This window comes from Mauremys mutica, chromosome 12, assembly GCF_020497125.1.
Source record: "Mauremys mutica isolate MM-2020 ecotype Southern chromosome 12, ASM2049712v1, whole genome shotgun sequence".
In the NCBI taxonomy this organism is placed as follows: Eukaryota; Metazoa; Chordata; order Testudines; family Geoemydidae; genus Mauremys; species Mauremys mutica.
This window is the reverse complement of record NC_059083.1, coordinates 34,355,150-34,415,239: the sequence shown is the minus strand read 5'-3', so window position 1 is coordinate 34,415,239 and position 60,090 is coordinate 34,355,150. Positions and strand designations below refer to the sequence as shown.

Genomic DNA, 60,090 nt, shown 5'->3' with positions numbered 1-60,090 from the left:
TGTGTGTTCCTGCCATCCCACATCTGTCCCCCAGTGCAGCTGTTAATTTGTAACCAGAACATATGGTAAAAACATCCACACATTAGTGTTTCTATAATAAAGGCTGGTATTTCCTACCAGGACTGACAAAGGATAACGCTGGCTAACTCTGATTTCAATCTTTGCTCTTTCACACTCACCGCACCAGCTGCAGCACAAAGGGGGCATTCACCCGATGATTAAAGTCATTAGAGGTAAAATCACTGAGCACAGATGGACCTGGACACTCAGTTGAGACAATTTACAGCTCAGGATAAAAGTTGAAAAACAAGGTAACTTCTGGACCGACTTTATCTCCTAGGGCGCCTATAACTACTGAGGAGTTTCTAGCACATGCAGGCAGTACAGTACCTAATGAGTTCTCCCATCTCCCCTGCCCTTGGGCTTGTAAGCAGAGTCTGTGCTCTGTTCAGGAGGAATTGTGCTGTATCGACTTGAGCACAGGACGAAGGATCCCCTGGGTGCTAGTTCCTGCTCTGACCCCCTGGCTGAAACCCACCCACACCCTGGAGAGCCAGTGCATCCCCTACTCTGAGTTAACCCTGAACCTGGGGGGAAGCGGCCTCAGTGCACCATGGATGCAGGAACCCAGCACTGCCAACTAGTGCAAATGGGCTGCATTCAGCTTTCTAATGTTGCAGTCCTCTGGGAGTGTGTTTCATCTTCCTAACCCCCTGTGCTTTATCTGCAGAGAACCCAGTTGCTGGAGTGAAGTCAATTTCACTCTGGGTGACTGACCAAGTCACTTAGGGGTTGATCCAAAACCCTGTGAAGTGATTGGGAATCTTTCCATTTATTTCACAGGGGAACCAAATCAATTCATTAAGAACTATGCTTAGCTTCTGGCAAACAGAGGCTAGGGACACCATCCCAGCCCATCCTGGCTAATAGCCATTGATGGACCTATTCTCCACATACTTATCTCATTCTTTTCTGAACCCTATTATAGCCTTGACCTTCACAGCATCCTCTGGCAAAGAGTTCCACACGTGGACTGTGTGTTGTGTGAAGAAATACTTCCTTTTGTTTGTTTTAAACCTGCTGCCTAGTAATTTCATTGGGTGACCCCTAGTTCTTTTGTTACCAGAAGGAATAAATAACACTTCCTTATTTACTTTCACCACACCAGTCATGATTTTATAGACCTTTATCATATCCCCCCCCTTAGCTGTCTCTTTTCCAAGCTGAAAAGTCCCAGTCTTATTAATCGCTCCACATATGGAAGACATTCCATACCCCTAATCATTTTTTTGCCCAATTTTTGTTGCTCTTTTCTGTACTTTTTCCAATTCAGATAAATATTTTTTGCTAAGGGATGACCAGATCTGCATGCAGTGTAGTTCCTGGAAAGAATTCCATGGCTGTCTCACTGACGAAGTAGCTAGAGATGTGGGCAAGGGACTTCAGGCACAGGTCTTTAGATGTTGCTGTCTATATGGCTAGTGTGCTGGATATGTCTAGTAACATGTAGAAGGAATTGGTGCTTTGCATTGGAGTGGGTCAGGAACCAGAATGTCCTTTTTGTGAGAAATTCCATTTTTATTTTTTGTACTGAATCAGAATGAAAAATCCCTGCAGCCTACAACGCTAAATGAAAATTTATAATTTGGGGTGAATTGAAATGTTTCATTTCAATAAAATTGTAGAGTTCTATTCTGATTTTGACTTTTTCATTATATATTATGATCGATAATGTCATGTAAAATACACTTTGAGATAAAGTTGCTTCAAACTGAAAAACCAAAGGGAACATTTTAACTTTGTAACCTAAGGTGCCTGGGGCAGCCCACGGTGAAAATGCCACAGTCAGGGCAGGTTGAAAAGGAGAACAGATTATCGCATAACTGGTGGATAACACTGAAGTTAAACTCACCAACCAGTCACAAACTGTGCTCCTGATCCCCCACACTGATTAGCAAGAAGCTGGAAAAAAAGAAATCACACAGCCCCCTTTATTGCACTCCAGTTCTCTGGCTCCCAATCAGCACCTAGAGCCAGTACAATGAGAAGTTATTTGAAACTCTGCTCTCTATAGAAAATGTTCTTCTGACCCCAAAGGGTCAGCCACATTGCCAGGTCAGATCTAGTTTGGATCTTACCCAAAATACCAGGTTGCCAGCCAATCCCTTAGTGTGTAAAACTAAAGGTTTATTAGAAAAGGAAAAAACAAGAAGAGAGTTGTTAAATGGTAAAGCAATCAGGTGCATACATAAGAATTCAAAGTCCATATATCAGGTTCTTAGCAGTATTGGTGAGTTTGCTGTCTCGAGAGTCCCTCTGAAACACATCCACAGCTTGGATGGGTCTTTCAGTCCTTTGTTCAGCGCTTCAGTTTGTAGAGAAATTGCTCCAGAGGCAGGAAGCAGGATTATTGAAGACAAAATGGAGACGATGCAGCTGCTTTTTATATTCTTTTTGCCCTGTGGCTTGTACTTCCCGTGTCCCAAACACAAACTTCAAAGCACATGGAAAAGCCATAGAGCTCTCTTCCGTAGCCATGCCCCTCCATGTCTTGCTGACTCATACAGTGTAGCCCCTGGCTTCTTTCAATGGATCCATTGTACCGCTGATGGCCCTTGCTGGGCCATGGAACAGGGTAGGCAGTGCTGATACCAATCTCTCGGGGGGTGTCACCCAGATACACAGCACAATTTGAAATACAGATACACCACACATATTCCTAACTCTCGATACAAAGACGACACAAACATATAAACGTGATCTTATTTAGCAAATTGTAACTTTCCCACTGATACCTTACACAGTATATCTGGTAAGATTCATTGCACTTTTATTATATAGGTATCAACAGTGGTGAGCTCCACCCGGTTCGCACCGGTTCACACGAACCGGTTGTTAAATTTAGAAGTCTTTTTAGAACCGGTTGTTCCAGGACAACCGGTTCTAAAAAGTTTTTAAATTTAACAAAGGCTCGGGCAGCTGTCCACCCGGCCCCCAGCCCCAGCTCACCTCCCCCTCTCCCCTGAACGCTCCACCCTTCTTCTCCTCCCCCTCCCCTGCTTCCCGCGAATCAGATGTTAGCGGGAAGCCTGAAACAAGGAGCAGGCAGGTAAGCCGGGTGGGGGGGATGGCGCGTGTGGTCCAGTCCAGCTCCACTTGAGCGGCTCCCCCTGGCCCCGGCCAAGCAACCCCGGCTCGGGCTGGTCCCGGCTGAGCGGCTCTGACCCGGCCCAGCTCGGGACCCATGGCACTGGCTCCGGTGCCGGCAGAGCAGCTCCAGCCCGACCCGGCCCGGGGAGTTGGGTCCTGCGGCTCCAGCCGAATGGCTCCAGCCCCGGTGCCGACCTGGGGAGTCGGGCCCCGCGGTTCCGGCCGAGCGGCTCGGCCCCGGCAACGGCCCAGGGAGTCGGGCCCCACGCTTCCGTCCGAGCAGTGCCTGCTCTGGCCCGGCCTGGCTCAGGGAGTTGGGCCCCGCGGCGCCGGTTGTGGTCCCGGCAGAGTGGACCCGGTCCCGGCCCCGGCCCCAGGCAGTGTGGTAAGGGGGCAGGGAGGGGGTGTTCGGTGGGTTGTGGGGGGGTGGATAGGGGTCAGGGCGGTCAGAGGGCAGGGAACAGGGGGATTGAATGGGGGCAAGGGTCCCGGGGAGCAGTCAGGAAAGAGCAGGGTTGGATGAGGTGGTGGGGGCACTCAGGGACAGAGAGAAGGGGTGGTTAGATGGGGTAGGGGTCCTGGGGGGGCATCGAGAATGAGAGGAGGGGTTGGATGGGGCGGCAAGGGGCAGTCAGGGGACAGGGAAGGGGGGGATGGGTCAGGGATCCCAGGGGGGGTGTCAAGGAACATGAGGGGTTGGATGGGGCACGACCACCCCCGGGGGGGGGGGGCACGACCCCATCATGAGGCGAGGAGGAGGGAACCTGTTGTTAATATTTTGGCAGCTCATCACTGGGTATCAATATCATCAGAAAGTGTCCCACGTATTCCATACAGCATCACAAACCTTATTGAAATGCTTACTGGAAAAAAAATCATCCACATGGAAACATTCCCACGAAAAGTTTCAGTGTCAACAAAATGACATTTTCTGACAGAAAAATTGTTCTTTTAGCCTTTTTTTTTACCAGCTCTCATTTTTACAACTGTGTGACTAAAGAACAGGGCACGCTGCATGGCAGTGGGGTATCTGCAATATTTTGGAGGAGTTAATGCCAGTTTGGACTCATCACTAGGTCCCTACCACATTCCGGGTCCATTTTGGTCAATTTCATGGTCATAGGATTTTTAAAATAGTCAATTTCATGGTTTCAGGTATATACCGCTGAAATTTTTATGGTGGTGTAATTGTGGGGGGTCCCGACCCAAAAGAGGGTCTTGTGTGTGTGGAGGGGGGGATCACAAGGCTATTGTAGGGGAGTTGTGGGATCGCCACCCTTACTTCTGAGCTGCTGCTGGCAGGGGCTCCGTCTTGAGAGCTGGATGGCCGGAGAACAGCGGCTGCTGGCCAGGCACCCAGTTCTAAAGCCAGAGCCAGCAACACCACCAGCAGCAGGGCAGAAGTCAGGGTGGCAGGGTGGTGGTGGGGGTGTGTGTGGGTGTGTGTGTGTGTGTTCCTGGCAGCTTTCTACCCCGGTTGGGGACTGACAGCTGGGGCCACGGCCTCTCTGCCCTGGTCAGGGGCTGACAGCCACCCTCATTTGTGCTCTGCCTTCAGAGCTGGGCTCCCAGCCGGCAGCCCCAGGGCTTCCTGCAGCAGGTTCCCAGAGGTGGACCTGAGCTGGCTTCAGGAGCGGCTCCTGCAGGGGAATATAAAGACCCATCTCTCCCCAGACTGGTCTGGGACTAGCAGCTGGCACCCGGCGCATGGTAGGAACCCCCAGCTGGGGTGCCTCCAGCCCTACCTCTCCCCAACAATAGATGGATTTTATGGGGGAGATCAGATTTCACATTCCATGTGGCGTTTTTCAGAGTGGAGAATTTGGTAGGGCCCTGCTCATTACACTTCATTCAAAGGTTCTTTACAGTCCACAAAAAACAAACAACAGGAGTCCGCACCCAGAAAGGAAATGCCTGATGACTAGGCAATATTCAGTCAGCCCATTTTGAGCAGAAGGAAGTGAAAGTAAATTCCTCTCTGGTCTCTTTCCTGCACTAGAAGCCATGGCTGCTGCGAATCCAGCAAAAACGCTCCAGGATGAAATCACCTGTACCTTCTGTCTGGAGTATTTTAAAGATCCGGTGTCTCTAGACTGTGGGCACAATTTCTGCCAAGCCTGCATCACCCAGTGCTGGGAGGGATTTGATACAGATGTCTCCTGCCCGGAATGTGGAAAGCTCTTTCCCCAGAGGAACCTCAGGCTGAACAGGCAGCTCAGGAATATTGTGGAAGCAGCCAGAATACTCAGGTTGCAGTCAGGGAGGGAACCAGAAACAAAGCGACTGTGTGAGAAACACAAGGAGCCTCTAAAACTATTCTGCAAAGAGGACGAAATCCCCATCTGCCTGGTGTGTGACAGATCCAAGGAGCACAGAGATCACACCGTCATTCCTGCAGAGGAAGCTGCCGAAGAATTCAAGGTAGGAAATGACCAAATGTTATTTTTACAGCCAGATAAGGCCTTGGAAAGTCACCTTCCCCCAGCAGGAGGGTTTCCCTGAGCCCCAGACAGTGAGCCTGCACTGGAGAGGAACAAGAGACTTCAGGCCTAAGTAGGTTTCCAGGCAACTGGGAATCCTCCAAAGGCTTGTGCAGGTGGAGAAGTGTGACCCTAAATAAAATATGCAAAGGATAATATGCTGGAGTGTGGGGGGAGTGAGTAACCCGCACCCCACTCCTCCTGCTCCCCATATGTGGAGTCCTGGGCAGTTACCCCCCTTCTCTGCCCTTCCCCACTGCCACCATCTCCCAAAGCTATTAACACCATGCTGCTCCTGCCCTTGGGGCTGAGGGAGCAGAAGGATGTAGCCGGGGCTGTCCTCATGGCCCACATCCCCTTTATCATTTTCCTGCAGAGCTCCTCACCCAGGCCGGAACCGAGGGAGTTGTGCTGCACCCTCATGAGACGTAGGAGGGGACTGGAATGGAGCTCCCATCCTGCACAGCCTAGCAAATCTGTCGATGCAGGAAGCAGGGACTGGGTTGGAGGGGGCAGCAGAGCAATGTGGCATGTAGCAGGGTCATTGCCTCCAGAGTGCCCCCTCCTGGCCTGGGGCTCTGCCTCAGTTTCCCTCTGAGGTTCCCAGAAAAAATCCACAGTGGCTTTCTGTGGTCAGTAACACCCCTGCTCTCTCAGTAGTGACTCGCAGGACTTCTAGTCTGGAGTTCAGCCTTATCCCCCGTGGAATCTCCAAGGCCTCCTCTGCCTTCTCCACAGGCCTCCTCCCTCTGGCTCTCCATAGGCCTCTGTTTTGCAAACCCCAGGCCTGATTGAATCGCATGACCCCCCCAGCCACCACGCCTCCATTTTCCCCACCTGGGGAGGAGATCTGGCAATGTCACAGATGGGGCAGAGACCTCTCTCCCTTTATAGGGTCAGCCATCCTGTGACTGGCATCATCCCTCTTCCACGTTTCCTGAGGCCACGGGGAGAGAGTCCCAGTCCTGAAAATTTCAGTTTGGAAATTTTGGCCATAGATTTCAGTGCCCATAAAGTTTCCATGTTGACATTGATAACAATAATAATAATTCATAATCAATAGAACGTACTGATTTCTGTTACAGTAGCATCTCTGAGCCCCAGTGAGGGATTAGGGACCCATTGTGCGAGCCACTATACAGCAAGTCAGGCAAAGAGAGTTCACAGTCAGAGTCTAACGAAGACGATCTGCAGCAGGTAGATAAAGAAATGACCAGGGCTTGGAGTGGGGGACAAGTAAACAGCATTGTGTTTGCATACACTGGCAATCACGATAGTTAGATCATCATGGGCGGTCACCAGTCCAGATTTCAAAACTGTCCATTTTTTCTGGTGCAGACTTAGGTGCCTGCACTTTTCTATGGGGAATGTTTTAGGTGCTTGTGTCACAGCAGGCACTAGGAGGAGTCTACAGCCCAGTCTCCCATAGTCAGCAGGTATAATAGGCTAGGGGAGGCTCAGCCTAAGCCTCCCTTGGTGCAGTCACCACTAACCCGCTGTTGGACGCCTGGGCCATGGTGGCACCATTGGGGTTCACGTCTTCCCATCCCTGCTCTGCCCCTTCCCTGAGGCCCCCTCCACCCACCGCTGCCTCGAGAGTTGCTCCTCTCCTCCACTCCACGTCCCCTCTCTGGAGGTCCCCACTGCGTCCCTCCTCTCCTCCACCTCCTCCCTCGTGAGGCCCCCCCCACCATGTTCCTTCTTTCCTCCATCCCCCTCCCCCGTGAACTCCCCCTGTGACAGATTTTAGTTACCAATTTGCTTGAGGCATCAGGTGATTAGGCTGAGGCTGCAGGATTGTTTGGGAGGAGATGACAGAACACACCAAGTGTCTATGTTATAAAGCTTTATTAATAAAATAACAGTGGAGAGTGATGGGTGCTCCCCACACTACGTAGAGGAAGGAAGAAACTGTTAGTGCTCCAAGTCCTAACCCACTTTTATACTCACACACTTACTACCCGAGGCTGGCCAGGCCTGGGTGTAACATAAGAAGAAGAGGGGGAAGGGTGGACAGGAGTTCTGTCCTGTGCGCACAGGTCGTCCAGGGTCCACTGTGATCTCCGAATTGCTCCAGCTCTTAGGAGGATTTTAAGTCCTGGGTTCCCTTGTGGGTATTCCATTTTGTGGCCTCTGTTCCTGGTGCTCTTTTTGCCAGTCCAAACCGGCTTTCTGTGGTCTTCTTCGCTTTCCCAAATAACAACGGCTCCAGGGACGTGAAGCTCTGCTCCCCACCTCGTTGTTTCGCATGTGTTTTTTATTTTTGCAGCCCTGCTTCAGTGTACTTTTTCTTTTTGTATGGCTGGCTGTGAGATAAACTTCTCATCTAGCACTGTGACCTTGGATTGGGGCCAACGTCTTATTGTCAGACCAAGCTTGCTAGCTGCAGTGTTGAGTTAACCCGTTCTCTGCTCTCTTTTTCCTTCCCCCTTTGGCCTCTCGCAGTCTGCAAAGGAATCTTCCACTCTACACTCACACCTTTGACCCTCCCCAAAATGCTTTGCGATGCTTGCAACAGCATTAGCAACATGCACTGCTGATCTGCCTTCCCCAGGGGAACCTCTAAGGTTGTGACAAACCCCGCCCCCACCACCACCACTCGCCAGGTCCAAGTATGTGATGCCAGTTTCCTGTTGGTGTAAATTAATGGAGTAACAAGGTCAAACAACGTCAAAGAGTCTGAAAATAAAACACTCCCAGTGTCCATTAATATGACTCCACTTCCTTAATATCTCTGATATCATAAACCTACTGGATTCTCCAGTCATCTCTGGAGTGTTTGTGCTGGAAAAGCCTCCCCCTCCCCCCACTCCTAAAACTAAAAATAACACCACTCAAATCATTTTCTGTTTCTTCAGGAAAAGATTCAGGCCCACTTGAAGACTCTGAGGGAAGAGAGAGAAAAGCTGCTGGGATGTAAAGTGAGAGGAGAGAAGAGAAGACAGGAATATCTAGTAGGTGCCCGTCCTTATTAACCTGCTGTTGTAAGGAGCCAGATGCAGCCTGAATCAGAGCAATAAGGAGAGGCCGGGGCAATCTAGCGGCCAAATTATGTTTTATCTCAATCAATTGGGGGTAAAGCAGAAATCAGTTGGGGGTAAAGCAGAAATAATCACACGTAAATCAAAATTACGTTTTTTTCACAGGAATTACTACTTAGGCTTACACCATAAATGAGTGGTTATCAACCTTTTTGCATATGCAAATTTCAAATGGAGGTGTGGACTCCTGTGAAAATTGATTGTGTGTATACTTGATTTCTGTTCAGTCAGTTTTCAGTCTGTCTTTTGCGAACCTCTTAGCCATTGGCAGGGTCTGCGGATCACAGGTTGAAAACCACTGCCATAAACTACGGTAAACCATGATTCTTATCTACTGCATATTAACTACTGTTACCTTAATTAAACTCACTGCATAGGTAACAATTAACATGAATGAAATAACAGAATTTTCAATTAGAAAATCTAACCCATTAGAACAACCCCCCACTGTTACATGTTCACTCCTCATTTCACAGTTCTCTGCCTCTGTCAGCCCAGAGTTTGGAGGATGTTTAGTTTTGTCTTGAGGAATCCTCTTGTGTGAGTTTTGTTTACTGTTCTGAGCTCCACCTTAAATAAAGCCAGGTATTCCTGGGTGTGATGTGTTGGGTTCTATCCCTCCGCTCCCTTCTGGCTTACAGTCTCTTTGTTCTCTGACAATTTCTCCATTCCTGTCATTCCCCTTGTATGCCTGAGGGTGCTGTCCAGAGATGTTGATTTTCTTGTTTTCACTACAGCTCACATCCTCCTTATTTCTTAAGTCAGTTTCTCTTTAGTTACAGTTTTTCTTTTATTCCGGATTATTTCCCTCACATGTCACTCTTGTGAATGATTGCTTTGTGGCCTTTGGGAATATGCACTTTTGTCTGCTGCTTCATGATCCTTAGATACTGTGTGTGTGTGTGTGTGTGTGTGTGTGTGTGTGTGTGTGTGTGTGTGTGTGTGTGTGTGTGTGTGTGTGTGTGTGTGTGTGTGTGAATGAATTAATTTCCAGCTTTTGTAGCTGTAATCATTTTTTTTCCCAGTGTGAACTGAATGTATCCAATGCAGAGCTCTCTGCCTGAGTCTGCAGATTTTTGTGTTATAGTTTCATTTGTTTTTTTTTCTCCCCACATGTCTCTGTTAACGTGGTTCTGAGTAGAGCTCAGCACATACCAGATCTTTTTCACTGGCTGGGTATTAAAAAAAAAATAGGTTGAATCAAAGATGTTTTGTTTCAGTTTAGAGCATTATAAAATCCTGGGGAAAAAAGAACAAGAAAATGTTTTGATTTTTCATTTATTTCTTTTTGTAACAAAACAACTGGTGACAGTGACAAGAATTCATAAAACGTTTCAATGTCGACAAATCTGTATTTTCCCTGGAAAAAAAATGTTAGTGCAGAAAATGTCACCCAGCTCTAGTGCTGAGTCCTGCCTCCTGCTGCTTGGATCTGCGTCTCCAAGGCTCTCGATAATGCACTATCCATGTCAGACATGCAAATGTTGAAAGATGTGAGAAAACCCTCTCTCTAGTAACCACAGGATATTGTTCAGTGTCAGATGATTTAGAATTTACAAAGGGAATGTATCCGACGAAGTGGGTATTCACCCACGAAAGCTCATGCTCCAAAACGTCTGTTCGTCTATAAGGTGCCACAGGACTCTTTGCTGCTTTTATAGAATTTACAAAGAAATTCTCCCTCCTGCACACTCAGCAACAGGGCCGGATTAAGACCTTTAGAGGCCCTAAGCATTGAAAAGATTATGGTGCCCCCCCCCATATGTAATTCAAAATAAAAACAATACTATACCGTAAAATAATTTTTTTTAAATGACACAAAACTTACATGTATGTCGAAATTAAAATAGCTTCTTTCTAGATTTTCTGATTGCAAAATTCTGGATAAGTTCATCAAAGCTGACTTGAAGCATGTCTGCTTCCATACACAATAGGGAAAGTGAATCAAGTCTGTCCTGACACATTGTTATTCTCTGTGGGTTTTTTATTCTTTTCGGCTGAGAAAAAGAGCATTCTGCAGAGCAGATAGTAATCATCAATCTTAGAAAAATATGTAGTGTGATCTCTACATTTGGAAATACACATTGTATTCCGTCTTCCAATATTATGTCATGGAGATCAATGTGACTGAATTTCATTTTTCCTGTTTTATTAAACTTTGCACTCATAACAATGGAACTGCCGTACTTCTCCACAGAGATTCATGTTCAAGTCAACAGGGTATAAGTCAACTAGCTTTTGGGAACCCTGTGAATATTGTTTGGCAGATAAGCCCATATCATTTAGAAAAGAAAATCTCACCTCTCCTCTTCATATGAGCTTCAAGTGTATCAATTATAGCGTAGTAAGTAGATATGCGAAATTTGTCTCTAGGATTCAATACTGTTTCTGTTGCACTGCTATCATTTGCTTGTTTTTTTCCTGATTCGCTTGTGGGACTGGGCTTCTTTGTAGTTAGTATCAGGCAAGATATCTTTTGATATGTCTTCAAATCTTTTAAAATCATTCTTCAAAGCGTGTAAGTGGTCTGCTAATGATTGGCAGAGGTCTGCACATGTTTTCAAATTCAATTCTTTTTCTTGGAGAGCTTGACTTGTGTGGTAAAAGTGTTGTAAAACTTCATCACACATGGTCAACATGAATACAAACTCTAGTTCTTGCATCTTGTTTGCAATGTTTTCTGTCTCTCAAAGTTTCTCCCTTTTGTGATTGGTCTTCAGCTATACTTTCTAATGCAGCCACAATCTTTGAGTAGGACTCCAGAATTGCACTTGTTGCCACTGCATGTGCCTCCCAGCGAGTATTAGAAAGAGATTTCAATGCATGATCGTTGCCCAAATATGTTTTAAGAACTTCCCATCAGTGTGTTGAGGCAGAGAAAAATTGTATAAAGTAACTGGATCGTTGAGAAAAACCTTACTGCCACCGGACAACAATCAGCACTGTGGCCAACAAGATTGAGAGAGTGTGCAGCACATGGTATGAATATGGCATATTTGTTCTGTTCTAAAAGCTTCTTCTGTATTCCTTGATAATGCTCTGACATGTTGGCAGCATTGTCATAAGACTGACCTCTGCACTTTGAGAAATCTATTTTGCAAACTTAGCACAGATAATGCAGTATTAGATTTGCTGTTTCTTCACCAGTGTGGCTTTTCAAATTGAGGAATGTTATAAATCGTTCAACTGGTTTTCCATCTGTGGGAGACACATATCTTAGTACAATACTCAATTGATCAATATGTGAAAGATCAGGTGTAGAGTCGACAGATAAACTGAAGTACCCAGCAGTACTTAATTCATCCACAATAACTGAACAAACTTTATCACTCATTAGACCAATGAGTTCATCGCATATTGTCTTGGATAAGTATGATGGGTTCCCTTTGCCAGCATTCCCATATTTTGAGATATGGCCTGCTAAAAATGGGTCAAACTGAGCCACAAGCTCCAACAATCCCAAGAAATTTCCAATCTGCAATGATCTAAATGTGTCATTTGATCCCCGGAAAGGCAGACCACGTTCAGCTAATGTTTGAATAACAGCTATAACACGCTGCAAGCCATGTTGCCAGTATTCGTGCTCCCCTTTAATTTGTCCTTACAGTTTGTGTGTCAATCCAAAGCCCTGTCTTCGATTTAAATATGTCAACATTGAATCTCTGTGAGTTGTTCAATTAAAAACAGTATTCCACCAGTCACTAAATCCATCTGCAGCAATCCGGGATGTTGAAGGTTTATATGCAAAAAGTTTGCAATCAAAACAGTACACAGACCCTGCTGATGGTGAATACAGTAGCCATTCTCGAGTGTATTTCTCACCATTTGCTTTCATGCCAAAAAAAATTTTTTTGTGGACAATATCTTGTTTGTTTGCCATTGGTAAAAGTCCGAGCTGATTTCTCAAATGGCCCAGTGTGGTGCTGACAGTCATTTGGTCCATGATCTATCCAGTAAGCTACATCATCGGTACTGAAATCAACCCACATACCAGGATCTTTTCTCCTATTATTTACAGCATGAGCAGGTTCAGTCTCTGACACATCCACACCTTCTAGAACAATGTCTGTTTTACCACCAGGAGTAGGATGATCAGTTACAGTCTCTGACACATCCACATGTTCTGGAATGGTGTTTGTTTCACCAATAGAAGAGAGGTCAGTATCTGAAACACATACAGGTTTTGGAACAATGTCTGTGCTACTGAGAGAAGATGTTGCTTCTGATGGATTCACTTTGAAAAATGATGTCAGCTTTGGAAGATTTTGGAAAATTTCACTAGTTTTTTGTTTCTTTTCTTCTGCCAGTTTATGTATCTGTGCTCCACTCAGTTGGTTACGTTTCATCCTGCCCCTTATCTCAGTTATCTGAACTTCAAAAAAAACAAATTACAAAACGTACACTATTTTTATGTATATATAAGGAAAAACAAATCAAGTACGTATAACTCAGAAGAATATATCAATAATAAAACATAAATTTATTGCAATACATGACAGGATCTGATTTCCTCGCATTAGTTCGATCTACGTTAGTAGGACACCCCCCTGGTTTAGGTGGGAATAAGTAATAAAAAGAGAACAGAAAAACGGGGGAAGAGTGTGTAGTGGAGTGTAAGGAAGTCTAACAAAGTTCTGATTTTTCCCACAATGACTACTTTGATGCTTTTTTGGAAATATCAAATATCAATTTTTTTCAAAAAAAAATCTCATTTTTTTGGGTGCCCCCTGCTTTGCTCAGTACTCTGTAAAGGGACCCCAGGCTCCAGCCATGTTCTGACCAGTTCTTTCCCTATTTTTGTTTTTAGAGAAAGACACAAACTGAGAGGCAGAAGATTGTGTCTGAATTTCAGCGACTGCGGCAGTTCCTGGAGGAACAAGAGAGGCTCCTGCTGGCCCAGCTGGAAAAGCTGGACAAGGAAATTGAGGAAATACAGAATGAAAATGCCACTAAACTCTCCAAGCAGATTTCCCATCTCAGTGATCTGATCAGTGAGATGGAGGGGAAGTGTCAGAAGCCAGTGAGTGAATTCCTGCAGGTGAGACTCAAGTGAGAAACATCCAGGATCTCCACACAGGAACAGAACAGCTCCTAAATTATAAGCACTGTGTTTCAGCAGTCAGAGATCCCAGTGTAACTCAGCATGTGCATTCCTGATATGTGAATGACTATTGTTCACTGCAGAGTGATAGACACATTGATATTAGAGATGGAAAAGCCCCATTAGCTCAGTGAATACATGGCCCTGGAGCCAGGGCAGAGCCTCTTTCCCCGATACTTGCAAAATCCCTTCTTTGGAATGTTAAGCATGTGTCAGCTGGGACTGAAATTCTCTCTCTCTCTCTCTCCCTCCTCTAGGATATCAGAAGCACGCTGAGCAGGTACGTGTCTCTCTCTCACTCCCCCTCACAATTCACAATGCTGGGAAAGAGCTTGGGAGATGATATTAGCACCGCATCTCACAGGGGCTCTACAGCAAAATGTGTGGGGAAGGTCACATGCTGGATACAAATCTCTCTGATCAACTTCATCCTGAGGTTTTCACCCTTCTTCAGAAGACTCTGGAATTTCCCATACAGTGGGGAAGACTGACGTCAAGTATTGTCCACAGATGTCACATCCCTGGGGGCTGACTTCCTCAGGATTGTGGGGATGGAATATGGGCCTGTCACTGCTAGGACCCTGGTTATCAGAAATTCTAACTCCCAGCCCATTAGAGAAGCCACTGACTAGCAAGAACTTATAATGCGTCACTAAATGAACTATAACCATGTGACATTGTTTCTGTCCAGGTGTGAGAAAGGGAAGTTCCAGCAGCCAGTGGAGATTTCTCCTAAACAGGACAAGAGACTCAGTGATTTCTCCCAGAAAACTGTTGCTCTACTGGAGACTCTGAGGAAGTTCAAAGGTACCTAGAAGGGATCTAGAATGGGAAATTGGGATGAGCTTCTGAGACTGTTGGAGGAGAATGACTCTGGCCTATTCGTTCATAATTAGATTATGTTTCTATTTCATTGTTGGATGAGAATGCCACACACGTGGAGTCCAAGTCACTCAGGTTCATTAACTGAAACCTTTGTTTGTACCAAAAGGATGCCTTGCAATTACTATTAAAGTAAGAAATGACAGACATACTGAAAGACGTACTGGTCAGTTGCCTTCTCCTGGGACATAGGTGCGTCACAGTGGATTTCTCCTATGAAGCTCTCATTACCCTTTCAATGGCTGACACATTATACACATCCAACTAATATATTTATTAGTTCTTTTCCAATCCTCTTTGAGTGTTATGACTATTAAGTATCTTATATAGCTCATACGATACACATGCATGAACTTTTTAATTTTCAGGGCTTTTGCTGTCTCAGACAGGTCCATGTTATTGTTCTCTTTTCTGATTGGTTTATTACCACCGATTATGCATAGGTCACTTTGACCCTTGTCTGTGTATGGAGTTTTTTGGACTTTGCTAACTGGTCCTTGACACTACATTTTGGGTGTCTGTTGTCTTTAAGCACATTGTGTGGTCACAATATGTCTTTGTCTCACATAGCAACTTATGGACACATAACTTAATAACAAGGTCACTTACAGCAACATTTCCCTTATGTCAAACAAACTGCTAACCAGGCCAAAGCCCAGTCAGTCAGTATAAATGCACAATCTCTCTCTGTCCAAACTTATGCATGACCCTTGTACCAATTCACAATACTGAACATAACAACTAGTGGAAAGCAGACAAATGGAGCAGATGTAGCAGAGCCTAGACATCAGGTTTCAGGAGTAATCGTAAACTGTTTTAAAACTATTTTCTTGAATTTACCATAATTGGAAGTGTCACCCATTGGCATCTTATTGAATATATTCAGCGCTCTCCCAGACAACTTTGCAACCAAAGTGGTCATGTTTTGATCATCAGGAATCTCATGCAGCCCACACAGCCTCTCAAAGGTGATGAAATATTCAGCAATGTCCCCAGTTGCACTGTAGGCAGGACACAATGGCTCCCATTTGTGGATTTTTGGAGAGGTGGGGCCCCCTGGTGTGGGGTTCTGGTTCTGCCTCTCAATTAAGGCCAGTTTATGCTGTCTCACTTTTTCCTTCTCCTCCATGGCTTGCTTCTGGATCTCCATTTCTTTGTCTCTCAGTTCCAGGGCAGCTTTTTGCCTGGTGCTTCTGCCTCCATCTGCAGAAACTGTAATTCCATACGTTTTTTGTGCTCTTTTTCATTTTCTGCTGCCTGCAGAGCTCCCATTTTGCAACTGCTGCACTGTCACTCATTTTCCTGCTTTTCTGCCCCTACTTCCCTTGCCTCAAATAAGCAATTAAAAAATAATAAACTGGTCTTTTCTCCAGCCAGCACACTTAAAACTCATTTAAAATCACCACCAGTGTCTCAGAGCAATAAGCTGTGCCCATGACCCTGTTCCCTGTGCCACTGTGATAGGTTACCCCCCTACTCTGGGGTGCCACCTGAAGTACTGGGGTCCCACTGAGCCTGCCCATTCCACCAGCCTGGGCTCCCTCACCCTGTCCTGCAGTGCCAAGCCCTCAAGCCTCCTCCTCCAGCACACACACAGGTAAGGACACAACCAGCTGCAGAAAGACACAGACACTAAGATCAGCAGGGCATGGGAAGACTCAGGTAGGGAATTGCCCAGTGCTGAAATGCACCCCTCTTCTGGGGCGGAAAACCAAAATTGCATTGTCTTTCGCTCCACAGAAAACTGTGCAGCGTAAGCTCATGAAATTTGCTCCCTCCCTAAGTGTGGAGGAAAACAACGAGAAGTCCGGTGGCATCTGAAAGTCTAACAGATTTATTTGGGCATAAGCTTTCATGGGTAAAAAACCCACTTCTTCAGATGTATGGAGTGAAAATTGCAGTTACAGGCATAAATATATATTGGCACATGAAGAGAAGGGAGTTACCTCACAAGTGGAGAACCACTGTTGAAGGCCAATTCAGTCAGGATGGATGTGGTCCACTCCCAATAATTGATAAGGAGGTGTCAATACCAAGAGAGGGAAAATTGCTTTTGTAGTGAGTCAGCCACTCCCAATCCCTATTCAAGGCCAAATTAATGGTGTTGAGTTTGCAAATGATTTGTAGCTCTGCAGTTTCTCTTTGAAGTCTGTTTTTGAAGTTTTTTTTGTTGAAGGATGGCTACTTTTAAACCTGTTATTGAATGTCCAGGGAAATTGAAGTGTTCTCCAATTTTTGCCCCCAATTATGAATTCCACAAACTGGGTTTTAGGATAAACAAAACAAGTTTATTAACTACAAAAGGTAGATTTTAAGTGATTATAAGGGTTAGCAAACAGATCAAAGCAGATTACCTCAGTAAATAAATAAAACCCACAAACTTTGCTTAACACACTAGATAGGTAGGTTATAAATGAGCAAATCCTCACCCTGGGTGATAAACAGGCTGGCAGATTCCTCAGGCACAAGTTGCCTTGGCTTTCCCAGGTTTTCATACACAGGCTAGTTGCTTCTAGTCTTGGACCATCGCTTACAACAGTTCAGTCCTTGCCTCTCAGATGTTTCCAGGTGTGTGGCTGCAGGGAGAGTGAGGTACGCTCATGATGTCATTGTCCCCCTTTTATATCTTCTCCCCACTTGCTGGAAAGTTCTTTTGCTGTCACCTCGGGTCAAACAGTTCCATTGTGTAGTGCTATCTCTGAGGGGCTTCTAGTGTACACAGTTCCTGGGGTAATCCTTGTGCGCATTTCCTCAATAAGCCATTAATATTGCTTGCCCTTTTTACTGTTATACCTGAAAGGCTGCTGGTGGGTGTTTTCAACCTCACACGTTTCCATAACACATAAATAACCAAACTTTATAACTTCACACACGATGATAAGCACAGACAATCCAATGAGCAGGGGCGGCTCTAGCCATTTCGCCGCCCCAAGCACGGCAGCACGCCGCGGGGGACGTTCTGCTGGTCGCCGGTCCTGCGGCTCCGGTGAACCTCCCGCAGACGTGCCTGTGGAAGACCGGCAGAGCACCCCCCACGGCATGCTGCCCCAAGCACGCACTTGGTGTGCTGGGGCCTGGAGCCGCCCCTGCCAATGAGATATTAATGTCTAGCACATCAAGTCTTTTAGAATGATACTTCACAAGACATACTTTGTATAAAATATCTCCTAATTATATGACAGTTGTGAATATTGGGGTGTCAGGGTGTCACACACAGGAGTGAATCTGGCGCATTGAATCAACCTTTCCCTGCCTCAATTTCCACATTTATAAAATGTTTTTATTATTATTCCTATTTCTGCCTATGGAGGACAAGGCCCTGTCGTGCTGCTCTCTGTAGAGACGCTGAGTAAACAGACCCAACAGCTCACAATTAGAGCCAGGATTTCACAAACTCTGAACATCCCGTTAGTGTCAAAAGGACCAAACTGGGTAAAGTTATTTTCATGTCAAAGTCTTTGTATGATCTGGGTCTTGGTAATGACAAAAGGCAGCAAGTGAATGAGACAACCAACTGGAGTCTGAAGGGTGGGAGGGGATGATGAGGAGAAAAGTAAATCTCACTTACAGATTGTGTGTCCTGGGATGGATGTGAGGCTGCAAGGATATTGGGTCCATTGCTAAGAGATGCCCGAATGAGAGAGGAAATAGATGGTTTCGGATTAGTTTATATTAAATACCTGAGTGTGTCACTGTCTGTTTCTCTCTCATAATTAAAACACAGCTCTAGGAGTTCAGAGTGGTGATGCTGTTATAAATATGAAAGCCTGAAATCTCATCTTTTTTATCCTTTCCCCCTCCAGATACTCTGCCGTCTGCACTGAAGACAAAAAGAGGGGAATCCCTAGGAACATTCAGACAGGGTGAGTTTGCAGGTGGAGATTGTCTTTAAATTGTGAGAAAATTCCAATGAAAACATCTTCATGAGAGTGTAGCTAAAATTACCAACCACACCAACAGCAGCCATGACACACAGCCCTACAAATAAACCCACTGAACAGTGAGGAGATCCCAAGCTGAAGTCACACAAACATTCCTGACAGTTACCTTAGTGCTCAGTTTATGCCCATGCTGATGAACTCTCCCTGAGCAGCATCTGAACAGAGCTCTCTGCCCTGAGGGCTGACACATCCTTCTGCTTCACCCTGGTGCAGGGGGTCTCCGTCGCTCTTCTCCAACATCCTGCCTTTCCTTTCGGCTGGGCTGGACTCTCCTATTGGAGCTGCTCTCTGCTTCCTGGATTGGGGAGATGCTCTCCCTCTGATGCTGGCATCTCCTTCCTTCTCTCCAGGCTTGGGATGGGGTTAACTGACCTAATGCCACCTCCTACTCTCTGGTCTTAAGCAGCTCTTCCACAATGCTGCATCTTCCTCTCTGTTCCCTAGCCTGTTAGTGGAGGCTGAATTGGGGAGGGAGGTTGCTTCAGGGGTTAAAAGCTGTTGCCTGTTTCCTGTGCTCCTGCCTCACTAAGAGCTTTTGACACCTTCCTTGCTGTGTCTCTAGTGCTGGGAATGGAGCTAGGAGCTGAAGCCTTTGCATTAAAGGAGAAACTAATGAAGTGGGTCCCATTAAATGGACTGAGGAACTGCAGTAACATCTTTGCTTGGTCTCAGGTGCCCAGGCCAGAGGCAGCTCCTTGAGATCCAGGAGTGTCCCAGCCAGGACGGGGATGCTGGGGAGTGTGAGAAATGGTCCCAGCCTCCCCCAGGGCAGAGCTCTGCCCCTAATGCTCTGATTCTTCCTCTCCCCAGCAAATGTGACTCTGGATCCAGACACGGCTCATCCAGAGCTCATCCTGTCTGAGGACTGGAAAAGTGTGAGACGCGGAAACACACAGCAAGATTTGCCCAAGAACCTTGAGAGATTTGACAGTGAGCCCTGTGTGCTGGGCTGGGAGGGATTCACCTCAGGGAGACATTGCTGGGAGGTGGAGGTGGTGGCTGGGCAATGCTGGGCTATGGGGGTGGCCAGAGAATCTGTGAGGAGGAAGGGACTGATCAGCCGTAGCCCTGAGGGGGGGATCTGGGCTGTGGAGCGGTGGTGGGGTCAGTTCCGGGCTCTCACCTCCCCTGCGACCCCCCTGCCCCTGAGCCGGGCTCCCAGCAGGATCCGGGTTTGTCTGGACTGTGACCGGGGGCAGGTGACATTTATCGATGCTGGTGACGAGGCCCCAATCTTCACTTTCCCGCCGGGCTCCATCCCTGGGGGGAGAATCCAACCCTGGCTCTGGGTGCTGGGACCAGGATCTGGGCTCAGATTGTGTGCCTGAGACAGGGTGGGGGCATTGAAATAAACCTAGGTATCCTGAAATCAGCCCCTCAAACTTCAGAAACCATATTCTCTATGATCCTGGAGGGCCTGTGACTTCCAGCAGACTTTCTACTGTACAGTCTCTATGGGGTGGTTTGGGGGTGGTCTCTGGGGACTGTCAAACCATAGAGAGCAGGAAGTGATTGAAATGGAGAAGCTAATCCCACTACTCCAGGGATTGTGCAGCCTGTTTGCCACTGTCTTCTATGGTCCAGGAGGACTCTGAGGATCCTGGGTCAGACAGTGTCTCCGAGACAATGGAGAGGGGGAGGGGAGAAATAGCCATGAAAATATGGGCTTTTCTAGCCACAGTCATCGTAATCTCTATGATGCTAGAGGACTCCCATCTACCCAGCCTCTGGCCCAGTCTCAGTGTTACCAGGAAGCTGCTCCCCCATCTCTCCCTTTAGCACCAGGGATGAGAGGGGGAGGGTTGAAGAACCCCTGGAGCTGCAGGAGAAGCAGAGGGGCCCTGAGGGGCAGATATGAGGCTGCAGAGTCAGAACTGAAGGAGGGGCTGGGGACAGAAATGATGTGGGGTTTGGGGGTAGAATTAACAGCTGGGCTGGGGACAGGCAGAGGTGGGGGCTGGGCAGGGGGTACAACTAACAGCTGGTCTGGGGACAGGCAGATTTCGGGGTGGCAGGGACACAGAATTAATTAATTCAAATTTGAAGTCTTGGGTAGAAGCTGGAGGCTCAGCACCAGCCAGGAGCCTGGGAGAGGGAGACCCAGGCCCTGGAGAGTATGACCTACAGGCCACTAGGGAAGGGATGCTGTGGAGGGAAGGAGTTGTGGGTGAGGAGATGTCACCTGGATGAAGAGGTGGCTGTGGAGAGTGGAGAGTCAGGCATAAGGCAGGTTTAACCAGAAGGGAGAGAAATGAAATGGGAAGAGGTGAACATAAAGTAAAACAATAGTAAAGAGAAGATTGGGGAAAATGGGGGCAAGGGGAGACTGAAATGAGACAAGTGAAAGGAAAACAATCTGAGAAGGGAAAACCTCAGTGAGCCACGGACAGAGGAGGTGATAAATTCAGCAGAGAGAATTGGGCACCTGAGCTGAAATGATGAGTGACAGGAATTAGAGAAGAGTTAGAGAGACTCAGAAATAAACAGATGGGAAACGAGTGTTAGAGAAAACGCTGTGTAAAACTGGATGAAATGAAAGAAAAGTGAAAAAGAAAGAGAACATGAGAGGGAGATGGAGATCTATAAAATGTTTCTGAAAGTGAGACTGTAACATTAATTCCACCCCATAGTTCATGGACAATATTTCCACTTAGGTACCTTTCAGGGCAAAACACTCTGTGGATGTTTTTACCATGTGTTCTGATTATGATAGTTCCCTCTCTGCTCCTTTTAAGCCTGACATTTACTTAAGGTAAATGAAACACAAAACAGGCTTCTTGTCTATTTCCCTTTAATTTCCCAGCTGTGACTTTTGAAGGTAAACATGGGATTTTTTTTCCCCTACATTGTTTGTGTCAACCCAGCCCCAGTGAGGATATCTGTGTATGTGACTCTGATGATAGTCTGGACCTTACTGTGATATGTTGCTCTCCAGCCTGCACTCTAGGCCATGTGCTTTATATAAACATGTACGTCAGAAATCGTTCAGCTGTGCTCTGGACAGAGCTGATTGGGTCACTTCTCAACTTCCAAACCTACCCGTTCATGACACCAGCAATCAAAATGCATGACAGATGTTTGCAATCTGGAATACCTGGATTTTATGGCACATTGCCTGACAATCAACAGATTATAATGGTTTTAATTATTGTGGTAATTACTGTAAATAAATTATTACAAAAACCTAAAATCTCTTTCAAATAGAATCACACAATCCCCACTCCCACAGCAGCAGGGTTTGTTGTATGGCCTCCCTGGTCCCCAGCATGTCCCCACCACTTGAACTTCAGGAGAAATTGCCATTATTTCTGAGGCCAATCACCAGAGGGGAACTTGACACACACTTTGCCAGCAGATATACAAATGCTTATTAGACAGATTAGAATATTAGCAATCAGAGCTCCAGGGTTCTCTTCCTGGCTCCATTGTGCAGTGGTGGGTAGTGACAGGTAACCAGATCATATCTATTGTATGCATTCGTCCCAAAAGGCAGTAGGAATGAATGGCTCCTGCTTGGACTTTCTATATTGGAGACCTGGGTTCTCTTCCCAGTTCCAGCTGAAGTGACCTTGTGCAGTCACTCAATTAACTTGTAATCTGGAGGAGAAAGTGTCTAATACTTCTCTAGTTACTCAGGTTGGAGTTGTGATATTTGAACTCATGGGTTTATAGCTCCTACTTTGTTGCATTTTGTCACTGGTACTGGATATTTGCTGGCAAAAGAGTCTGTCTCACATGTGCTTCAAAAGCAGGCAGCCTTTCATAGATACAACAGAAAAAAACAGCTGAAATTAGTGCAAATAGTGAATTTCCCACTAATTCAGTGACTTGGGAGCTCTGTTGGCCACATGGTGCTGATCTTCCTGCTTTCCAGTTGGGAACTTATATTTAAAGGGAACTAAAGTACGTGAAACACGTTTGCATTTCTTCCACCCATCAGTAATTGCTGTGGTAGCCACAGGGGTGTTAATGGGAGATGGAGTCCAAACTGTGAATATAGTTGACCCTCTCTCCACTGTAAGGGGTGAGGATTTATTTTCTCTTTGCTCCTCATTTTAAAAGCTAGGACCCTGCATCTGGCTACCAGGGATCATCAGGGCCTGGGGTAGCTAAATTACAACTCAGTGGCCAGTTCACCGTACATAGCTGCAACAAGATAGCCAATGTGATGCAATAGCAGTAACAATGAACCCCTTTCTCAGCTGGTGCAATGAGTGTGGGTCCATTGACTTCAGTGGATTGCAGCCAACTGATAAGTCCTGGAGATGTGGCCAGTTACAGAGCAGCCTGTGTAACTACCTGCATCCCCAAGAGCCTCTCCAGTCAGTGCTTCCTTCCCACCATCAGCAACTTCCTTTTGTCCCAGGAAACTGCTCCCTAGGCTCTCCCAGGCCCCCAACCCCCCCTCCTGCAGCTGAAATGGATAAATGGCCAGAGAGCCTGGCAGACGGGAGTTCTCAGTTTATCCTGACCTTGGATGTGTGCAGGAGCCCTGGTGCTGGCTGCCTCCTGCAGAGTGCCAGGACTTTGCTAGAAATGGTGATGCTGGCAGGGGAACAGAAGTAGTAGCCAGGCCAAGAACAGGCACCAGAGTGAGCCAGGGTCTAATGGGAGCAGAGGCCAGGTGGAGAGGAGGCAGTTGCAGTCAGCAGGTGCAATTCTCACCCTCTTCCCAATGCTCCTCTTCCATTTTGCCCCTTTTCATTTTCTTTGATGGAGTTTCCAGCTCAGTATCTGCCCCAAACTTGTTTTTCCTTTTTTCTGTGAATCGGGTGCAGAGACCTCTCCCCTCCAATGCTGCTGCTGTTCAGCACATTCTGGGAATCATGACATTGGCACCAAGAGCTGCAAATGGCCCAGACTGAGGAATTCATCTCTCCAGTCTCCTCCCCACCGCTCCTGGATGTCACTTCTGTTGGCTTAAAATAATGGATGTGGGGAGGACAAAATGAATACAGGCATGAAGAAAAGCAGCAGAAACTCTCTGGGAAGGACAGCATAATAAAATAACTCTTGGGGCTGTTCCCCCCAAGCTGGAGGTGAGGCTGATCCTCCTGGCAATGAGACCTCAGATAGAATTTCACTCTGTTTATAACAGAGGCCGATATTTCCCCTTCATACCAGGACCATCATACGATAACTCTGAATACAATCTTTGCTCTTTCACACTCACCGCACCAGCTGCAGTACAAAGGGGGCCACTCACCTGCTGATTAAAGTCATTAGAGGTAAAATCACTGAGCACAGATGGACCTGGACACTCAGATGAGACTATTTGTAGCTTAGGATAAAACTTGAAAGACTTCACTAAAAAGGCAACTTCTGGACTGACTTTAACTGCCAGGGAGCCTGTGCCAAAAATACTCCAGTTCTTATAACTACTGAGGAGTTTCTAGCACATTCAGGCAGTACAGTTCCTAATGAGTTCTCCCATCACCCTTGGGCCTGTGGTTAAGCAGAGTCTGTGCTCTGTTCAGGAGGAATTGTGCTGTAGCGACCTAAGCACAGGACGAAGGATCCCCGAGGTGCTAGTTCCTGCTCTGCCCCTCTGGGTGAAACCTCCTCACAGCCTGGGGAGCCAGTGCAACCCTCATCCTAACTTAACCCCGAACCTGGAAGCAGCCTGTGCCCCATGGAAGGGGAATCCAGCACCACCAAGTGATGCAGAGGGGCTGCATTCAGCCTTCTAATGCTGGAGTCCTATGTCCTGGTCTCAGCATAGGGGTGGATTTCACTTTCCTAATCCCCCTTAGCTTTATCTGTAGAGAACCTGGTTGCTGGAGTGAAGTCAATTTCACCCTGGGTGACTGACCAAGTCACTTAGGGATTGATCCAAACCCCTTTGAAGTGATTGGGAATCTATCCACTGATTTCAAAGGGGAACAGATCAGTTCATTAACTATGTCCTTTATTAAATCTCCAGAGGCCCACCAATCACTGTCTCCTTTCCAATAAGCTATAAATATCTCAAGCATTCAGCTGCAGCCCCAGTACTGGGGACATCTGTTTCCCATTGCCCATGATAACACTCTTAAAACAAGATGGGTGAAAAGTATGACACTTCCAGGTTTAAGGCACCTCTCCACTACCTGCCTCTAGCATGAAATGGGCTGCAATGCAGCCCCCCAAAATCCACATCCTCTGGCAACCCAAGCCCAGTCATCTGTGTCCCCACAGATAAAGATTTTTTAAAGAACCCCCAAAACAAGAAAGAAAAACAAAATAAATGCAAACCACACTGAACTACAAAGTTCCCCTCCATAGTTCTGCTATAGGATTTGAATCATGTCTGTGCACATCCCCCCTGAATGCCCCCCACTTCAGCTATGGGAATATCTATGTGTGGACCAGCTGCCACTTTGCCAGTGGGTTAGACAAGTATTTGCTAGTCAGCAGTAGAACATTCGTTATCAGGACTCCCAGCTCCAGTATAGTCTAGCAGTTAGCGACAGGAGAACCAAAACACACATATCTGATGCTTTCAGACTACAGACAGTGGAGCTGACTAGCTAAGACCTGGGGCTTCCCTGTTGGAGACCATGATCCTACTCCCCATTTTGATTTCAAAGCAGCAGCCGATGAAGTGGGTATTCACCCATGAAAGCTCATGCTCCCAAACGTCTGTTAGTCTATAAGGTGCTACAGGATTCTTTGCTGCTTTTACAGTTCCAGACTAACACGGCTACCCCTCTGATATTTTGATTTCAGTGATCTTACACAACTTCTTTTTAACTTATTTGTAAAACCGGCAGCAAAGACATACATGCAATATCTGATTGCCTTCTAGGGCTGGGAACACACTGGCTTGGTCAGCAAAAAGGGCTGGGACGTGCCTGCAAATACAAACAGCACTTAGTAAAGGTGAACTTTATAGTCATGGCCTCTTGGCTTTACCTTGTTTACCTTTACCCCAACCCACGGATTTTTTGCTTCGCTGACAGAGGGGGCTTGTGGGAGCCATGGCCACCCCCAAAATTTGCCTTATTGGCCTCCCCCATAGCCACCCCTCCAAACCTACCACCCCCACCGCTCTGACGCTGCTGGCCTGGGGCAGATCCCGACAATCATCCCAGGCTGATACGGTAAGGATCCAAGACACTCCCACTCACGTGACCCAGGCCTAGCATAACAAAGGAAGAGGGGAGGGGGTAACCTGGTCTGACCTCCAATCACAGCCCCCTTTGCTCTTCGCATTGGGCCAATCATCGATCAGGGGCGAACGCACCTTTAAACATCCTCCTCGGGCGGAAGCCCTCCCCCCACCGCCTGGGCGGGCTGAAGTGTAATAAAGAGAAGGCGGGGCGTTCCCTGACTTACCAATCAGAGAGCAGGGAAGTGTGATAGGCAAGTGACAGCGCCAATCAGACAGCGGAGAGAGGCTCAGTGTATTTCTTTGGATGAGCTGGCTCCACGGAGTCTCCGGAATGGTTGGCGCAGGGATTCCCCGCCTCCTGCCAGGCCTGCTCCGGCCCGGGCTTTGGGGTGAGTCGCGGCCGCTGGGTCCTGGCGAGATCCCCGAGCCCCGGGGGGCGGCTGGTGCTGGGAGCCCGGAGCCCGGAGCCCGGAGCCCTGGCTGCAGCCGCGAGAGGGGAATCTCCAGCAGGGCCCTTCCCGCTGCTCCCCCCGCAGGAGCCTCTCCCAGGGCAGAGCCCCCAGCCCGGCCCGGCCCCTGCCCCGGGGGGCCCCGCTCGGAGGGAAGGTGAGAGAGACCCGCCCCCCCCGGCACCCCCGGGCTGCAGGGGGAGGTTTGGCCCCGGGCTGCTCCCCGCGGAGCTGGCTGCGAGTCCCTGTGTTGTGTATCTAGGGAAGATGGCCCCCAAGTCCCATTGTGTGCAGGGCGGGGGGGGGAGCGACACGTGGGGGGGGGGGTGTGCGTGGGCAAGGGGGGAACAGGGAGGCGGGGGGCAGGATGTGGGCAGGGGGCGGTGGTTGCACTGAAGGGAGGATGGGGGCGATTCGGGGGGCGGAGAGGAACGAGGCTGGAATGGAGGGAAGATGTGAGGGGGGGTCACTGCGAGGGAAGGGGGGGATGTGGGGAAGCTGGAGGGAGACTCAGAGCAAGAGGAGGCTGAGGGGGGGGGGAGGGACACAAGGCAGCTCCCCTGCCCCATGGGGTAGGAGAGATTGACGGGCTGCTCCGCCCAGCAGCCAGTGGGTTCCCCCCCCCCCCCCCCCGTGGTCAAACAAACCGAGGGGTTGGTGGGCAGGAGACTTCCTAGAAGGGCTGAAAATTTACAAGGTAAATATCCACATCAACCCCCCCCCCCCACTCCACAGTCTGTTTCCAGTTTAAAGACAATCTCATTATTGGTGGGGGGTGTCTGACTCCTGAGTTGACAGGACTGAACAGGTGCTGGTCTGATTTCTGCACAGGATTCAGTATCAAACCAGAGTCACTGCAAACCACAAGGGGTGTAATTGGGGTTTGGTTCACTGGCAGTCGGTGTGTTCAGTTCCTGGTTCAATACACCCCAAAATGGTTTCGTTACTAGGCAGTGCCCCAGAAGGGGGGCCCCGGCAGCTTGCTTCAGTGGAGAAGTGAATTTGGGGCCTGGGTAGCGTGACCAGATGTCCCAATTTTATAGGGACAGTCGTGATTTTTGGGTCTTTTTCTTATATAGGCTCCTATTACCCCCCCCCACACCCCCTGTCCTGATTTTTCACACTTGCTGTCTGGTCACCCTAGGCCTGGGGCCTGTGTCAGGTGGGGCAATTGGAGGAAGGAGCTGCACCAGGGGGTGAGAGAAGTCCTGTCTACGAGGGACAAGAGTTGAACAGTCTTTCTCCTGGGGCCTGAAGAGTTATTGTTAACTTCTGGGACCAGGGAGCCCCCACTTCTGTCGTCTCCCTCCCTGCTCCTGTTGGCTGCCCCCTTCTCTTCTTCTACTGAGGCGTGCCATTCTGGTAGCGATCACATGCCTGGGTGTTGGTTTGTTTTTATAATGAAAGGAAGATCAGCGTAGCTTTTCTTTCATTTTTGTCAATTATTGAGCTGAAAAATTGCTGAAACTTTATTTTAAGTGGCATCCCCCCCTACCCCCGTTCTATTCAAATTAACTGAGTAAGAGGAAAAAAAGGGTTTTAGTCTGGTTTCAGTTAAAAATATCAGTTCAAACTGGTTCTGTTCTGGTGTGAGTCCAGGTGGGCAAATGGCATCTGCAGCTGCTGAACTGTCCATCGGGGTTGCCAAGACAACCCCAAGTCAGGGAGGCTCAGTCATAAGGGGGTGGAGGGGGGAAAGCTGGTTATTGCTAAGGGCTTGTCTACACTGGCACTTTACAGCACTGCAGCTTTCTCGCTCATGGGTGTGAAAAAACACCATCCCAAGCGCTGCAGGTTTTAGCGCCGTGACGTGCCAGTACAGACTGTGCACCAGTGCTGGGAGCTACGCCCCTTGTGGATAGTCTATTCCGCAACTAGCCAAGCCACGTTAAAGCACTGCCTCAGCAGCTCTTGAACGTTGCCAGTGAAGACGTACCCTAAGGCAGCGGAAGCTGGTGTCTGTGTCTTTGACTGTGTCTACATTGCCGCTTTCAGTGCTAAAACTTTTCATTCAGGGGTGTGAAAAAACACCCCCCCGGAGCGACAAAAGTTTTAGCGCTGAAAAGCGCCAGTATAGACAGTACTTACAGCTCCCGGCGATAAAGCTACCATCGCTTGTTAGGGGTGGGGTTTTTTTTTATCGCTGGGACAGCTCTCCCCCGGTGATAAAAGCCTGTCTGTACTGCCCACGTCACAGTGCTACTGCGCTGTAACATGGGTAATGTAGACATACCCTTTCTCTGCTCATGATATTAGAGCCCTAGAGTTAAGTTAAGCTTCCTGGATCAGATGCTTCCAGGGATTTCCCTGCACTCCCTCCCGCTGCCCCCAACTCTCCCATCACCCACTTCAGTGGTCAAACCAACCAAGATGACGAACATACCAAGAATATACCAACATGTCACCTGAAGGTTCAAGTGGTGTTTCCACATCCAAACAGCCTGAAGCACAAATACAGCTACCTACTGAAGAAACTGTCTCCACAACCTAAATCCCCATGTTTGTCGGTCACCGTCAAAGCCAGTTAAGGAATGCTGGAGACACAACATGGTTCATGCGAACAAACATGGCTGCCACTCCATACTTCCTATTTAAGCAAGAGATAACACACACTACAAGCCGGAGGCCAGTGTTAAGTGCGTTGTCAGGTGTTAACCCTGAAATTGGATACTGGTTCCAAACAAGATTGTCAGATGCTTGCTGTCTTTCTGCTAGAAACTCAGCTGACTGGTTAGAAGCATGCAGTGCAACAGTGAAAGACTCTCTCAGCATTTGGAAAAAATGAAGAACTCTTTCATCACCTTAAAACATTTGCATACATGGCTGATGAATGCACCCGTGCAAATGGGCATTAAGTCATTGTTTACATTATCAGGTTAGTGGTAGCCCAATAGATACATCTCTAAATGTTCAGGTTATAGAAGACACATTGGCTGCATCTGTGACAACCCACATCTTAGAAGAGTTAAATGCTTGTCAATTGGATCCCAAACTGATGCCTGCTTGTACATTTGATGGAGCTGCAAATTTCCCTGGAAGACATGGTGGAGTACGAGCTTTCCTCAGAGAAAAGTGTATCCCTAAGCTTTCCTATACACACTGCAGAGGCCATCTTATCTTCAGTACCCAGAAAGATAATGGAGCAAATAATTAAGGAATCAATTTGAAAACAACTAGGAGATAATAAATAAGTAACAACATGGATTTTTCAAGAACAAAGCATGTCAAATCAACCTAATAGCTTTTTTTAACAGGATAACAAGCCCTGTGGATAGGGGGAAAGTGGTAGTTGGTATATCTTGACTTTAGTAAGGCTTTTGTTATGACCTTCTCATAGACAAACTAGGGAAATATAACTTAGATGGAACTTCTATAGGGTGGGTGCATAACTGGTTGGATAATTGTTCCCAGAGAGAAGTTATCAGTGGTTCACGGGCAAGCTGGAAGGGTATATCGAGCAGGGTTCCACAGGGATTGCTCCTGGGTCTGGTTTTGTTCGAACATCATATCACTGATGATGATAAGGGCATAGAGAGTGCACTTATAAAGTTTGCAGACCATACCAAGCTGGGTGCAGTTGCAAGTGCTTTGGAGGCTAGGATTAAAATTCTAAATCATCTGGAAAATTTTGGAGAAATGGTCTGAAGTAAATAGGATGAAATTCAATAAGGATCAATGCAAAGTACTCCATTTGGGAAGGAATAATCAATTGCACACATACAAAATGGGAAATGACTGCTTAGGAAGGAGTACTGTGGAAAGTGATCTGGGGTTCATAGGGGATCACAAGCTAAGTATGAGTCAACAGTGTAACACTGTTGCAAAAAAAGCAAATATTCTGGGATGTATAAACACAAGTATTGTAAGCAAGACAGAAGACATTCTTCTGCTCTATTTTGTACTGATATGGCCTCAGCTGGAGTATTGTGTCCAGTTCTGGGCACCACATTTCAGGAAAAATGTGGACAAATTGGAGAAAGTTCAGAGAGAGAGGCAAAAAAATGATTAAAGGTCTAGAAAACATGACCTGTGAAGGAAGATTGAAAAACCTGGGTTTGTTTAGTCTGGAAAAGAGAAGACTGAGAGGGGACATAACAGTTTTCAAGTACATAAAAGGTTGTTACAAGGAGGAGGGAGAAAAAAATGTTGTTGTTAACCTCTGAGGATAATATAAAAAACAATGGGCTGAAATTGCAGCAAGGGAAGTTTTAGGTTGCACATCAGGAAAAACTTCCTATCTGCTGGGGTAGTTAAGCACTGGGGAGGAGGGATAGCTCAGTGGTTTGAGCATTGGCCTGCTAAACCCAGGGTTATGAGTTCAATCCTTGAGGGGGCCACTTAGGGATCTGGGGCAAAAATTGGTCCTGCTAGTGAAGGCAGTGGGCTGGACTCAATGACCTTTCAAGGTCCCTTCCAGTTCTAGGAGATAGGTATATCTCCAATTATTATTACCTTTAAATTGCCTAGAGAGGTTGTAGAATCACCTTCACTGGAGGTTTTGAAGAGAAGGTTAGACAAACAACTGTCAGGAATAGTCTAGATAATACTCTAGTCCTGCCTTGAATGCAGGGGACCGGACTAGATGACCTCTTGAGGTTCCTTCCAGACCAGTGATTCTACGATCTACTCAACTAGCACTAGTGCGAGCTGCAGAATCTTCAAAAGACATTTTAAAAGCCATAAATTTAATGTCTTTGTTATACTCTTTTTCAACAAGAGTCCAAAAATACTGAACGTCTTGAAATAACTAGAAGATGCTCCGGGACTGAAGCTCAGATTAGTCCAACCTGGGAAATCCCACTGGTTTTCTCATGAGTGATCCTTGGCTGTTGTCTTAAAATTACTTCAACCATTATTACTGGCTTTGGAAAGCATCTACCACAATAGGATGGATCTGAGTAGTGAGGCGGGTGGACTACTTTTGCTACTACGTTCAGAGAAGACAATCACCGTTCTCTCTCTTGTAAGTCTACTGTTAAAACCACTTGGGTCATTAAACAATGTCATCCAGGCATCTGCTACAACAGCAGTAGATCTTTGTCTAGCAATAGAAGCTATACTTGGATCAGTCAGAGAGATCCATTGTTTCTTTCAGTACATTTTCAAAGACTTCAGTCCAGAAGTTGACTAATGAAGGCACTTATGTTGAATCCTTAAGTGAAGAGGAGTAGTAGTATTTGTTAAGCCAGCTGAAAAAGTGCACAGACTTGATTCTTACAAATCTACAACAGAGACTTCTGGATTCCACTCAACCTTTTACAGATGCCTATCTTATAAAACACTGACAGTTGAGTGGAGTGAGGCACTACCAGAAATGGGGCTGAGATGCGATCAGGACAGAATAGAGAATTTGAACACAGAATGGAATGTCATATGACGAATGAATGAAGATTTCACTTCAACTTTTTTTTATCATCACTAGTGGCTTGACCTGATCTTTGTGTTATGTTTCCTGGGATGAAAGAAGTATTAATCTTTTGCTACTCCCTGTCACAACAGCTACAGATGAGGGTTCTTTTTCATCATAGAATAGAATTTTATGTTCTGAAGCAGTCGCCTTCTGCCTGTTCATGTGAATAAACTAATGAGCATATCACTTGAAGGCCTGGAAGATCCGTCCACACAAGAAGCCACCAAAGATGAACGCATTTCATTCAAGAAGTTATTTAACAGACTTGTGCAAAATTATAGCAAGAAACGAAGAAGGATGTAGATGTCGTGCTTCATAGAAGGCTTGAGTAGCCAATTTTTATTTGTTTGATTTTTACAACATGAGTTAAATCTAATAAAATGAAAAAAATGTTTCACGATCAGTCCACCTTTGCCCTCACGGTCTCACCCCTTGGCCTTCATCCTTCCTGTAAACTTGAACACCCCCCAAATTTCAATTCCTGGGGAAAATACTAGATGCTGCTGCCTCCTTCCTTGTGATCTGGGAGCCTAGACTGAGCAGCTGCTCCCCCTCCAGCAGGGGTCTGTGTCAGGGAGCGACTGTCATTATAGCTCCCTCTGTGCCCAGCCCAGGTGGGGACTTTCCGCAGCGCCTGGAACTAGCACCCTGGGGCAGTCCTGGGCTCTGCCAACATCGGCTCCTGAGCAGGTGAGGAGAGAGAGGTGGGGGAAAGGGCTGGGGCCGGGCAGGACAGTGACTCTGCTGGTGAGTTTGTACTGGAGGGGGAGGGGCTCCCTATATGTCTGTGGCTCCCAGAGCTGCTGCCCTCAGACCCATGCCCACTCTCAGATAGGAGAGCCAATGCCCATGGGAACGGGACAGCCCCCAGTTCTCCCAGGCAGATGGAAGGAGACTGGAAGGTGAATGGTGAGACCAAAAGGAGCAGCAGGAGCAAGAAGTGGGGAGGGAGGTTCCCAGCCCTGCCTGGATCCATTCCCTGCATCCCCCTGGGCCGACTGACTCTCTTGGGCACAAGGAGAAGAGCTGACAGAGGAGAAGCCAGGTTTTGCCCCGGCCAAGTCCCCACGGTGCTGGGGGTACGCTGCTGCCTTTGGGGCCAATGTTGGGGGGAACCTCCCAAAGTGGCTCCTTTGATTCTGCTCTTTTCTAGCATTTGTCTTAGAGACTCTGTCCATGGTGGAGGGGACGGGGGGGTTAAAAGTCTCCTGGTGGGTTCAGTGCTGGTGGGAGGGGCCGGGTCTGTGTTGTAATAAAGTGACAGAGGGTTTTTTAAGCTAAGTGTTTTTCCAGTGTGGCAGAATCCAGAGCGTCTGTCTTCAGGGAAAGAGCCTGGGGGGAATCAGGGTGTGAAATGGACTCAAACCTCTTCTGCAACCTCCCCTCTCTCCCTGACAGGCTGAGGAATCACGTCCACATTTCGCTTCTAATCGTCCCATCCTCCTAGGAAACAGGGAAGGGAAGTGGCTGTGGTGGAGCCAGCTCAGGTAGGGGATTTTCAGGAAGCTGCAGGGGGGTTGTTGTGGAGGGGGAGGGGCAGGAAATACACAGGGGGAGGCAGGGAGGGGACACGCTGTGATAAAGTGCTGGGACATGTTCAGCCTGGGCCTGATTTTCAGAACAGGCCCATTGGCAGGGAGTGAACATTCCCCCATTTCTGAAAGAGGAAACACTGTGGTTACTATATTTCAAGTTCCCAAACAGGGGGGTGGAGGGAGTTCTGTTTTTACTGTACAGTTTCTTTCCACTTTGAATATCTAACATTTATAAATAACAAGCGTAATGGCCTCAAAAATAAATGTAAATCAAATTTAAATGTACCTCTTTGCATGCAGTCAGTCCTTTCCTACTGCGTGTCTTCCTGTTGTGCCCATGCATGTGTCTCTGTAGAGTGTACCTTTCTCAGCAGTGGTTGATTGCTCAGCAAGTAGCCATGAATGTCTTTGCCAGATGTGTGCCTGAAGTTGAGCTGCACAAGCAGGATCCCTTTCAACAACTCAGTAGTCAATATCATGACACCCTTATTTTTGGACTGCTGCTTGTTGCGGCACTGCTTTCAGGGCTGGGTGCCCTGCCAGCAGCCGCTGCTGTCCGCTAGCTCTGAAGGCAGCGCCACTGCCAGCAGCAGCACAGAAGTAAGGATGAGAAAACCAGTGAACACACATGCCGCTGTTAGCGTATGCCAGATTCAGTGCTGGAAAAAGGATGAGCAAGGAAAAATCACGGATATTTGTTCATATTTCAAAAATCTGCCCGGATGGAGATCAGAGGTCCAAAAAAGAGGTCATGTCTGGGAAAATCCAGGCGTATGGTAACCCTAGGAAACACCCCCATGGACAGGGCTGGGAAAACTGACCAGATTCTCAGTGCTGAAGCTTGAACCCACTAGCCAGAGGCTACCATGAAATATGAAGGTCTTGGGATTCCTGTCCTTGTCCCCTGCTTGGGACAGGATTAGTTGGCAGGCACTGAGTGGGGAAACTGATGTTGTTTCGGGGTTCAGTGACCTTCAAGGAGGTGGCTGTGTAATTCAGTAAGGGGCAGAGGGCTCTGCTGGAGTCTGGGCAGAGAGCCCTTTACAGGGACATCATGCAGGAGAATTATGAAACTGTGACCTTGCTGGGTAAGGGATTCCTGTACCCTCAGCTATTAGAAGCCGTGGGGTCTGCGTGTCTGAATCTGGTCAGGTTCTTCCTTGCTCAGTTGGATTTGGGGAGAATGGGTCGCATAGTCCACAGCTCCAGTGTGAGAGACACTTTCATCTCCATCTCCCCTTGAAGGGAACAGGGGAGTCAAACCTAATGGACAGGCTAATTAATCTCCATCTCCCCAGCTTTCAAGGGGCCAGAAGCAGGGTATTGTCCTGCCTGTATTATTTCTCCTTCACACATCATTCACCTTCCTTCCTGGGACTAGCTCCATCCATGGGAAGGGCTCTCGATGCTGCAGGCTTGGAAATAGGTAGAAGTTTAACATCTTAGCTGTGTGTGTCAGCAAGTCCCCCAGAGTTGCACCTAGCCTGAGAACTCCTAGTGAGGGTGTGACAACACCCCCTGCCCCCAGATATCTGCTGCTCCCAAGGGGTCGGAGTTACCACAGTCCCATGTAGGGTCAGGTTAAACTCAGGGAGTGTTCCTTGTGACAGATACTCTACCAAGACTCCATGCGCCCTGACCTTGCCTGATTTTATCCCCTGCACAGGATTCCCCATTCCCAAACCTGACCTGATCACTGGGTTGGAACGAGGGGAAGAACTGTGGGATCTCCAGGCCTCCAAGGAAAGGGAGATCCTGAGAGGCACCCAAACAGGTGAGGAGTCCGTGCAACTGACAGGGAAACCATCTGGTGAGTGAAGGAAAAAGCCTCGACTCCCAGAAATGTGCTGTGAGCAAGAGCCCCCAGTTCTGCCCCGTCCCACCCAGGTCACGGCTGCAGTCAGCAGGTTTTGTGGCATCAGGGCAAATATCAGTCATGGCTTCCCACCCATCCCGTTAGCTGTCAGGAGTTTCCTCCCTGACTTTACTTCCCTATGAGTGTTTGGATGGAATGTGGAGGTAGAACCCAGTTTCTGAGGCTTTGCGTATGCTACAGAGTTAGGTCGACATAAGCTGCCTCACTACGGAGATGTCTACAATACAGTGTTCTTCCCACTGCTTTAACTCACCCACTACGCCAGCCTAATAAATCCACCTCACCAAGAGGCATAGCACTTAGGGTGACACAGTGTCAGTGTAAACACTGCATTGCTTATGTCAACTTCAGTGGCCTCCAGGAGGTGTCCCATAATGCCCCACAGTGACTTCTCTGGTCACCATTTTGAACTCCGCTGCTTGGCAGCCAGGTACATACCCCTCCCCTTTTAAAGCCTGGGAATTTTTGAAATTGCTCTTCCTGTTTGCTCAGCGTGGAGAGCTCACCTAGCAACTTCCCAGCTCAGCATGCCGGCTCCGCGCGGCAGACGGGCTCCTGCCTGGAGCACACCGGAGGTGGTGGATCTCCTGGGCCTGTGGGGACAGGGGGACGTGCAGGCACAGCTCCGAAACAGCCGTCGGAACTTCGACGTCTACAGCCAGATTGCTCGGGGCATGGAGGAGAAGGGCTACGACAGGGACCCGCAGCAGTGCCGCGTGAAAATCAAGGAGCTGCGGCAGGCGTACCAGAAGGCAAAGGAGGCAAATAGCCGCTCCGGTGCGGAGCCGCAGACGTGCCGCTTCTACAAGGAGCTGCACGCCATCCTCGACAGCGACTCCACCTCCACCGCCAAGCATCCTGTGGATACTTTGGGGGACCTGGAGTCACAGGCCACCGGGGTGAGCCCTGAGATCGAGGTGATGATCAAGGAAGAGGAGGACGAGGAAGAGGAGGAGTATGGGGGACAGGCGACAGGGGGATCTGGTGGCGTGGCGAGCCAGGACTTCTTTTTGACTCCTGAGCAGTCTAGCCAGTCCCAGCAGTCCAGCCCCGGTGAGCCTGATGCAGGGGAGGGAACCTCTGGTAAGTACTCAGTTTTGCTTCAATACTGCAGAGACACATCTGCTCAGGTACAGCTTTTTTTAATAGGCTAGAAGAGGAAGTGAAATAACCCATACGGGTACAGTTGCTATCTGCTTCTCATTCCCCTGTACAACTAGGCAGAGGTGGGCCCTGCAGAATAGTTTGTTTGTTCACACCAGGATGTTCTGTGAATCCTCCATAGAGATCTCTAGGAAACTTTCCTGGGAGGTACTCTGCAATCCTCTGCCAAAGGTTTCTTGGGAGGGCTGCCTTGTTTCTTTCCCTGTGGTAGGACGCTTTGCCACACCACTCAGAAATTACTTCATCGGGCACCATTGCAGTGTGCAGGCTAGCAGCATACCGACCCGGTCTGCAGCCAGGAGCTGTTCCCTCAGGAGTGAGAGATCAGCTACCATCACCACCACCTGCGGAAATGGGGTCAGTCTGCCGTACAATAGCCCTATCCGCTGGTACTGATGCCCCAGTGCTACCCCCTCTTTATTGTCCCAACTCCCACCTCACCCCTGGCCATACTCGCCATGGGTGGGGCTGCCACCCCAAGGGGAAGTGAGCATGTTGTGCATGTAACTTGTTTCGATCAAGGGGAGTAAATGCACTGGCAATGGTACCTCTGTCCATTGTTTCTTTAGCAGCTGCAAATGCGGCCTTGAGGGCCTCTCCGTCCACCCCAGAGGAGCGGCTGGGCCAGGTGAGGAGGAGGAAGAAGAGGACAAGGGAAGACATGTTTCAGGAGGTCCTGCGAGCCTCCCGTGCTTCGGAGCGCGAGCAGAGGGCTTGGAGGATAATGATCAATGACAAAATGCAGCGGGATAGCGAGGACAGGAGGAACGGGCAGCAAGAGATGATCACGTTGCTCCGGGAGCAGACAGACATGCTGCGGTCTCTGATCGAACTTCAGGCCGAACACATCCGTGCTCGCCTCCCCCTGCAGCCCATAGAGAACTGCATTCCAGGACCTCCCTATACTGGCCTCCACATATCTTCTGGGCCTGCAGCAGTACCCCAGGCACTCCACCCCACAGAAGATTACACACAATGACAGTTGCACGTACACCCAGCTGTGAGAGCCTCTTGGGTGTATGTGCTTGTGAATTCCCTCTTCCTTCCCCTTCAAAGATCCTTTCCCCTGTATGTATGAAGTTTTTACTTTAGCATTACCTAGGTATGTTTGCATAGGTGTGGAATAAACATGTAAATTTACTTTTCATAAGTATCTTTATTAGTCTCCAGGCAGGGATGCCTGAACAGGGTGGGGCCGTGGATTTGGCAAATAGCTATAGGTGTATAAAGGCCTATTATTAAGGGTCAAAGTTGGACTGTGGATAGATTCTTGTTCCACCCATTTAATTCAAAGGGGGGAACACATCAGTATCCAAGGGCAGAAATTGTTACTAGGATACTGATTTAAAAAGTAGCGACTCCTGTGTACCAGTCCACATGACGGTCAAATGACATGAAAACATCTAGGGACTCAGGCTGACGAACATGAAGGGCCCTTTTACACAGCTTTGACTGTGTAAAGTGAGCCCTTACAATGGGCATAACCATTAATTCCTCGCAAATCAAAGCCCCTTTATGCCGATTGAGTTGCATAAAAAAGTCCTTTGTTTAAATGAGACTTGGGCTCCGTATTTTTAAAAAAATAAACTTGTTTTTTATAGAAGAGTCCAGAAATGAATTCATTTATCTCTTGGTTTTGCATTTACAAACCTCTAAAAGCAGAGAAAGCCTTTAAAACAACAACAAAAAAAACCCTGTACCAAAAATATAATTTGGGCTCAGGTTCTTCAGTCCCAGAATGGAGCCTGGAGCAAATATCTGTGCCTAAAAGGTAAGATCCTAATGGCTGAGATGTATAAAATAGAACTGGTACAGAGCCGTTAACTATAGCAGCAGTGGTCTGCAATGGAGCTGAAACAGTACATATATCCATAAACTCACCCTTTCAAAATACACAAAGTGAGATATATAAAAATAGCTATTGCACTAGTTTTAAGTATGAATTTAATTGTTACAGAGGTTGGAATTCTTGCAGCCTAACATGTTGTATATAAAAACATACTAAAAACTTTCAAGCTGTTTGTAGCTTATTTTAGTATAAGAGTGTGAAAGAAAACAATGCTTAGTACCCATGAGCTCTCCATCTTAACGTTATGATTCGTCTTTCCGATAACAGATATACACCCCCCCACACACACGTATTAAGAAAAAATATCAGGAATAATTACTGTGAAATACCTGTTAAAACTGGTATCACTACTGAAAATGTCATTTTATACAGCAATACAAATTTAAAATAAAATACGGGTGAATAATTCTAGTACTCACCATCAGTGGCAGGTCCTCTGCTGGACTAGGGACTTGGAGTGAGTACAGTCAACGCAAGAAGGTCCTGATTGTCCCCACCCAGCTCCCTTCTCCTAAACCTCCTAATCACCCTCCCACCCGGCTCCCCTCCCCAGCCCCCTTGATCATCTCTCATCTCCCCTTCCCTGATCCTCCCCTAGCCCCCTCGATCACCCCTCATCTCCCCTTCTCTGATTTCCCCCCCCCCCAATAACCCCCATCAGGTCCCTTCTCCCAGTCCCCCTGCCCAGCCCAGAGAGGCTCCCATCTCCCACTCAGAGTCCGGATACCAGCATCTGCTTGTTCACCCTCATGGCCCACTCACTCCATCCTTGTTCTCCTGCTGGAGCTGGTGGGGCTTCAGCGAACAAGTAGCCCCCCAGGGACACACTGCACCCCGGAGCCTGGCCCAGCTGGGGTGGCCCTGTGCTGGGGAGTGTGCATGGCTCCAGCCCCAGCTCATCTTCAGCCCATTTCACCTTTGCACTGGGAGGGGTAGCTATGGGGAGGGGGGGGGCTAAGGGAACTTTTGGGGTGGCTATAGCCCCCCAGTGCTGCCCCTGATCACAAACTTTATCATTAATAAAACCCCATGCCCCCAGCCCTAGAAATCAAAGAAGTATCAGACACTTTCTTCCCCAGTTTACAAGGTAATCGGGAAGCTGTGCAAGGTCACTTCAGGTGGAACTGGGAAGAGAACCCAGGTCTCCAAGGTGGAAAGCCCAGGCACTAGCCACTCATTTCTACTGCCTTTTGAGATGAAAGTATGAAATACGTACAATCTGGTTACATGCCACTACCCAGCACTGCACAATGGAGCCAGGAAGAGAGCACTACAGTTGTGATCTCTAATCTAATCTGTCTAGTAAGCATTTGTGGACTTGCTGGCACAGTGTGTGTCAAGTCCCACTCTGGTGTTTGGCCTCCGAAACAATGGCAATTCATCCTGAAGTTCAAGTGGTGGGGACGTGTGCTGGGGACTGGAGAGGCGGGGCTACAAACCCTGCCGCTGTGGGGGAGGGGATTGAGTGGTTCTACTTGATTTATATTTTAGTTTTCTTCTTTAATAGTTCAATTCACATGATAGTTAAAACTATTATAATCTGTTGATTGTGGGGCGATGTGCCATAAAATCCTGCTGTTCCAAACTGCGAATATCTGCCACGCGCTGACAGGTTTGAAAATTGAGAAGTAAAGTGACCCAACCAGCTCTCTCCTCTTGAACAATTCCTGATGTGCATGTTTCTATAAAGCACATGACCCAGAGTGCAGGCTCGATAGCCTAGATCTTACCGTAATATGTTGCTATCATAATGACATACACAGAGGTCCTCATTGGTATTCGGATTTCTCCCCCCCACCCCCAAATTGCTTATGTCAACCCATGTCTGCCTTCAAAAATCACAGCTGGAAAATTAAAGAGAGATGAAACATATAAAATGTGTCTTGTTTATTTACCTTAAGTAAATGTCAGGTTAAAAGGAGCTGAGAGGGAACTTTCATAACCAGAACACATGGTAAAAATATCCACAAATTTGAAGAAGTGTTGTTCTGGAAGGTACCCGCATGACTTGTAGGTCAGACTCTCCAGTTTCTGGGTCTCCCTTTCCCAGGCTCCCTGCTCCTGGGGAGCCTCCAGCTTCTCCCCAAAACCCCAAATCCTAATTAATTAATTCTGTGTCCCTGTCACCCCCACATCTGCCTATCCCCAGCCCGGCTGTTAATTCTACTCCTCAACCCCCACGTCACTTCTGTCCCCAGCCCCTCCCTCAGCTCTGCCCCTGCAGCCCCACATCTGCCCCTCTGGGCCCGTCTGCTCCTCCTGCAGCACCAGGGATGGGAAGGGGAGGGGGGAAGAACCCCTGAGGCTGCAGGGAAGGTGAGGAGCTTTCAGGGGCCATAGAGATGAGCTATCGGGGTTGGGTAGACAGGAGACCTCCAGGTCATAGAGACTAGGATGACTGTGGCTAGAGAAGCCCATTTTTCCATTCCCAGGGGGCTCTTTCCCCCCCACCCAATGTCAGTGACACTGACCAAGGATCCCCAGAGTTCTCCTGTATCATAGAGGACAGCAGCACACAGGCTGCACAATCCCTGGGGCAGTGACGAGATCGGCTTCTCTACCTCACCTAATGCTCTCTATGGTTTGACACCAGAGACTGCACAGAGTTGAGACCGGATGCAACTTCCTGGGTTGCAGAGACTTCATGATAGAAAGTCCACAGAAGCAGATCACAGAGACTACATAGAGCTAAGTATCAGAGGGGTAGCCGTGTTAGTCTGGATCTGTAAAAGCAACAAAGAATCCTGTGGCACCTTATAGACTAACAGACGTTTTGCAGCATGAGCTTTCGTGGGTGAATACCCACTTCTTCAGATGCAAGTGGTGGAAATTTCCAGGGGCAGGTTTATATATGCAAGCAAGAAGCAAGCTAGAGATAACGAGGTTAGTTCAATCAAGGAGGATGAGGCCCTGTTCTAGCAGTTGAGGTGTGAAAACCAAGGGAGGAGAAACTGGTTCTGTAATTGGCAAGCCATTCACAGTCTTTGTTTAATCCTGAGCTGATGGTGTCAAATTTGCAGATGAACTGGAGCTCAGCAGTTTCTCTTTGAAGTCTGGTCCTGAAGTTTTTTTGCTGCAGGATGGCCACCTTAAGATCTGCTATTGTGTGGCCAGGGAGGTTGAAGTGTTCTCCTACAGGTTTTTGTATATTGCCATTCCTAATATCTGATTTGTGTCCATTTATCCTTTTCCTTAGAGACTGTCCAGTTTGGCCGATGTACATAGCAGAGGGGCATTGCTGGCATATGATGGCATATATTACATTGGTGGACGTGCAGGTGAATGAACCGGTGATGGTGTGGCTGATCTGGTTAGGTCCTGTGATGGTGTTGCTGGTGTAGATATGTGGGCAGAGTTGGCATCGAGGTTTGTTGCATGGGTTGGTTCCTGAGCTAGAGTTACTATGGTGCGGTGTGCAGTTACTGGTGAGAATATGCTTCAGGTTGGCAGGTTGTCTGTGGGCGAGGACTGGCCTGCCACCCAAGGCCTGTGAAAGTGTGGGATCATTCTCCAGGATGGGTTGTAGATCCCTGATGATGCGCTGGAGGGGTTTTAGCTGGGGACTGTATGTGATGGCCAGTGGAGTCCTGTTGGTTTCTTTCTTGGGTTTGTCTTGCAGTAGGAGGCTTCTGGGTACACGTCTGGCTCTGTTGATCTGTCTCCTTATTTCCTCGTGCGGGTACTGTAGTTTTGAGAATGCTTGGTGGAGATTTTGTAGGTGTTGGTCTCTGTCTGTGGGGTTAGAGCAGATGCGGTTGTACCTCAGTGCTTGGCTGTAGACAATGGATCTTGTGGTGTGCCCGGGATGGAAGCTGGAGGCATGAAGGTAGGCATAGCGGTCGGTAGGTTTTCGGTATAGGGTGGTGTTAATGTGACCATCAATTATTTGCACCGTAGTGTCTAGGAAGTGGACCTCCCGTGTAGATTGGTCCAGGCTGAGGTTGATGGTGGGGTGGAGGCTGTTGAAATCGTGGTGGAATTTTTCTAGAGTCTCCTTCCCATGGGTCCAGATGATGAAGATGTCATCAATGTAGCGTAGGTAGAGAAGGGGCGTGAGTGGACGGGAGCTGAGGAAGCGTTGTTCCAGGTCAGCCATAAAAATATTGGCATATTGTGGGGCCATGCGGGTGCCCATAGCGGTGCCACTGATCTGGAGATATATATTGTCATCAAATTTGAAATAGTTGTGTCTGAGGATAAAGGCACAGAGCTCAGCAACCAGTTGTGCTGTGGCATCATCAGGGATACTGTTCCTGACAGCTTGTATTCCATCAGCGTGTGGGATGTTGGTGTAGAGAGCCTCTACATCCATGGAGGCCAGGATGGTGTTTTCTGGAAGGTCACCAATGCATTGTAGTTTCCTCAGGAAATCAGTTGTGTCACGGAGATAACTGGGAGTGCTGGTGACATAGGGTCTGAGTATAGAGTCCACATATCCAGACAGTCCTTCAGTGAGAGTTCCAATGCCCGAGATGATGGGGCGTCCAGGATTTCCAGGTTTGTGGATTTTGGGCAGTAGATAGAATAGCCCTGGTCGGGGCTCTAAGGGTATGTTGATTTGTTCCGGTGTTAGTGTAGGGAGTGTCCTGAGTAGATGGTTCAGTTCCTTAGTGTATTCCTCAGTAGGATCTGAGGGAAGTGGCCTGTAGAATTTGGTGTTGGAGAGTTGTCTGGCGGCCTCCTTTTGGTAGTCAGACCTGTTCATGATGACAACAGCACCTCCTTTATCAGCCTCTTTGATTATAATGTCAGGATGGTTTCTGAGGCTGTGGATGGCATTGCGTTCTGCACGACTTAGGTTATGAGGCAAGCGATGTTGTTTTTCCACAATTTCTGCCTGTGCACGTCGGCGGAAGCATTCAATGTATAGGTCCAGACTGTCATTTCGACCCTCAGGAGGAGTCCATGTGGAGTTCTTCTTTTTGTGCTGTTGGTGGGAGGGTAACTGTGTATCAGTGCGCTGTTCAGTGTTGTCCTGAAAGTATTCTTTGAGTCGGAGACGGCGAAAGTAGGCTTCCAGATCGCCGCAGAACTGTATCATGTTGGTGGGGGTGGCAGGGCAAAAAGAGAGTCCCCGAGATAGGACAGACGTTTCTTCTGGGCTGAGTGTGTGGTTGGATAGATTGACGATATTGCTGGGTGGGTTAGGGGTACCACGGTTGTGGCCCCATGTGGCAGGTAGGAGTTTAGACAGCTTACAGTCCTTTTTCCTTTGTAGAGAGGTGAAGTGAGTAATGTAGATCTCCTGTCTTATTTTAGTGAAGTCAGTTTGTATGGAAGTTTGGTTATTGATGAGAGTCTCCAGGTTGGAGAGCTCTTTTTTGATGTTTTCCTGTTTGCTGTATAGGAGGCTGATCAGGTGGTTCCTCAGTTTCTTTGATAGAGTATGGCATAATCTCTCACTGTGGTCTGTGTAGTATGTAGATAGCAGTGGATTTTTTACCTTTAGTCCATTTGGTATGATGTCCATCCGTTTGCATTTGGAAAGGAAGATGATGTCTGTCTATGTCTAGCTCTACATAGAGCTAGAAGGGCTGATTTCAGGCTCCCCAGTGTGATCTCCCTCTCTCTCCCCCCACCCTTGGGTCCTAGGGACACAGGCGGAGCCGGGATCCTACCCCCAGCACCCAGAGCCAGGGTCGGATTCTCTCCCCAGGGACGGAGCCTGGCGGGAAAGTGAAGATTGGGGCCTTGTCACCAGCATCGATAAATGTCACCTGCCCCCGGTCACAGTCCAGACAAACCCGGATGCTGCTGGGGACCCGGCTCAGGGGCAGGGGGGTCGCAGGGGTGGTGAGAGCCCAGAACTGATCCAAGACATACCCCACAGCACAGATCCCATCCTCAGGGCTGATCTGTCCCTTCCTCCTCACAGACTCTCTGGCCACCCCCACAAACCAGCCTCCCCCACCATCCACCTCCACCTCCCAGCAATGTCTCCCCGAGGTGAATCCCTCACAGCCCAGCACACAGGGCTCACTGTCAAATCGTTCAGGACTGTCAGGCAGATCCTGCTGTCTTTCTTCCCATCTCACACTTTTCCAATCCTCAGACAGGACGAGTTGGGGATGAACCGTGTCTGGATCCAGAGTCACGTTCACTGGGGAGAGAGAGAATCAGAGCATTGGAGGCAGAGCTCAGCCTCAGGGAAGACTGAGACCATGTCTCACATTCCCCAGCAGCCCTGTTCCGGCTGGGACAGTCCTGGCCTGGATCCCAGGGAGCTGCTTCTGTCCTGTGCACCTGAGATTGAGCAGAGATGTCACTGCAGTTCCTCACTGTTTAATAGGAACCAATTCACTGCTTTCTCATTTGTTTGCAGAGGCTTCAGTTCCTCCTGCTGGGGCTGATCCATTCTCAGTGACAGAGACACAGCCAGGAAGGTGTCAGAAGCTTTCGGTGAGGAGGGATTAGAAGAGGCCGGTACCAGCTTTAAACTCCAGAGGGAATCTCCCTCCTCTAATGCAGCCTCCACTCCAGGGCCAAGGAACAGAGAGGAAGGGGCAGCATTGTGGAAGCGCCAATTAAGACCAGAGAGTAGGAGGTGGCATTGGGTGGGGTAGCCCCATCCCCATCTCAGAGAGAAAGGAGAGGAGCCAGCATCAGAGCGAGAGCATCTCCCCAATCCATGAAAGAGTGAGCAGCTCTAATGGGAGATCCCAACCCTGCCCAAAGGAGGATGTTGGAGAAGAGCGATGGGGAGACCCCCTGCACTGGGGTGAAGGAGCGGGATCTGTCAGCACTCAGGGGAGGGAGCTCTCTATTCATTGCTCTCAGTTTTATATTAAAAGTCCTGTGATTGTCTATGAAAACCCCAAGGTCAGAGTTAAGGGTGTTTGGATGCTGCTCAGGGAGAGTGTTTCTGATCATCAGTGTGGGCATGAATTCGGCAAAAAAGGTTGGTGTCAGGATTGTTTGTGTGACTTCAGTTTCTGACGTCCTCACTGTTTAATGGGTTTATTTTTAGGGCTGGGTGTCATGGCTGGGGTTAGTTTGGTTGGTAACGTTAGCTACAATCTCATGAAGATGTTTTCATTGGAATTTTCTCATAATTTAAACACATCATCACCCTGTCTGAATGATCCCATTTAAGCCTTGTCCTGGCCATCCTGACTTTTTTGACAAAAGTGGGGTGCAGAGGAACGAGCAGCGGGGCGAGTGGTGATGCCAGCCCCAAACAGGTGGGGAGGCAGAGATCAGGCAGGGAGGAAGGCGGGGCTCAAGCTAGCAGCAATGCCAGTGCATGGGGGGCAGGCAGTGCTTGGGCAGGCAGCAACACCAGCCCTGTTGGGGTGGAGCAGGGAGGGCTCGGACTAGCCCCACATGGTGTCCTGTTTTCCCTTTGGGTAATTTCGTCAACCTACCTCTTTTTGTCTCCAGTGCAGACGGCAGAGTGTCTGGAGGGGGAAAGGAGGAAAGAGATAAAATTTGTGACTCCGCTATTCAGCGGCTGCAGAGGCCAGTGCAGACCTTGGCACAAGCTGTGGAAGTTCTGAAGCCAGCCAGAGCTACATCCCTGTGACAATGGCCCCCGTGTGTCTTGCTCAGCGTGCAGAGTGTCAGAGGCCCAGCTTTACACTGCCCACCTCCCTCTGTCCCTCGTCCAGTCCCCTCCCTCTTCCACCCGCCCTCACCACCCCCACCCCATTCCCAGCCCTCTCAGGAACCCGCCTTGTGCCTGCAGCTGCTGGGGAGGAGCCACCAGAGGCTCCTGTGCTGGAGGGATCCCTCACCGTGGGGGAGGGTCTTTCTCCTTCCCCACAGCCCATTTGGCCCAGACTAGCTGCCATATGGGACCAGAGCCCAGTGATGGCAACAAATGGCCTTTCATTTAGGGTTCTAGATTTTGGGTGCCGACCTTTAAGCACCTGGGGCCTGGTTCTCAGAGGGGTTGGGCACCTGCAGCTCCACTGACTCCACCTGCAGCTGTGGAGGCTGCACAGCTTTGGAACACCTGCCCTGCAGTTCTCTAGTTGGGAGAGAAAAACTCAGGTGCCCCAAATTAGGCCATTTTGCTAAATTTGGGCCTGAATGTTGTGACCTTAGGTAAGTCGTGAATTGATGTGAGACATCCTGATGCCTGAGCCCCGCTACATCTCCTCAGTTTATCTGCTTTCCACTAGTTATTATGTTCAGAACTGAGAACTGGTACAAGGGTCATGCATAAGTCTGGACAGACCGAGATTGTGCGTTTGTACTGACTGACTTGGCTTTCGCCTGGTGAGCAGTTTGCTTGACATAAGGGAAATGTTGTCTTAAGTTGTCTTGTAATTAAATGATGTGTTCATACGTTCCTATGTGGGACAAAGATTTTTTGACCACACAATGTGCTTAAAGACATCAGACATCCAAAATGTACTGCCCAGGAGCACTTAGCAAAGTAAAAAAAAAACCTATGCAGCAAACAGGGTCGAAGAGACCTATGCATAATCAGCGGTAATTAGCCAAACAGAAAAAAAAAATAATGACATGGAAATAACTTGGACAGAAAAAGCCCTGAGAATTAAAAAGTTCATGCATCTGCACTGTATGAGTTATAGAAGATACTTAATATTCATAACACTCAAAGGTGGTTGGAAAAAAAACCTAATAAACACATAATTTGGATGTGTATAATATCTCAGACACTGTAAGGGGTAATCAGAGCTTCACAGAGAAATCCACTATAACTCGCCTATGGTCCCCGAGTAGGCAACTGGCCAGTACTTCTTTCAGTATATGTGTCATTTCTTACTTTCATAGTAATTGTAATTGCAAGGCATGCTTTAGATACAAATAAAGGTTTGAATTAATCAACCTAAGTGACTTGGACCCCAAGTGTGTGGCATTCTCACACAACGATTAAATACACACATAATCTAATTATGAACCAATTGGCCAGAGATATTCTCCTCTGATAGACTCAGATGCTCATCCCAATTTCCCCTCCTAGATCCCTTCTGGGTACCTTTGAACTTCCTCACAGTCTCCAGTAGCGCAATAGTTTTCTGGGAGAAACCACTGACTCGCTCTTCCAGTTCAGCAGAAATCTCCTCTGGCTGTTGGAACTTCCCCTTCTCACACCTGGACAGAATAATTTCATGTGATTCTATTTCATGTATTGACTCATAAGTTCTTGCTAATGAGCTGCTTCTCTAATGGGTCTGGAGTTAGAATTCCTCTGCTTCTCCCAGCCTCAAAGCAGGTGCAGCACAGGCCATGGCAGTGAAACCTTCCCCCAAAAGGACCCATTAATATTCTTCAACTCTGGCCTGGAGAGACCTGCTCTGGGGATAAAAGGGGAATTGAATCTCCATGGCCAATTCACTCCATGGCCTCCATGCTCTGAGGGACAGGAGGTTCCTAGGTGAAGTGTTGTAGAAATCTGACCACTAGAAAGTAGACTGAGACATCAACTCTCCCCATCCCAGCTCATTTCACACAGGTCTCCAAAGAGTCCTCAGGCGAGAAAGACTCTTGACCACTGCTGCCCTGGGCTGAATGGTAAGCAGGGCCCCAGCAATGACAGGCCCATATTCCATCCTCACTATCCTGAGGCAGCCAGTCCCCCAGGGAGGTGACATGTCTAGGAAATACTTGAGGTCAGTCTTCCCGACTGTATGGATAATTCCAGAGTCTTTCTATAAAAGGGTGAGAACCTCAGGATAAAATTGATCAGAGAGATTTGTATCCAGAATGTGACCTTCCTCCAGAAGTGAAAGTAAGCCGGTACAGGCCGGTACGGAGGACCGGTAAGAAAAGGAGACTGGCTGAGGGAGGGAGAAGCCTGCCCCCTGCATAAGAATAGTTTAAACTCAGCTATTCCCTGAGTGGTTCAGCCCTTGGGGTTAGGAGTGGTTTCTGGCATCCTTGTAGGGAGGGTGTGTTTGACTATGGCAGGAGCAGTCCTTGTCTGCCCCCGGGACGGGGGGATCTTGTCTCCAATACTAATATACACAACAAATACAAGCATTTGGCTCCACTGCTTAAATCCAGAGCTAATAAAAGCAGGTGGAAGGGGAAAACTCACTGTCACGTTGGTTTCTCGTCTCCTCCCTCCCCCTCCTCCAGCCAGGCTGCAGACAAGGCTCTGCATTCCTCCTGCCCCACCCCCAGCAGGGGTTCTCCTCTAGGCTCTAGCTTGCAGTAGGGACACTGGTTGAGATGCCTGCTGCTGCTGCCTGCATAAGTGTGTGACCATGGCAGGGGCAGTTCTTTTCTGCCCCTGGGATGAGGGGATTTCCTATACACAAAAAACACAATCAAAATCAGGAACCATTTCCAAGTTCAAATCTATCCCATTCCCTCCCCAGCAGAGGATGATGGTTGTGATGTCCAAACTGCTTGCAGATCCTCTTTGAAATGTTACTGAACCATGCAGGGAACAGCTGAGTTTAAACTGTTCTTATGCAGGGGGTAGGCTTCTCTCTCCCTCAGCCAGTCTCCCTGCTGCAAGCTAGAGGGAAGCCCCTACAGCTGCTGCTCAGTGCCAGGCAGGGAGAAAGCATGGAGCCTAGTGTCTGCAGCCTGGCTGGAGGAGGAGGGAAGACATGGAGAAAAATGTGACAGTGAGTTTTCTCTTTTTCAGGCTTATTCCAATAGTAAAGTTTTATTACAGACAGTACTGGTAGTAGTAATAGTAGCTTTATTTTCTCTATCCATGTCATGCAATGGGAGGGATCCATGAAATATGTAGGAGAGGTGGGTTGCTTGCAATTGGACCATATGGGTCAGAAATGTAAATTACTTTCACCCCTGCCCAAACCCCAGGGCTCCCAGCCGGGGGTGATTTAAAGGGCCCAGCTCCTAGCTTCAGCTGAATCCCCGAGCCCTTTAAATCCTGATTTAAAAGCCCCAGGATTTAAAGGCCCCACCTCTTCTGATAGAGGCCACGCCTCTTCCGGTTGAGGCCCCTCCCCTCCCCTCCCCCTCCGGGAGTACCGGCAAGTCCTTTAAGTTACTTTCACCCCTGCCTTCCCCACACATTTTGCTGTATAGCCCCTGCAAGATGTGGTGATAACATCATCTCCAAGCTCTTTCCCAGTGTTGTGAAGTGTGAGGGGGCGTGAGAGAGAGACACGTACCTGCTCAAGGTACTTCTGACATCCTAGAGGAGAGAGAGCGAGAGAGCATATTTCAGTCCCACCTGACACACTTAACACTCCAAAGAAGGGATTTTGGAAGTATGGGGGAAAGAGGCCATAGGCGCCAACTTCCCCTCTAGCCAGCGGGTGCTCGAGCCCCCCACTCCACTCCTTCCCCCAATTCCCACACCTTGCCTCTTCCCACCCCGACCCCTCACACGCCCCCACTCCACCCCCTCCGCCAAGCCCTGCCCCCATCCCACCTCTTCCTGACTGCTTTTCCCTGCTCCGCCTTTTTCTGCTCCCTGCCCCCAAGCATGCCCCATACCTGCTCCTCCCCCTCCTCCCAGAGCCTCCTGCATGCTGTGAAACAGCTGATTTGTGGTGGGTGGGAGGCGCTGTGAGGGAGGGGGAGGAATTGATCAGCGGGGCTGCCAGCGAGCAAGAGATGCTGGGAGGAAGGGAGAGACGGGGAGAGGGGGAGCTTAGCTGCCCATGGGTGCTAAGCACCCACTAATTTTTCTCCATGAGTGCTCCAGCCCTGGTGCATCCACGGAGTTGGCACCTATGAAAGAGGCCCTTCCCTGGCTCCAGGGCCATGGATTCCCTAACTAATGGGGCTTTTCCATCTCTAATATCAAAGTGTCTGTGGCTCTGCCAAGAATAATAATAATTCACATTTCAGGAATCCACACACCGAGTTACACTGTGACCTCTGAATGCTGGACAGCAGTGCTCATGTTTTAGGAGCTGTCCTGTCCCTATATTGGGATTTGGAGTATTTCTAACTCAGTCTCACCTGCAGAAATTCACTTGCTGGCTTCTGACACTTCCCCTCCAGCTCACTGATCAGCTCACTGAGACGGGAAATCTTCTCCGAGAGTTTGGTGATATTTTCATTCTGTATCTTCACAATCTCCTCATTCAGCTCTGCCAGCTGGCCCAGCAGGAGTCGCTCTTGTTCCTCCAGGAACTGCCGCAGTTGCTGAAATTCAGACACAATCTTCTGTCTCTCCTTTCGTGTCTTTCTCTGTAACAAAACAATAGGGAATGGGCTGGTCAGGGACATGGCTGGAGCCTGGGGTCCTGTCACAGAATGCTGAGTGTGCAGGAGGGAGAATTTCTTCGCAAATTTTAAGTCACCTAACTCTGTGCAATGCCCTGTGGTTACTAGAGGATTTTCTCACACCTTTCCTTTTGGCTCCAGAATCTCATAAAGGGACATTCCCACGTCTGACATGGCTCGAATAATGTATTATTGATGGCCTCAGAGATGCAGATCCGAAGCAGCAGGAGGACTCAGCCACTAGAGCTGGGTGACATTTTCTGCGCAACATTTTTTTTCCAGGGAAAAATGCAGCTTTGTCGATACTGAAACGTTTCGTGAATTCCTGTCACTTTCACTCAGTTGTTTTGTTACAAAGATAAATAAATGAAAAATCAAAATATTTTCTTTTTAATTTTTTTTCCCAGGATTTTAAATGTGAAATTATTTGTTGGTTGAAGATTTCCTTCTTTTTTATATAATTATATATATATTTTAAATAAATGGTCAAAATTGAAACAAAACATTTTGATTTTGTCAAAATGAAACATTTCTTTTGACCAAGAAAAAGTCAAATTTATGATTTGCTGAAAATATTATAAAAATAATTTTTGGTTCAAGCCAATTTTTTTTTTAATATCTAGCCAGGGAAAAAGATCTGGTATTTTCCCAGCTCTACTCAGAACCATGTGGACAGAGGCAGATGGAGAGAAAAAAATAGATGAAACTATAACACAAAAAACCTCAGACTCAGGCAGAGAGCTGTGCTTTTGATACACTCAGTTTACATTGGGAAGATTTTTATCACATCCACAAAAGCTAGAAATTAATTCACTAAGTGAAATGAAAGCTTAGAATCTGTAGAGGAACATGTTATCCTTTTCTAGGGAGAGGATTTTTCAGGCCCTTTATATGGATCTGTGTGCACACATACACACACAGAGTATCCCAGGATCATGAAGCAATGGACAGAAGTCCACATTCCCCAAGGCCATAAAGCAATCATTCACAAGAGTGAAATATGAAGGATATAAGCTGTACTAAAAGATAAATTCTAACTAAAAGAAAGTATCAGAGGGGTAGCCGTGTTAGTCTGGATCTGTAAAAGCAGCAAAGAGTCTTGTGGCACCTTATAGACTAACAGACGTTTTGGAGCATGAGCTTTTGTGGGTGAATACCCACTTCGTCGGATGCATCCCATGCATCCCATGCATCCGACAAAGTGGGTATTCAGCCATGAAAGCTCATGCTCCAAAATGTCTGTTAGTCTATAAGATGCCACAAGACTCTTTGCTGCAATTAAAAGAAACTGACTTAACAAATAAGGAGGATGTGAACTGTAGTGAAAATAGTAAGGAGTGTAAAACAAAATATCTGGACAGCACCCTCAGGCATACAAGATGAATGACAGGAATGGCGAAATTGTCAGAGCGCAAAAGCACTGAAAGCCAGAAAGGAGCAGAGGGATAGAACCCAACACATCACACCCAGGAATACGTGTCTCTATTTAAGCCGGATCTTAAAATTGTAAACAAAGATCGCACAAGAGGATTCCCCAAAACTAAACATCCTCCAAACTCTGGGCTTATACAAGGCTGAGAACTGTGAAACTGCAGAGTGACTGTGTATCGGGGGGTTGTTCTAGTGCATTGGATTTTCTAATTCAAAATTCTGTTAGTTCATTACTTATGAAGTGAGTTTAATTAAACTAATAGTAGCTAATATGGAGTAGATAAAAAATAATAGTTGAAAGTAGCTTATGGCAGTGGTTTTCAACATGTGACCTGCAGACCTCTGGGGGTCTGCGGACTATGTCTAAAGGGTCCACAAAAGACTTAGGCCTTGGCTACACTGGCACTTTACAGCGCTGCAACTTTCTCGCTCAGGGGTGTGAAAAAACACCCCCCTGAGCATAGCAAGTTACAGCGCTGCAAAGCGCCAATGTAAACAGTGCCCCAGCGCTGGAAGCTAATCCCCACGGGGAGGTGGAGTACCTGCAGCGCTGGGAGAGCCGCGACCACACTCACACTTCAAAGTGCTCCCGCGGCAGCGCTTTGAAGTTGCAAGGGTAGCCATACCCTTAGACTGAAAACTGACCGAACAGAATTCAACTATACACACAGACAGTAGATTTCCAAAGGGGTCTCTGCACCTCCATTCAAAATTTCCAGAGGGGTCCCCAAATGAAAATAAGTTGAAAAATACTGGTTTGTGGTGTAGGCCCAAGCAGTAATTCCTGCTAAAACAACTAATTTTGATTTCCTTGTGATTATTCCCCATTTAACGAATTTCTGCTTCACCCCCAAGCGATTGAGATAAAACATAATTGGGCCTCTAGCTTGCCCCTGCCTCTCCTTATTGCTCTGATTCAGAACGCCCCTCCATCCAGCTCGTTAACAATGCAGGTTAATAATGATGGGCACCTACCAGATATTCCCGGCTTCTCATTTGTACACTCACTTTACATCCCGGCAGCTTTTCTCTCTCTTCCCTCAGAGTCTGCAAATAGGCCTGAATCTTTTCCTGGAGAAACAGAAAATGATTTGTGGGGTGTTATTTTTAGATTTAGGAGTGAGAGTGTGTATGTGTGGGAGCTTTTCCAGCACAAATAAACACTCTATTGATGAGTGAAGAAACCAGTTGCTTTACGATATCAGAGATACCAAGGAAGTGGAGTCATATTACTGGACACTGGGAGTGTTTTATTTTCAGACTCATTGACATCGTTTGAACTTGTTTCTCCATTGATTTACACCAACATGAAACTGAGGTCAGATTGTTGGATTTTTCATTCACTATGTGAAATATCCTGTTTTTAAGAAGGTTTAGCAAACAAAGTGATACAAATTCCAGAAACCACCAAGGCTTGAAATATGGACTGGGATTCTCTAAGGAGCCCAACTCCCACTGAATTTCAGCCCTGAAGCCCTGGAGACTGGACTGCTTGGACAGAACTGGTCTGAGCATGAAAGCAAACCCTATTAGATGTGTTGATTTTTGACAAGAATGTTTGGCGTTTGCCCTAGTGCTGTCCTGAACCCTTCCCGTGCTAATGCTGCCTGGGTGCCTGTTCCCCAGCTCCCAGAAGGGGGGTCCAGAGATTTCAAAATGCTGCACTGTGGGAGAGCAGTGTAAGGCCTAATGGAACCAGTTTGGCTGTTTTTTCAGTCTGACACAGGTCAGCACCGCCCAGGAGTTAGTTTTGCTACAATCCAGTCTAATCCCCATGGTATTTGGCATGGACCTGTACTGCCTGGAGCCCTTTTGTGTGTGGACTCAAGGTCTTCGGGGTCTACACAGTGTTTAGCCCAGTGATTTCCTCTCGTACAGGCCGGCATTAGAGTTAAACTTCTCATGGAGAAACCCTGGAGTTCTGAATCCCAGTGGGAAACCTCATCTCCATTCTGGGCTTGGGACCTTTACCAAGGTGTCTTTCCCTCCTAATGGCCTTTCTTAATTATTGCTCAGTCAGGAGACAGCTGTATCGGATCCCTCCCAGCATTGGGTGAGGCAGACACAGCAGAAAATATTCCCACCCTCCCAACTGACAGGTTCTCTGAAATACTCCAGACAGGTGGGACAAGTAGGTTCATGATGGAATTTTTCCACAGGGTTCTCTGCAGCCATAACCCTTCTGTGGAGAGCTGGACCCAGCCCTGTGGGACAGGAGCTGCCACGGGGGCTGAATATGGTGGGTTGCGGGTTCTTCACGCCCTTTTCATTCCAACGTGTAAGACTTAGGACATTTATCGAGGGCCTCACTTCTCCATCTGCATGACCCTTTGGAGGATTCCCAGTTGCTGGGAAACCTACTTAAACTTGAAACCCCTCGTTCCTCTCCAGTGGAGCTCACTGAGTGGCTGTCTGGGGCTCAAGGAAACCCTAATGCTGGGGGAAGGTGAGTTTCCCAAGGCTCTGGCTATGAAACTAACAGTTGGTGATTTCCTACCTGGAATTCTTTGGCAGCTTCCTCTGCAGGAATGACGGTGTGATCTCTGTGCTCCTTGGAGCTGTGACACACCAGGCAGATGGGGATTTTGTCCTCTTTGCAGAACAGTTTTAGAGGCTCCTTGTGTTTCTCACACAGTCTCTTTATTTCTGGTTCCTTCACTGTCTGCAACCTGAGTTCTCTGGCTGCTTCCACAATATTCCTGAGCTGCCTGTTCAGCCGGAGGTTCCTCTGGGGAAAGATCTCTCTGCACTGAGGGCAGGAGATGTCTGTATCGAATCCCTCCCAGCACTGGGTGATGCAGGCTCGGCAGAAATTGTGATCACAGTCTAGAGACACCGGATCTTTAAAATACTCCAGACAGATGGGACAGGTCACTTCATCCTGGAGAGCTTGTGCTGGATTCGCAGCAGCCATGGCTTCTAGTGCAGGAAAGAGACCAGAGAGGAATTTACTTTCACTTTCTTCTTCTCAGAAATGAGTTGATTGAAGTTTGCATTTTTCTTAGGCATTTCTTTTCTGGGTGTGTCTCATGCTCTTTGTTTTTTGTGCACTGTAAAGAATCTTTGAATGAAGTGTGATGAGTAGGACCCTACCAAATTCACGGCTGTGAAAAATGTTTCATGGACCATGAAATCTGGCTATTGTAGGGAGCGACAGGACTGGGGGCACCCCAGCTGCTAGTCCTGGCCCAGGCTGGGAATTTCTATTCCCCTGCAGGGGCTGGTCCCAAAGCCGTCTCAGACCCACCTCTGGGAACCTCTCCTGGCTGCAGGAAGCTCCGTGGCTGCTGGCTGGAAGCCCAGCTCTGAGGGTAGCACAGAAGTGAGGGTGGCTGTCAGCCCCTGACCAGGGTGGAGAGGCAGCAACCCAAGCTGTCAACCCCCAACCAGGATGGAAGGCTGACGGGAACACCCAGATGTAGGGTAACCTGCCCCCCCCCATACCCTGCAGCCTTCACTTCTGCACTGCTGTTGGTGGTGGCACTGGCTTTGGCTTTAGGACTGGGTGTCCAGCCAGAAGCCGCTGTTCTCCAGCTCCCCTGCTCTGAAGGCAGCAGCAGTGCAGAAGTAAGAGTGGCAATCCCAAAACTCCAATACAGTAGCCTTGTGACCCCTTCCATCATCCCCCTTTTGGGTCAGGACCCCCATGGTTTGAACACTACAAAATTTTCAGAGGCGAACACCTGAAACTGTAGTAAGAAGAGGACCTGAAACATAAGGCCTTGTATTAGAGGCCTGGTATGAGGCCTGAGGCCTGAACTAAAGCAGTCAAAACGTTGCTGATAGAAAGCAAAGTTAAGTTGTAAGCAAGAGGCAGGCCCTCCTCGTAGAATCTGGCAAGCACAGGACTGATGTTGCAGAAACACATATTCCTAAGAGGTGCTGGGCACAGAGCACTCACCAGTGGTACCAGAACACCCAGATACCAGCACATTCCCCAAAGAGAACAGGAACACACTGATCCATCCTATAGATAAGGTCAGGATGACAGCATGATGGATAGAGATATTTTAATCAAACCAGCATGTACAAGGCAATGGGTGGCACACTGGTATGTCAGAGGCACTATGCAACTTGTTTGTATTGGTGTATACAGCTGTATCTCAGAAGGCGTGTCTTTGACCAGCCTAGGGAGCAGTGGAAAGTCCCACCACTGACTGAGCTACATCCATTGTCATGAGCATACATGTCTTAGTATCCTCATAGAATCTGCCAGGTGCTATTACCGTGCTTCGTTGACAATAAACCTGGCCGGGTGCTTTCACTGAAAACCGAGTCTGTGGATTTACGGGGCAGTTTAATTAAGGTTTGCTGTCTCCACTATCTCCTCACCCGCCTGACTGCCGCTCGCATCCCCGCTAGTCTCCTCACCGTCCACCCGATGCGCCGACTACTCGACTCCTCCCTCCTCCCCCACCCGCCTGCCTGCCGCTCATCTCCTCTCCGCCTCCCGCCTCCTGGCTGCCCACCACTCGCCTTCCCACCCATCTCCTCACCCCCTCCGCCTCCCCACCAGTCTCCTCACCATCTGCCCGCATGGCTGCCACTTGCCTCCTCGCACCCACACACCGCCCACCGGGTGGTCATCCCGATTCATCCAACCCCAGGAACAGTTCCACTGATTCCTTTGCTGCCTCTAAACTCAGCTGTTTGGCTGTTTCTGTGTCTTTCACCAGCCGCCTGTTTGGCTTGAGATTTCTCTGTTGCACAGTTTCTCTGCACTGAGGGCAGGAGACATCTGCATCGGATCCCTCCCAGCACTGGGTGATTCAGGGTTGGCTGAAATTGTACCCATGCTCCAGAGTGACAAGTTCTCTGAAATACTCCATACAGATGGGACGAGTAGCTTCATCCTGGAGACTTTCCACAGGGTTCTCTGCAGCCGTGGCTCCCTCTGTACAGTAGAACAGGGTCAGGTTCACTTTCCTGAGCTCAGAAATATGCCCCACCTGCAGCACAACTGGGTATTTCCCTTCCTGGAACTGACTCTGCTGTTTGCTAAAGGTCAAGCACCAAAGAAAGACACTGTGTAGAGAGGGAGAGGGGGCGTTGACATCTCACTAACCATGAGTATCAGAGTTGAGAGGCTCAAAGGTGAGTTAGTGCTCTTAGAGGGGTCACGCGACCCTCTTCTGGGCAGGTCATCCCACTCTGGAACTCCCCCCCAAATTGGTCAAATCAGCTCTCAGGGAGGTCCTCTGCAGCTGAAACCCATCCTGATTGGTAGAGGGCGGTGGGAGGAGTTCTTAGAGGGGTCACATGACAGCCTTTGCTTCCACTCATGTGTCCGTATTGACCCCAGAAGTAATACCCCCATGGGACAGGTCTTAGAGTGACAGGTGGGTGGGTCCTGAAGGGTCAGGGGAGGGGCTTATGTTTGATTGATGGTAGGCCCCTTATACTATAGCCTCCTTCATGAGAAGCACTGTGTGAGATCTGTGCTCGAGGGATCTCTCACAACACACTTACACGGCTTCCCTGTCCTCTTCATAGAACAGATCCAGGGATTTGTCATTTCTCTCATACAGATGCTCTTTTCCTTGTTTGAAATCCAATTTTTAATTTTTTCCACTATATTTTCTGGCTGATAGTTATTTCAGAGAGCCCTTTTCTGGATCAGGGTTCTGCAGCTGGGGCAGCACCAAGGATCATAGTCCCCCTTTGTCCATGTCTCACAGCTTGGCAGAAGTTGTGCCCACAGTGTATGGTCACTGGGTCCGTAAGATATTTTAGGCAAATGGGACATTTGGTTTCCTCTTGGATTTCCCATACAGGAGTCACTTTGGCCATGACTACTGGGATCTCTGGGCTTCTGTTCTTTCTGAATCAGAAATGGTTTTGCTGATAATGGGGAGGTGCCTCATATCAGCAGCACAAAAGCAGAAAGAGGTGAAGAGAAAGGAAAGGCCAGGAGGTGGAGCAGGAGAAAGATAAGGAAAGAAGGAAACAGGAATTACTTAGGAAAGGAATGGGAGCAGTGCGGTGTAAAGAAGCAGAAATAGAAATGAAGCAAAAGGAGAGAAGGAAACAAACAAACAAGAACACAAAAGCTTAAACTTAGGGTCTGTCTACACAGTACGTGTCCAGATGGGAGTCTGGCTGGATTGTACTCCAGTGTCTAGCCCACACCACCCCCTTGCTGCCATGGCCTCACTGCTATTGGTAGTTTGTTCTCTCCAGCAGTGTCAGCATGTGTACATGTACCCAAGCTGGGAATCACACCTCCCAGGTGCTGTGTAGATGTGCCATCAATCGAGCTAGGACATTCTTAATGTAAGTAGGATCTGAATGAGCTCTCTCCTGACACCTAGTGATGAGCTGGGGAAGAGGACATCAGGAGCTGCCCTTGTTTGCATGGACACACCCACCCTGCCTAGGCACTCAGCATGATGGGGCTGCTTTGCCAAAATGGTCACTTTTGGCTGGTGTTGTATTACCAGTCACTTTGTTATTGGGGCGGGTACTAAAGGGTTGTTATCTTTCAGCAGAACTGTGCTTGGCATTCCCTGATTGAGGGGCTCACCCTCAACTAAACTGCACTCGCTGGGCAGGAGATGTGGGTGCCAAAGTCCAGTGCAGTTGAGAGAGGGTTGGGATAGGTACTTGTGCCTTTTGATGTGGGACCCAGACACTATTTGATCTTTTCTTTCTCTACTGTGTAATAACAAAGCTGATTGAGACTCAAGGATGGGTCTGGTTGCACATCAACAAAACTGAAATATCAGATAACCAGGCCTAAGCATTAGGCCTGCTTTGGGACACTGTCTCTGATACAATAGACTGCCCTGTCTATGCCAATAATGAGGCTGAAATCACTGAGAGCTGTGCTAAGTTGTAGGACCTCAAGACCTCCCAGAGAAGGTGTGGCAGTGAGCGGACAGCTGGCTGAGTGGCAGGTGAAGTGGCGAGTAGAGCAGTGATCTGCTGGCAGGGTGCAGCCAGTGCCGAAGTAAATGCCTGGACAGCAGAGCGAGCAAGGTGTAAACCCCTCTTAGGCCTGCTCTACTTAGATCAACCTAGTGACAGTTATTCAGGGCTGTGAAACATTGTGTGCTCTGAGTGCCACAGCTAGATCAACCTAACCCCGATGCAGACAATGGAATTCTGCCGGTGACCTGGCTACGGCCTCTCAGAAAGGGGGATTAACTACAACAATGGAAAAAACACTTCTGTCAATGCAGGATGCACCTACACTATGGCACTTCAGCGACCCAGCTGTAGCGCTGTAGCTCTGCTGTAGCAGTGGCTGTAGTGTAGATATACCGTTATTCTTACTGAGACCTGGTCTACACCTAAAACTTAGGTCAGCCTAGCTACGTTGCTTAGAGCTGTGAAAACTTTCACACCCGGTGTGATGTAGTTAGTTCGATCTAACCCCTGATGTAGACGCAGATAGGTCAAGGGAAGAATTCTTTGTTGCCCTAGTTACTGCTTCCCCTAAAGATGGATTTACTGTATTGATGAAAAAACCCTTCTATTGATGTAGGAAATGTCTACGCTAGTCACTCATTTCTACAGGCTCTCGGCTGGTGTGGAGCTTCCAGCTTCTTATCAAAACACCAAATCCCAATTAACTAATTCTGTGTCCCTGCCACCCCACATCTGCCTGTCCCCAGCCCCACATTAATTCTGCCCCTCAACTGCCCCATCTTCCCCAGGGCCGGCTCCAGGCACCAGCCTACCGCGCACGTGCTTGGGGCGGCACCTTGGGAGGGGGCGGCGATCGGGATTTGTTTTAATTGTTTTTGGTTTGGCCAGGCGGCGCTGGGTGGGGGGGCGGGACTTGGGCGGCCCGACACGATGCTGGGGGGTGGAGACTTGGGCGGTGCGATGCAGCACTGGGGGGGGCGGGGACTTGGGCGGCCCAACGCAATGCCTGGGGGGGGACTTGGGTGGTGCGACGCGGCGCTAGGGAGGCGGGGACTTGGGCGACGTGACTCTTGGGGGGGGCGGGGACTTGGGCAGTGCGGGGCGGCCGGGGACCTGGGCGGCGTGATGGGGCGCTGGGGGGGCAGAGACTTGGGTGGCGCAGCGCTCAGGGGGGCGGGGACTTGGGCGACGCGGCGCTGGGGGGGCGGGGACCTGGGCGGCGCGATGCGACGCTCGGGAAGGGGTCGGGCGGCGCTTGCAGGGCAGGGCGGCGCTCTTTTTTTTTTTTGCTTGGGGTGGCAAAAATGTTAGAGCCGGCCCTGACTATTACCCCCCAACATATTTGGAGGAATCAGTTAAAATTCCTGCAAATATTTGTGCAGTAAATTAACTAATCTTCTTTTGCTGTCCTTGTGTTCACAGTGATTGAATCATTTAACTAGGGTGAAATTTTCAAATGTGCCAAAGACCTTCTCTGCACATGGGTCGTCCACTGATTTAGTGAAACTTGTGCAACTCTTTCAGTGGCCATTCTTAAACTGGTTCAATAGTTGACTTTAAAAACAGGTTGCACCAATTTAACTATGCATAAAACCTCAAATTGTAAATTAGCTTAATAGTATCCTTCCTTCATTTAGCTTAAGTCAGTAAGGAATTGACATGCTAAACCAATATAAGGCATTCGGAAAA

The 60,090-nt window shown here is 48.2% G+C and overlaps 3 protein-coding genes across 4 annotated transcripts; 2 read left to right on the top strand and 1 right to left on the bottom strand.

Moving 5' to 3' along the window:
* Positions 1-5,135: 5,135 nt before the first annotated feature.
* Positions 5,136-21,759, top strand: LOC123345275 (zinc finger protein RFP-like). The gene is made up of 7 exons (XM_044982032.1): positions 5,136-5,571; positions 8,489-8,584; positions 13,479-13,709; positions 14,030-14,052; positions 14,464-14,579; positions 18,458-18,517; positions 19,406-21,759. The coding sequence occupies exons 1-7, from the start codon at positions 5,155-5,157 to the stop codon at positions 19,921-19,923; spliced, it is 1,461 nt and encodes a 486-aa protein (XP_044837967.1). The 5' UTR covers positions 5,136-5,154; the 3' UTR covers positions 19,924-21,759.
* Positions 21,760-25,949: 4,190 nt separating this feature from the next.
* On the top strand, positions 25,950-38,137 carry LOC123345272. Of its 2 annotated transcripts, none has more exons than XM_044982029.1 (5): positions 25,950-26,077; positions 32,946-33,034; positions 34,749-34,856; positions 35,451-36,041; positions 36,692-38,137. In XM_044982029.1, the coding sequence occupies exons 4-5, from the start codon at positions 35,486-35,488 to the stop codon at positions 37,099-37,101; spliced, it is 966 nt and encodes a 321-aa protein (XP_044837964.1). In that variant the 5' UTR covers positions 25,950-26,077; positions 32,946-33,034; positions 34,749-34,856; positions 35,451-35,485; the 3' UTR covers positions 37,102-38,137. The 2 variants fall into 2 exon arrangements, with proteins under 2 accessions (XP_044837964.1, XP_044837965.1); XM_044982030.1 differs by lacking the exon at positions 25,950-26,077 and adding an exon at positions 26,229-26,294.
* A 2,065-nt stretch (positions 38,138-40,202) lies between these two features.
* Positions 40,203-54,445, bottom strand: LOC123345266 (zinc finger protein RFP-like). Its single transcript, XM_044982016.1, has 8 exons — positions 54,029-54,445; positions 52,507-52,602; positions 49,834-50,064; positions 49,035-49,057; positions 46,919-47,034; positions 45,344-45,368; positions 43,491-44,085; positions 40,203-40,653 (listed from the first exon to the last, which is right to left on the bottom strand). Exons 1-7 carry the CDS (start codon positions 54,443-54,445, stop codon positions 43,560-43,562), a joined length of 1,434 nt encoding a protein of 477 aa, XP_044837951.1. The 3' UTR covers positions 40,203-40,653; positions 43,491-43,559.
* Between the last annotated feature and the right edge of the window lie 5,645 nt (positions 54,446-60,090).

Coding starts and splice junctions, on each gene's coding strand:
- LOC123345275 (XM_044982032.1), top strand. CDS start 5,155: ATGGCTGCTGCGAATCCAGCAAAAACGCTCCAGGATGAAATCACCTGT. Junction 13,710..14,029: donor CAGTGAGTGAATTCCTGCAG/GTGAGACTCAAG, acceptor TCCCTCCTCTAG/GATATCAGAAGCACGCTGAG. Junction 14,580..18,457: donor GACTCTGAGGAAGTTCAAAG/GTACCTAGAAGG, acceptor TTCCCCCTCCAG/ATACTCTGCCGTCTGCACTG.
- LOC123345272 (XM_044982029.1), top strand. CDS start 35,486: ATGCCGGCTCCGCGCGGCAGACGGGCTCCTGCCTGGAGCACACCGGAG. Junction 36,042..36,691: donor TGCAGGGGAGGGAACCTCTG/GTAAGTACTCAG, acceptor TTGTTTCTTTAG/CAGCTGCAAATGCGGCCTTG.
- LOC123345266 (XM_044982016.1), bottom strand. CDS start 54,445: ATGGCTGCTGCGAATCCAGCACAAGCTCTCCAGGATGAAGTGACCTGT. Junction 52,603..54,028: donor AAGCTGCCAAAGAATTCCAG/GTAGGAAATCAC, acceptor CTGTTTCTCCAG/GAAAAGATTCAGGCCTATTT. Junction 45,369..46,918: donor GACTGTGAGGAAGTTCAAAG/GTACCCAGAAGG, acceptor TTCCCCCTCCAG/ACACTCTGCCGTCTGCACTG.